At 42.5% G+C, this 66,300-nt stretch overlaps 1 protein-coding gene across 1 annotated transcript; it reads left to right on the top strand.

The window, feature by feature from the left end:
• The first annotated feature begins 6,515 nt into the window (after nt 1-6,515).
• On the top strand, nt 6,516-50,176 carry KDR (kinase insert domain receptor). Its single transcript, XM_012641119.1, has 30 exons — nt 6,516-6,881; nt 10,658-10,751; nt 12,755-12,951; nt 15,813-15,943; nt 16,178-16,346; nt 17,027-17,166; nt 17,811-17,988; nt 19,863-19,977; nt 20,067-20,230; nt 22,143-22,299; nt 23,224-23,347; nt 24,114-24,222; nt 25,093-25,434; nt 27,620-27,766; nt 28,109-28,240; nt 30,534-30,640; nt 31,069-31,204; nt 31,581-31,685; nt 32,999-33,112; nt 33,684-33,772; nt 34,379-34,532; nt 36,426-36,523; nt 38,754-38,876; nt 39,026-39,137; nt 39,375-39,474; nt 39,872-39,977; nt 41,083-41,234; nt 46,183-46,282; nt 46,776-46,861; nt 48,594-50,176. Exons 1-30 carry the CDS (start codon nt 6,815-6,817, stop codon nt 48,814-48,816), a joined length of 4,071 nt encoding a protein of 1,356 aa, XP_012496573.1. The 5' UTR covers nt 6,516-6,814; the 3' UTR covers nt 48,817-50,176.
• The last annotated feature ends 16,124 nt before the right edge of the window (nt 50,177-66,300 follow it).

The raw sequence follows: 66,300 nt of genomic DNA, 5'->3' as shown, positions 1-66,300 counted from the left end.
TTATTATGTATTGTATAAGTGTTGTGCTTTATATAGGAAAAGGAAAGTAATTTCCTATTTCTATAGATAACAAAATAGTCTGCATTAATTTGTCCAGGATAAAGTATAACTATGTAAATATAATTCTGGATATGTTTATTAAATGTATGACTATTATTTAAATGTGAATTTAAGAATGATCATATAAAGTACATTTTACATACCTAGCACTTATAATTTTAATCCCATAGTATCATTACAATAGCTCTATCTAATTAACATATCACAATAAGTCTATAGTATACAGAGTAGATTTTATTAAATAACCATCATCATCATGTCCTTAACCATTTTTACTATACCTAACAACCCTCCTTCCAAACTTAAGTACTTGCTTAGGTTAGATTCAGCCTTTGCCTCTTTCTTCTCAGTGGGGGTGTGGGTCTCAATTGAAGAATACAGTTGAATGAAAAAATATGTCACTTGAGAAGGATATTTGAGCTGGGTATTAAAGGATGTGCAAGAGGACAAAGGCCAAAAACATTTATGGTAGAAAAGAAATGCCCAAAAAGTGCAAGTGATTATTTGTATAGATGCAGTTGCTTTTCTTTGGAGGGAAAGATCAGTGGTTGGGGCTTGGGGAGAAGGTAGAAATCTAGGTGGCTGGGATTCCTTGGGTGGGGACAGGGGGAGTTAATTACCTGCCTTTCATTATTCCTTGGTCATCCATCTTGGAGTGCCTTTCCTAAGTCACTCTTGGCCTTCCATCCATGTAGGAAAATGGAAGTGATTGTCATGGAGAGGCAGAGGAAGTCAGTGACATCAATTCACTCAGCCTCATCCTTGAGAGAGATTAGTTCTCAAAAGAAACAGTTTGTGTGTTCTTGGGGGGGTCTGTCTTAGATGCTTAATATCTCTCTGTTTTTAAATCCTGATTCAATCACTTACAGTTGCAGTGCATTGGAAAAGTTACTTAAACCTCCTAAACCTCATCCCCCCACCCTCTGTTGTTTGGGAATAATTATAGTATATTCTCTGTGAAGTTATTGTGAGCATCAAGTAAGACAATCCAAGGAAACTACATTGCATATAATAAGTGCTCCAAAAGTCTTGCTTGTCTTTTTATTATTATTTAAAAAACCAAAGAGTATCTTGACTTTTATCAAATTGCTAATTAATGGTGAAAATATTGCATTAATTATTTGTGAACATATAACAATTTTTTTGGCAAAACTTTTAGGAAAGCATTAAGAATAAATAATTTTTTCTCTTTACTTCTCTTCTTTCTAAGGAATACTAATAGTGCTTTCTGCCATGGGGTGTTGTGAAGATGAAATGAGAAATAAAGTAAAACATTTGGAACAGTGCCTGCCCAAATGATGTGCTCAGAAAGTGTTGGCTCTTAACTTTTTAGCATCCTTTTCTGGTGCTGTGTGGACTTTCAGTGGATTATTTAAATTCCTTGCATCCTTTACACATTTTTAAATTGTTATATTTATCCTTATGGGAGATATTTCAAGAAACTGTATGGGAAAGTTTGGGACAGGAACATAGGTATACATATTTATAGTACCTGAGATTTTTCCTTTGCAGGTAGCAAGTAATGAAGTTCTCTTTAATCTGTTGCACCAAAAGGATGGGGAGTATGTTTTATATTTATTAGCATTCAGGGCTTTAAGAATAAACTTGAACACTGTTGGAAGGAAGCATCCAAAGCAGGCTTGGCTTTGTGGTAACATAGCCTGTTTTTCCTTGAACGTAAAAATATATCTTAAGTTTAAGTTAAAAATATACATCACACAAGGGGCAAAATAAACTTGTGTATGTAAAGAAGGCAGATAATGAGAAATATAGGGTATGCTCATAATCTCCCAAGACACATAATTATGAGTGTGGCTGGGCTGTGAAACTGAGCCAACATCTAGCGAGGTAGTCATAGGCTCTGGCACGTTAGAAATTAAACGAACATGGGAAACTAAATAGAGGAAATGCAAGAAAGTGTCATACAAATATGTAATCAGCAAACGGCGATATTTAAAAACATGACAGCTACTAGAAAAGAGAATTGATCTTGATTGATATTTTTATTTATAAAAGTAGTACTTGAGGTGGGCTTGATTTGAAAAAATATTATAGAAATATACGAAGCAAAAGGGGTAAGTTCTCACCCACCTGCCTCTGTGCCTCAGCCATTTCCCAGAGGTAGGCATTTTTTTAGTGTGTCCTTCCAGATATTTTCTTTTTTTTTGTTTCTGATTGTTTTTTCTATTTATTTTTTATTTGTACATATTCATGAGGTACAAGTGCTATTTTTCTACATTGATGTATTGCATTGCGGTGAAATCAAAGCCTTCAGTGCGTCCTTCACTGGAGCAACGCACGTTGGTGCAATGTGTGACGGCACAACCTCCCATCATCCTCTCCACTCCCACCTGCCCCTCACCGCCCGGTCTCCATTATCCATCATTCCATATCCTCCCTCCGCGTGTACATATTATTTAGCTCCCACTTCTACATGAGAACATGTGGTATTTGTCTTTCTGTGTCTGAATCGTTTCGCTTAAGATAACGGCCTACAGTTGCACCCACGTTCCTGCAAAAGATGTGGTTTCATTCTTTTTTATGGCTAAGTCATATTCTGTGTGTGTGTGTGTGTGTGTGTATCTTGCATTTTCTTTATGCAGTCCTCCATTGATGGATACTTAGGTTGATTCTATATCCTTGCTATTGAGCATAGCACTGCAGTAAATATTCACGTGCAGGTATTTTTTTATATATTGATTTCTTTTCCTTTGGGTAGATACCCAGAAAACGGGATTGCTGGATTGTATAGGAGGTCTATTTTTAGTTCTTTGAGAAATATTCATACTGTTTTCCATAGAAGTTGCACTAATTCACATTTCCACCAACAGCGTGTAAAGAGTTCTCTTTTCTTCGCATTCTTGCCGATATTTGTTACTTTTTGTCATTTTAATAATAGTTATTCTGATTGCTGTAGGATGCAATCTTCTGCAAAATTTTATATTATTCATTTATATCTCTACATATCTCTTCTATATCTGTATACCTATTTCTATAGCTACATCTCTATGTCAAAGAAAGATAGGAAATAGTTTTGAACAGTTGATATTCATAATGTTGAAAACAATTTTCAAGTAATGAAGGTGTGTGTAGAAGACACCAGCCAGCTGATTACAGGCCTTGGTAACTAGTATTTCTAGGAAAGAAATTAAACATCTATTCAAAGAATCTTCTAGGAAAGAAATTAAACATCTATTGAAAGAATTTTACGTCATGGCTATAAAGTATTTTACAGTTTATAGAGCACTTTCATGAGATTGTCTCATTTGCGTTTCATAATAATTGTTGAGGTAGGCTAGGTAAGAATTATTATTCTCATTTACAAACGAGGAAACTGATGTCTGAAGTGATTAACACCTTTACTCAAAGTCACTCCAAATCCTTATTCTCACGATATCAAGACACTGACAGTCAAAAAGTCAGTGTTGTTATACAAGACTGGGCATCACTTTGACTATAATTACTTAAAACAGAAATTTTTTTATCATGGAAACTTTTAAACATGTAAAAGCAGAGAGAATAGTCAAATGAACCCTTATGTGCCCATCAACTCCCACAATTATTAACCTTTTGCAAATCTTCGTATTTATTTGTTAAGATATGAAGTCCAAAATACCAGTGATAATGTAAACAAATTTGGGGACCGCAGAGTGTAATTTATGCGGTGTGCTTTAGATATGAGCAAAGTATACTCTGTGTGCACAAGCCCAAAGATGGAGCTGTAGACACAGAGTGATCTGTGATGGAATTAAATTTGGCCTGGAAGAAGCTGTTGTGATGACTGCTCATTTATGACCATATTGCCATTATTTTCGCCATCATAATCCCAGTTCCTGGTACAGTGCCTAGCATGTAGTAGGTGCTCGGAAACTGTTGAATGAATGAGCCTAACGTGTGGGTTAGATCTTGGCAGCACGAAGGAGCCTGCACACCGTAGTGTAACTAACCTTTGCAGAATGCGTATTCGGTGCTATGTCTATGATCTTGTGCTTACTAGCTGCTGGGTCCTATTTTAAGTGCCTTATATGTAGTAAGTCTTTTAATTCTTATAAAAATGCTATGAAGAAAGTACTATTATAATCTTTGTGTACTTCACAGGCAAATAACCAGTAAGTTGGTCAAGATCATATATATATAAGTGGTAGATCTGGAAGTCAAATCCAGGCACTGGCCCTAGAGTCTGTGTACTCAGCTAATACTCTGCTGTTCTCCAGGGAATGTGTCCAAATAGCATCTGTGGAACGCTGAATGCATTTTGCTAGATGGTGGCCATACCTGTACTGCCAGATTAACTCACAAAAATCACTCCTCTTTGTAATGCCAGATAATGGAAGGACATTGCACATGGAACAGACTTTTTTTTTTTTTTTTAACAGACTTTGCCACTTTTCACGAACACAAGGCACTTCTAAGCGCTGTGTGGGAGGGAGTGTGGTAGACTGATTTCATTGAGACTCTGCCAAATTCTGGCCTTGTGGCCATCAAAGGCTCATCATTTCCTCTAAGACTTCTAAAGGGGGCTATTACCATGGGCCTGCAGGTTCTGGTTTGCATTCCGAGGAGACACTATCTTCCCAAATGGGACATAGAAGAGGAAGTGTCATGAATTGTAAATAAGGTTGAGAGAGAAGAATTGTTTGGTGACGGAGGTGGAGAAAAATAGCTTTCTCCAAACTGGGTCCATCTCCCTGCCCTTTATCCAACTGGGCCAGAACACATTCTGTTTTATTTGCTAAGTTTACTAGCAGGAAGATAGAAGCTTCTTTAAGGATCCTCTCCCCTGCCCCAAATAAATACCTCCCAGATAAATATTAGTACATCTATACTGTGCAACACCATTAAAAAGATGGAGCTTTAAGGGTTGATGTAGAATGATCTTCAAGGTATATTTTAGAGTGATAAAAGCCAAGGCTCACAACAGCATTTATACCAAGCTACCATGTGTGGAAAGAGGAGGGTGATATGCCTATATACCTGTATGTGTTCAGAATTTGCTTGGAAAAAAGGATGTCTTGTCTTTACCAAAAAATGCTTGTCTTTACCAAAGAAAGGTCTTTTCACTCTAAACCTTTTTGTATTTTTCCAAAAAATTTTAACCATATACATTCATTACATTTCAGTCTTAAAATATTTCAATTGTCAACCTGGAAAAGGAGAATGAATACGGTAAATATTTAAAAACAGATGAAGAAAAGCAACACCTTACATTAGTTGTGTACAACTAATCTAGTTTGGATTAGATGTAAAAATAATAATTTTGTCTCTTCATCTTGCTGAAGGATAGTCCTGTAAGCTGTCATCAAAAAACCCCTGAGTGCACCTGGGAAGTAAGAGAGGGATCTGGAAGATCCCTATTTAATGAGGTTTGGGAACATTTTATGTCACTCCCCGGGTGTGGGGAGAAATGGAGCAAAAACACGAAGGAACAAATGTGGTCAGGAAGGAATCTGAGTTCCCCTCCAATCAGAAGTCCACATGCGCAGAGACGGTTGTGAGGTTTGGTCACAGAGCGTCCTGCGTGCTTTCGCTTCATTGCTCTCCCAGTGAAAACTCCTTCCCCTGGCCTAAGGGTACCCGGCTGGGAGTTGTGCTCTGAAAAGGGGCCTGGCCAAAACTATGCTAGGGATTCCTTGTCCGGAGAGTCTCATGCGAGGGAGAGTGGCCTTCATGCGGCAGGTACGCTGGAGCCTCGGGGACCTCCAGTTCCCTGGGTCCCTGCTGTGGGTTTTTGGCCAGAGCCAGGTAGGGGGCCCAAACCCTTCTGAGGTTAGGCAGGCAACTTCAAAATATTTAAAGCTGCCAGGTAGAAGAGGAAATAGCAGGAATCGTGGTGAACCAGCAAGTGTACTTTCTGATTAATGGCAATCAGATTCAGATTTTTAAACTACAATTGTGCTGCCCAAACGAAACACTCTAAAACAAACACTTTAGTACAAAAAACAAAACTACTGGCTGGAGTCACTGCGGGTTGGAAGCCTGCTGCATACGTCTTGGCTTTGTGTCCACTTCTCCCTCGTCGTTCCAACCTGCTGCTGCTCCTTGGCCAGTTCAGAGTCGCGCGACGGCTAAGAGGGCTCCTGCGCTTTGACGCTCCTGGTGAGGGCGCGGTGTCCCTCGCGGCGCTCCTGCTCCTGGTGATGCTCCCAAATCTCCGAGGCCACCGGCCAAGTGAATCTTGGAGTGGCTTAGGGCCGGTTACCAGCTGCATTTTGTTTCCACCAGAAACGGAGTTGTTGCTGCAGGATGTTCTCCCCACGGCGACTCGGGCGCGGCCCGGTCACGGGCTCCCTGGGAAACGGGAGGGATGCGGTAGGCGTGGGGAGCACGAGATCCAGGCCCGGTACCCGGGTGAGGGGCGGGGCGGGCGGCCCAGGAGGGCCCCGCCCCCGCCCCGCCCCACCCCGCGAGGCCCCGCCCCCGCGCTCTAGAGCTGCGGCGCGGCTGGCGCCCGGCGCAGTCCCGGGACCCCGGGCAAGCGGGCGGTGGGTGGCCGCTGCGTGTCCTCCGCCCGCGCCGGGCATCCCTCGCGCGCTGCAGAGAGCGCAGAGCCAGTCCCGCAGCCGGATAGCCTCTCCCGCAGGCACACGCAGAAGCCCCCGCGGCCGCGGCCGGAGCTGGGGCACCTTCGCCCTGCGCGCTCCGGGGTCCTGCGCTGCGCCGCCCGTGCCGCCCCCGCGCCTCCTTCGCTGGGCGGGCGTGGGGAGAAAGAAGCGGCTCCCGAGTTCTGGGCGCTGCGCCCGGCTCGAGGTGCAGGATGGAGAGCAAGGCGCTGCTGGCCATCGCTCTGTGGCTCTGCGTGGAGACCCGGGCCGCCTCCGTGGGTAAGGAGCCCACTCCCCAGGAGGAAGGCGGAGAGCTCGGGTGCGGGCGGAGAGGAGCTGGAGGCGCGATCTGACTGGGAATCACAGAGCTGTAGAATTGGAAGGGACTTGACACTCTGTGTTCTTGCATTTCCCACTGGGGAAACTGAGGCTCAGAGACTGGCCCAGGGTTACCCAGCCAGCCGGTGTTCTCCGGTGCTCCAGCCCAGTTCCGTGACGCTGGTCTCCGCCAGGGAGCTCGGCTGGAGCGTGTCCCGCGGAGCCGACACACCCTCAGGCTCTCGGGAGGCGGGGGTGGGAAAGCGCCCGGGGCTGGCAGGCAGGAGGTGCCCCCGCAGGCGAGGACAGGCGGTGAAGCGTAGTCTGGCTGCGCGAGCATCCTAGCCCTGGCGCGGGGAACGAAGCCTCGCAGGGAGCTCAAGCCGGTCACCCGGGTCCCACCGTGCGCTCCGCTCTGCCTCTGCAGGAGCCGGTCACCCGGGTCCCACCGTGCGCTCCGCTCTGCCTCTGCAGGAGCCGAGCGGGGACCGGCCTGCTGTTCCCCCCGGGCTCGAATGCACGTGCGCGAAGTGAGGTCCGGAGGGGAGGGAAACTTTTTTTCCTTCCTCGGTGCAGGACAGCGCTCTCCTCTTAGACAGAAGAGGGGAAAACTGTGGCTTGTCCCGGGAGCTGTGACAACCTCCCCAAGTGTCTCCAAGTAACAGGCAACTTTCCTACGGAAAACTTTCAGCATCTTTCAAAGACCTTTGGTCCTTGGAGTAAGCGGATAATCGGATAATCGGAAGTTCAAGTTCTGAAAATCTACCCTGCGGGGCTTGGTACCTAGTTTTAACGCCACTCGCCACACTGTCTGCCACCTAAACCCTTCAGTTAGGAACACACACGCTCCTGATGCAATAGCTCTTTTCTCTTCTCTTCTCTTCTCTTCTCTTCTCTTCTCTTCTCTTCTCTTCTCTTCTCTTCTCTTCTTTCTCCGTCTTCTTTTCCAGATGATACCATTTTTCTGCAGCCATACTTGGCTGATTCCCAGATTTCCCCCCTTTGGAGGGCGAGAAAGGGGAGCGGGTCAGAGAAAGAAAAAAAAAAAGTCAAATAGTTCAGGGGAAAAAAAATCCTTGCATGGAAAGAAAAGAAGCACATGTCTTAAAAGACAGGCACATTCACATGCAGTACCAAGATCATCTGTCTACGGTGATTGAATTTTCTTAATAATGACTTGTTTCATCAGGGCCAGCCCCACCGTGGACACTCATTTGTCCCTGACAAGGACTCTCTCTCCCCCTTTATGGGAAGAGAATGACGGTCTGGAACATGTGGTTGTTCTGTATTCCACAAAGAAGTGAGTTGCTTTTAAGCCCAGGGTGTTTCTTAGTGCAGCAGTAGTAACCATAATCGGGTTGCCCTGAGTATAATGGTGAGCTTGCCCTCGTCGAGTGTGTTACTTGCTTAATTGGATTGGGCTGTAATTGGTGCCATCCAATTCTAGAGACAGAGGCACTGTTGTTTTTCCTTCCCGTCTTCGAGCTGGAAGGGTAACAGTGCCCAGATTAATTAATATTGGTCATGGGATTTGAACATAGAAAGGCTTTTTATTGAATAGTAGCATATGTACCTCTTACAGTTATTTCTTTAGAAATTTTTGAAGAGTAGAGCTCAAGCTTGCCAATGAAAATGAATGAAGCTTAATGGAGCAAAAAAAAAAATAAGTGTTGGTCTACAGATATGAATTTGAAGTTATTATCATTGATAGCCTTGTTGAATAGATTTTTGTTGTAGATGTGTCTCTAGAATTGTATGGGGGTGTCTTGGCTTCCTATGAATGAAGAACATACTTTTTCTAAAAAAAAATTTTTACATAGGAAAGTCTTTCTAGAGTGTGAGATCTATGGCAGTAAGTTTCAGGGATCTTCAAGAGTCTCTTATTTTGGCGGTGGGGTCGCCATAGCCTACTGAGAGCTGAGTCATTCTACTACCATTTTTCTTTCTCTCCTGTGAATGTGCCCATAGAATGGATTCTTTCTCGTGTGGGTTGTTGCGTGAGTTGTTTGTCATGTTTTCAACATGTTTCTCGACCTCGTGTTTCCCAGTCAGGTTTGAAATCTGTATTCATCCAGATGAATTGTTTTCGTTTTCCTTGTCTTAAACAAAGTGGGACTCCATTATGGGAAAGCTTTTCTTTTGCTTTTAAAAATTTGGGGTTTTTGTTTGCTTACTTTGAGGGCAGTTACTTCCTTCATGTTACAAAGTACTGTGCTAACTAACTGACCATGACTACCCAGACCAGTAGCTATCCAAGAGTGGCCCAGAGACCATGTACGATAGGGTCACTTGAAATGCTTGTTAAAAAGCAGATTTGTAGGCCCAGGGATATTCTGACACAGCCTGAAGTTTTAAGAACCACTGCACAAACAGTAAGTCAGGACCAGTGTACCAATGTCAATTCGTTTCTGAGATTTATTGATGTAAATTAGTGTCTAGGTTTTTTTAATTTAAAAAAACTGTGTTGTTGATCAACAAATCTACAATTATGTCAGCAGCCTATTTTGCACATCTGGGGAGGTGTGTGAGAACATGTGCAATCAATTGTTCCTTTTGCCTGCAGTTGTTCGCATAGGGGTCCACAGATTTAATGCATTGGATATTTGCACTGGATATTTGCTTATACTTTATTCACATTGTCTCATACTTGCTCATATTTGTTCATACTCCCTTATTTGTCCAACAAGGTCAATGCCAGTTTCGGCCTAGAGAGTCATTTGTTCTTAGTCGATGTGAGTTAGAAAGCTTGGGTGCTTGCCCAGCATCAATTGCTTTTTAAGCTGGTGTTTTGAACATCTTGATGTGTGTTAAGACCATAGCATAGTGGACAGATTTTCTTTCTCTGTTGCTTTTTCAACACCTGGTAGCTCTTCACATTCAGCTGACAGAGAACTCAGTTATCTTGCTGTGGAGTGACCCATGGCAAGGAATCTATGCCAGGGTATTTTTCTGGCTCCGAAGCCTTTAGGTAAAAGCAGGTTTCTTGTATTCCAAGCTTGGTGTCGGGATGAGCTCAGAGCTTTGATTAGTAAGTTGAGATTCCCCAGTTGTAATTAATTAGATTATACTTTTTTTCCTACTGCTTTCTGGAGACAAGTATATTCATATGAATATATGTATGAAATTGGAAAATGTTTTCTCTTCCTTCATTCCTCTGCCCAAGTTTTAATGTACAGTCTTTCTGAACCCTTGTTTCAGCCTTTACAGTTCAGTTACCAGAGGAGGGAAGCACACTAGAAAATTGATAAAGGAAAATGAGACAAGGTCATAGACGCTCTTACCCCCTCCAGGCTACATTGATGAACCATATAGAAATCTCGCTAAGTAGTATTCATTAATCAGCAATTTAGCCAAATGTGTACATCCTATGTTTTATAAGAAATGTCAGTGGGTCCTTTCCCAAGGGAGTGAGATCATCAGATGAAGGTTCATTTGATTTCAATGTCCCATATCCTTTTGTAAGACCTTGAAGTTGGCAATGCAGGAAAACAGGAACTCCACCCTAGGTCCCTGAATTGCAGAACTGTTGTGCTGGTTTATGACCATCTGCCCATTCTTCCTGTTATGACACAGCTTGTGAACTTTTACTGAGAATGGTGAAAAGTAAATTCCCAGTTTTATACAATGAATTGCTGAAGAGGCCTTTTAAAGTATAGAGGGTGCGTTGTTTATGGAAGGTGTTTCCTACTGGGTCTAACTCAGTGGCAACTACATTCATTTATTTAATTCGTTTTTAGGTTTGCCTAGTGTTTCTCTTGCTCCGCCCAAGCTCAGCATACAAAAAGACGTACTCACAGTTACGGCTAATACAACTCTTCAAATTCATTGCAGGTAAGGGTTCATTCTAGATTCAGATTTCCTGTGTTAAATAACTCATTGTTTATTCAGGGAAAAATAATTTCCATTACAGCAGAGTTACAATAGAGTTGTAGTAATTGTTTATAAGTGGTGAGGTTTCTAAGAACTAATGTAGTAATGAAAAAATAAGAAAGATCTTCCCTCAAAAATTCTGTTTTATTTTGCTGGTACTTTTTCCTACTACTCTCTGCCAACACACATACAAGCACGCACCCAACACACCAATAACCGGTTTAGCACCTAGCATATAGTAGACAATCAATAAATATTGAATGAATAATAATATTGAATGAAGTGGAGAGCATACTCTTAAGGAATAGAGTTGGAGAAGTTTTGGGCCATATTTATTATATTCAGTATGACTCTTGGACACCTTTTTAGCCCTTTCCAAGAATTTTATTTTATAATAAAAAAATTATGACTATACTAGTATACTAATTTAATATTTAGCCAATAATATTACTGAGTGTATGTATTGCATAGGTAATGCACCTCATGCTCTGGCTTGGTGTTCTGGAGTGTTTCTCCTCCCACTTGCTAGCAAGAAGTCATGCTATTGATTTTTCATAACTGGGGAAGTGGACCTCTTTGGCAAGAAGAAGAGGACTTTAAATTTTGCCTTCCAGCCCCTACCCAGGAAGGAATGATAGAAGACCTTGGGGTTTAATGTAGTAATCATGCCTGAAAGACCTGAAGGCTTCTTGGGACTAGTGTGTTTTTGGCAGAGACCATGACAAGTGGGGGTGATGTTGCCCTCCAAGAAGAGTGCCGAGGATCCAAAAGAACCTTGGACAGCTCATTGCCACTGCTCCACACTTGATGAGTGCCAGGTTTTTAGCAGAGTGACGCAGGTCTGTTTTAGATTACACAGTGTAGGGGATACCCCAGCCCCCTTATCAGGGGTAGGTCACCAATATCCAACCCTTGGGGAAAAAACATAGTAGCAGGTGCTATTTCTGTATCTTTACTAGTTCCAGACACGTTTCCCAATAGGTATTCTTTTAACCTGCCCTTGAAAACAAAGGTTATTTAAAATCTCCAAATATTCCACACTCCCTTTTAAAACTCTGCATAAACTTGTCTTGTGTTCTGAAAAAGCTATGGAGTATGTTAAAAGCAACTTCACTGATGTAGCCGCAACTTCATGGAGATTCCAAGTTCTCTGAATGAAGGGCCAACAATGTTACGTTCTTCTTGGTGTTGACTTCCTTGGGGCTTTCTCTTTTTGGGGTAGAGAAATGCTGTAGTACAAGTAATCTATGTTTTAACGCGGTCCTTAAAAGTCCTACAAGCCTCTGAGTTCCACTTCCTTCCTTCCTAACCTCGCCTCTTACTCTCTCCCTTGCTCACTCTGACTCGGCTACCCTGGCCTGGCTACCCTGGCTACCCTGGCTTCCTTGCTGTTCTTCTGCTAATATTCCAATGTGCACCCATCCAGGGCCTTTCCCTTTACTGTGTTCTCTTCCTGGAATACTGCTTCCCCCGATGTTCATGCGGCCAGCTTCATCAAGCCCCTCCCTCCAGAACTCTTCACGCTTTTCTTTGCATCTTCTATATTTTTCTCCACAGGACTAAACACCATGTTTTAAACCCTAAATTTTACTTATTTTTTAATTAGTTGTCTCCTCCAGTTAGACTGAGTTTCCATAAGGGTATCCATTTTTGTCTGATTCCTTTACTGCTCTATCCCCAGTCCTTAACAATGCTTGGCTCATAGTAGATGCTTAATAAATATTTGGTGAATGAAAGGATGCATTGTGTATTGGAAAAATCAGGCATCTCTATAAGTGACTTCTGAAGCTGAGCCCGTGGCTTTGTGTCACATGTCAGTCCAACCTGTCGTTGTTGGCAGAAGGCTTCGAATCTGTCTGTTGAGGAGTTTCTGTAAAGTTTGAGAACCAAATCTTCTGTTTTCTTAAAGACAGCCTGATAGCAGGGCACCTCACATTAATACTTCTCTGGAATTAATTTTTCAGAGGACACCGGGAGTTGGACTGGCTTTGGCCCAACAATCAGAGTGGCACTGGGGACAGGGTGGAGATAACAGAGTGCAGTGACAGCCTCTTCTGTAAGACACTCACAATCCCAAAAGTGATCGGAAATGATACTGGAGCCTACAAGTGCTTTTACCGGGAAACTGACTTGGCTTCAGTCATTTATGTCCATGTTCAAGGTAAGCGGTGGGATAGAATTCATTTCCCACGTCTATTTGCTAATTATAAAACACAATAGGTGCAGAGAAGAATTGCGTACAACAAAAGGCTGTCTGAGGGCTGTTTGCCAACTGGAATGTACAAAATTCTCTGCTGAGGCTTCCTCTGAGAAATAAGACTCATCGATGGGCTCTGGAACTTGGGCCCTGTTACTTCTCTTTTGCCCAATGAATTTGGTTCTGCTCTTTGTTTCCAAGGTAAATCTGTGTTCACCATTGGCAGTGGAGACTTATTAAAATCTTTCTGATGTTTAAGAAGAAAACCTGAAACTCTTGAAATCAAGGATGCTTTGGGGATGAATTACGGAGAGGTGTCTTGCGGAGAGATAAGTTATCTATAGCAGAGAGGAGATTTCCCCAAGAATGCATAGGGAAGCATTCTTGCCGGGGGCTCCGGAGTTTTTTTTATACATAGGAACTTTCTTTTTCTTACTTATACTTTATAAAAAACAATTCCTATACTTGTGTGCAAAGAAAGTGCTTCCAAGGGATTTTGGGGACAATATTTCTTTCCTTTGCTTGTTTGGCCTGAAATTATGGACAATATGCCAATCATTCTAGGATTTGCACGTTGGGACTCACACCACAGAGACTGACTTAAGATCCATATGCAATGTTACACGTATTCAGTATTTATAATATGAGTTATGCTTTCTTTTGTGTTTTAAAAATCTCATACTGTTCATTTTTCCTGCGGAAACCTAATGAGCTTAGTTTAATGAGGTATCTATAATATAATTCGGGGGAATGTAAGTGTTGCATCATACTTTGTTTGAATATACTGAAGATTTTTTTTCAGTGAAGATTAACTTTTAAGGACATTTTATTTACCCATTTATATGTCTCTTAAATCCCAGAGAATTTGAGGCAGATAAAGATGACTTGGACTTTTTTTCCAGAAGCAACTTTGACAGAACAGGAATTTCATCAGCTTTGGGAAACACACTTGCATATCGCCACTTACGTTTCACTGCAGATTGGTCAGTGCAGTGGACGAGTGGGGAGGGACTACGTCTAAATAACCTATGTCACTCCTGAATTGCACAACGTTTGAGAATTATTTTTGCCCAGAGTAAGCATAGTCAAAGACAGATTTCTGTGCCCTCCTCCTCCCCTCTGCGGGTTTCGAAAGAGACAAGGCTCAGATCTTGGAGAATTTCTGGCTCCTTTTGATCTGGCAGTCTTGGGAGATGAGACTCTCTCAGAAGATTGCAAGGATTTCCTGCTTTCAGCCTGTCTGGAAATACTGCAAGATGAACCTCTTCCATAATATCTCGTTATTTCCTTCTCCCTAAGTCAGGAAACTTGGAGACATGTGAAAATTCATTTCATGAGTTACAGTAAACATTTTATTTTGAGAGGATGGGTGGTTGTTTGGGTTTCTTTTGTTTATTTCCTTTTTTGGGGGGATACTGAAATAGAATTGATTTACTGAATGGCTTCAGTCTTACGTCAAAGGGTTAATTTAGCTTCCAAAGTCTTGCTCCGTAAGCAAGTTATGTAATTTTTCATAACATGTGGATGAAAGGTAGGCAATATTAAGAATCTCTAGTGCAGTTTATTTTTGAACACTACCCATCTTTGAGTATACCAGTAAATTCTGCTTTTTTATGTAAGCCTGGTATTGTAGGAGTTGGGCTGTCCGAGATTTTGGTCATGAAGTTTAACAATGGGAAAGAAAACACTGAAGTGTTCCCTATGGGCAGGCCTTTAATGTCCCCTCTGGTCTCCACCTTACTTCCCTAGTCTTTTGACCCCGATCCCCCCAGCAATGGATGGAGCCAGGAAGTGGGCTCTGGCCTCCTAACATAATGGCTGTGGCATGTGGTGGGCTAGATTGGCTGATTTTCTGTGCTTTCCAGCTGGGAAGGAAATCAAACTTCTGCTGTTGCAGGGAGTTAGCTGCCTTTGTGCCCTTTGTTTTAATTAACTCTTTCTTCACTTTGAGTGACGACCATCATGAAGTGCTCTGAAAATGCTTGATCAGATGTGTTGGGCGCAGCGATGTGAAATGTTCTCTCTCTGAGATGTCAAGCATGAGTCCCCTCCGTATCCTCTCTATCTCTGGGGAATGGAGTAGGTTCCCAGCAGGGTATTAACACTGCATGAGTCATGGTTTAGTTTTCTTCTCCATCTTTGGCATGGTGGCTTTTCAAAGTTTTGTCATCAAAGACATTAATGACTGCTGAATTTTTAAATTAAATGCAATAACTATTAAATATTATTTTATAAAGAATCACATCGCTAGTCTTCACAATCTTAATATGCCCACATAAAACGCTCTCTTAAATATAACTGAATTTGAAAATTGTTAGTTATTTCCTGTTAACTTAAAGATCCTTTGAGATCCATTAATTTGTTTTCATGGCATTTACATTATTTACCTAAAGAGAGAGAACATGAATTTTTTTAACATCAGTCAAACTTGTCAATAAAGTGTATCGATTTAACTTTAAATTTTAAAGTAAATTTTGAAAAAATACAATGATAAGTCTGTTAAAATGTGGACTCTATAGAATATATTCTACTTTTTGATGAACCTTGTAAGAGGAGGCTATTTCAATGGGTAGTTTTTTTTTCAAATTTTTCATACACACACACACACACACACACACACACACACACACACACACACACACTTCTCCTGTAGCATATCCTTGGAGCCAGATGTCTACCAGCAGACTAACCTGTGGATACTTTTGCTTGTGTGAGGTGTCATTTCCAATCATTCACTTCTCTGGTTGGAGTTTAGGAACCTGAAAGATGACCAACTTTTCTAGTAAATACCATTAACTCACTAACGGAACAAAATTTTCTTTTAGATTACAGATCTCCATTTATTGCATCTGTTAGTGACCAACACGGAGTTGTGTACATTACCGAGAACAAAAACAGAACTGTGGTGATTCCATGTCTTGGGTCCATTTCAAACCTCAACGTGTCACTTTGTGCGGTAAGTTACATCTTCTTCAACCATCTCTCAAGTTTTTATAATGTTAAACTAATATTAACATGGGTAGTTTGTTTAAAATATGATATCCACAATGAGCTTTAAAAGATCCTTTAGGAAGAGTCAGATAGCCATGAATGCATTCTTAGGAATAAGATAAATTTATTAGTGATCATTGTACATGGCTTTCATTTTTGGTACTGGATTAAATATTTGATATTTCTTTTTATTAACCAGAGGTATCCAGAAAAGAGGTTTGTTCCTGATGGTAACAGAATTTCCTGGGACAGCAAGAAAGGCTTTACTATTCCCAGCTACATGATCAGCTATGCTGGCATGGTCTTCTGCGAAGCCAAAATTAATGATGAAAGTTACCAGTCTATTACATACGTAGTTGCAGTTGTAGGTAAGAGGAAAGCTCCTTTCCGTATTATTAATATCAGACAATTAAGAGTGACTCCCAGGGGCAAGGGCAACATACGTAACCTAAACATCTGTAACCCCATAATATGCTGAAATAAAAAAAAAAAAAGAGTGACTCCCTATATAAAGGTCCTGGAGATTAAAGTATAGAGTAAAGGACAGGGATATTGAAAATACGTTAATTCAGGATATGGTGTTGGGCAATTCATTACAACTGCTCTTCTCTAACACATAAACCCATGAGCAATTGGATTTGTCTCCTTTCTTGCCTAGACCAAGGTTTAAAAAGAATTGTATTGTCGGAACCAATTTTATGAAAAATTCAATGTTCGAGGCATGGCTCAGTGTCAATTTTTTAAATGACACTTATTTTATGGAAAGTTCAGCAATTTGCTAAAGCTGGCCCCATTGGCCTAGGGCTACAAACCACTGAAATTTTACTATTTTTCTATCCAATGGGCTTCAACATCTTTGAAATCCCTGAAGGAAGTGCTTTGTAAATTTCTGTAGCCCATCTTCCTAGGAGCTACCAAGTATTGGTGAAGCTCTCAGGAAAAAAGGATGTGGCACATTTTTAAATTGCCTCACTTTTAAAATAATTAGTGACAAGTTATAGGTTTGTTTTCCCTCTCACTTTCTGTTTTTTCAATTGACTTGCTCCAGGGTATAGGATTTATGATGTGCTTGTAAGCCCCGCTCATGAAGTTGAGCTATCTGTCGGAGAGAAGCTTGTCTTAAATTGTACAGCAAGAACTGAACTAAACGTGAGGGTTGAATTCAACTGGGAACACCATTCTTTGAAGGTAACAGTAACAATTCAAAGCCAGACTTCCAAATACTATGATAATAAGCCCCAAAGAAGTTTGCTTGAGAGATAGGGGACTTTATGGCCAGATAAAATATAAGCGCCTGAAAACACACACACACAGACACACACACACACACACACACACACACGTGCGTACACACATATATTTTAAGAGAATTGCAGAACACACAGCACTCACAGAAAGATGAAATGCCAGGAACTCCGCCCACTCTGCTACAATCAGGCTGTGAATATTAGTTTTCTCCAGGTGATTACATCTTTCCATGTTATGTTATTTTTCTGTTCTCCAAAATGCTTGATCTATTTTCCCTTTAAGGGAGTTTCTCTTTAAGAGATACACTTTTCCTTGAACAGTGGTCATATTTGCTTGGGTCTCTGCAGTTTGTATGTGTCTCATTCTCACCTTGTGAGGTTTTTAAAATCCTCATTCAGCTGCTTCCATTTATTTCTCCTGGCACCGAATATATTTGTTGTCTGCATGATGTTAAAAGTTCTGGAGTCCCTATTAGAGCATTAAATAATGTTCGCCAAAGGCCAAGTCTTAATCTGGGGGGTAGCTAGAAGATATCGGGTAATGTCATGCTGGGCTTTGGAAGTTCAGTAAACTCTTCTTTTTAGGATCAACATAAGAAACCTACAAACCGGGAACTAAAAACCCCGTCTGGGAGTGAGATGAAGAAATTTTTGAGCACCTTGACTATAGATAGTGTCACGCGTAGTAACCAAGGGTGGTACACCTGTGCAGCCTCCAGCGGGCTGATGACCAAGAGCAACAGCACATTTGTGAGAGTCCATGGTAAGCTAAGTCTCCTTGGAAATTATTCTGTGCCTTGACAAGTGAGATAATTTAAATAAATTTAGATCACTTAGTGATTCTTACTTTGTTCATTCATAAGATACTTTCGAGTTCTTGCTGGGGAGGCCACATGACCTAGAGGTCAAGAGCATAGCTATGTGGTCAGAGACTTGGGTTCACATCTCAGCTTTAAGGATGAGATAAGCTAACATAGTAAGTGCTCACTAAATACTGCTTGTTACTGTTGCTGCTATTATAATTATTACTATAATAAGTAGAGTGCTTTTATCTAAGATATATTTTAAAATTTCATTTTATCGCAAGGCTGAGAGACCTACCTGAATAAGCAAGAGCTTTGTAAATTGGGGAAACATTTTGCAATGTCCTGTTGACCCTTGAACAACACAGAGGTTAAGGGCACTGAACTGAACCCCCGCAAAGTCAAAAATCCACATATAACTCTTGACTCCCCTGAAACTTAACTACTAATAGCCAGAAGCCTTACCCATAACAATCAGCCGATTGATGTGCATTTTGTATCTTCTATGTATTATATATTGTATTCTTACAATAAAGTAAGCCAGAGGGAAAAAAATGTTACTAAGAAAATCAGAAGGAAGCGAATATCTATTTGCTATTCATTAAGTAGAAGTGAATCAACATACAGGTCTTCATCCTTGTCATCTTCACATCGAGTAGCTAAGGAGGGGTTGTAAGAGGAGGAGTTGGTCTTGCTGTCTCAGGGGTGACAGAGGCGAAAGAAAATCTGCTTATAAGTGGACCCGCTCGGTTCAAACCTGTCTTGTTCAAGGGTCAACTGTAATTGAATTGGGGATTCAATGACTTTCTGTGGGGCTTTGAGTAAATCACTTTAATTTTTAATTTACTCTCACTCACATAAATGTCTGTTTAGATGATAATTTATATGGCATCCTACTTGCAAGCCTTGGTGAGGATTTTGGATTTTATAATACAGGAATGCATCAAAGGGTTTTGAGCAGAGAGAGACGCACTCTGGCTTATGTTTTCATAGGATTACTCTGTTATACAAAATACTTTAGGGACGTAAGGGCAGAAGTAGGGAGGCCAGTTAGGAGGCTCATTGCAATAACCCAGGTAAGAGATGGCGGGTGGCTTGGCCAAGGACAGTAGAGGTGGAGGTAGGAAGAAGGGATCTGATTCTGGATGTGTTTTGAAGGAAGAGTCAACAGGATCTGCTGATTGGTTCAATGGCTATGGGGTGTTAGGGGAAGGAGTGGGAGATGCCCGTTGCGCTGTAGCATGAGCAGCTGAGTAAATGGGACTGCTGCTTACGGAGACAGGGAAGTTTGAGATGGGAGTGAGATTTGGGGAAACAGTGTTGGGTATGTTCATTTGGAGATGCCCATTAAGCATCTAAGTGGAGATATTTAATCCATAAGCCTGGAACCCAGAGAAGTCAGGGCAGGAGATATAAATTTAGGAGGTGTGTCAATGATACTTTAAATCTGAGACTTGAGGAAGGTGTAGATAAAGAGAAGAAGTCTGAGGACTGGTGGCATCAACACATGGAGTGTGTGGAGGGTGTTGTAGGAGCAGAGGAGAAGGCGCACCCAGGGGTCCCTGTGGGACTTAGAGAAAGCTGTGCAGAGGAGCCAATGCTAGAATTGAGACTTGAGCAATCAGTAGGCTTGTGGGAGCACACCAGGGGGCAGAGAAAAGCAAATGCAGAGACTGGGGGTGTGCGAGAAGCTGGATTGTGACCCATAGGAAGGTAGGGACTATACCTACTCAGACCCCCAAGGTCTTTGTCTTTTCACTTGAAATGAAAAACGAAACCAAACGACTACAGTCAGTTGACATTGATGAGAGTAATTATTTTTATTCTGTTGCAGAAAAACCTTTTGTTGCTTTTGGCAGTGGCATGGAATCTTTGGTGGAAGCCACGGTGGGGGAGCGTGTCAGAGTCCCCGTGAAGTACCTTGGTTACCCACCCCCTGAAATAAAATGGTAACTACTGGGAATAAACGCGAAGCATTGTTTCACCTGAAAGCGAATCCCCGGATTGTTCTAATTCCTGAGAATTTCTTTTTTCCTAGGTATAAAAATGGAAGACCCATTGAGTCCAATCACACAATTAAAGTGGGGCATGTACTGACGATCATGGAAGTGAGTGAAAAAGACACAGGAAATTACACTGTCATCCTCACCAATCCCATTTCAAAGGAGAAGCAGAGCCACGTGGTATCTCTGGTTGTGAATGGTGAGTTCACTTGGTTTTCTTCTCTGGCCAAGATTTATGATGAAGGGTACGGTTCTGTCTCCCTAAACAGCCACGCCGCCCCCCCTTCCTCTCCTGCCGCTTCACCCGCGTCGTGGCTGGGCCTGTGTATATGAAGGGTGGTGGGGCTGAAATGAGACGTGACACAGTGTGCTCTAAAGAGGCCAAGTAAATGAGCTGTATGGTGTTCAAATGCGAGGGACAGTTGTCAAGCCTAAGTTACATCACTCTTGTTCCTCTCTCGTGGGGCGCACACCTGGTACACAGATGTGTAAAACTCTTCTCCCTGGATTTTGTGTGAAGCTTCTAGCTTGATGTTGTAGTTGATGTATCAGTGATGCTCAGGCACATTTCAGCTCTGAAGCCTTTTGAAGTTGACACCATTGGCTTGGTTGGAATCTTTTCTTTTTTTTTGACAGGAGTCTAACATCTGAGTCTGAATTTGTAAAGGGAAGATAATACGTTTTTGATTTAAGGATGATTTAGACTTCGTTTTCTCAAGCTGAAAGATACAAACAAATGTTTGGGGTTGGGGGGGAAGGATGGTGGTCAAGTGAGTGTGGGAGGTGCTAAGGTGATATAAACCAGGTTTCTTTATTGCAGGACTTCTCAGAGCCTTTAACATGCTAATGTATATTGCCATTCCTCAGGGGGAGAGATGCAAAGTATTCAAGATTTAGCAAATTTGTTTGACCAGAGCACTTTTTCCCAGAGCAAATCCATTCATATCTTGCTCCAGTTTGAGAAACGCTTCTCTGTTGTTGTTCTTGGTTCTCCCTACTAGCATGGCGTATTAAAACTTCAGGGTATCCTCCCGTGACATCAAGGTGCTTCCCCATGTGTCCTGATACTCCTCTGTATATCTGCTGAGCTTGGCTTCATTTCTTTTTTCAGGGCGTATTTTAAAGATAACAGGTTCCAGAAAGGTTGCCTAGAAGCAGCATAGGAGTGGGGGTTGGGGGAGGGGAGAGAAATTGGAGATCATGTAAGTAGGATGGGAGAAAGAAATGAACGCGAAATAAAGACAGAAAAATGGACAGTGACTAACCTCATTTCATCAATTCATGAAGTTAGTAAACATTTGATTCACTGTAGCACTTTCCTTGCTATATAAAATAAACATCAAAAGCAGGTCAAGTTTTGAAAGTATAATCTGAGCCTTTAGGTTGACAGCGTTAAGGAAATAGTTTTGTACTGATACCTTTGGAGCCAGAATAGAAAGAAAGAAAAAGGAGAGCGAAGTGGGGAGGAAGGGAGGAAGGAAGAAAGGGGGAGGGAAAGAGAATGAAAAGCTCGGCTGGTCAGCAGGGATGCACTCTGCAAAGATTGGCACCTTCCTTTATAGTGTAGTAGTGATTAAGTGTTTCAGTTCAGAAGTTCGAGTGTCTCGTTTGTTCCAGGTTTTGCCACTTATTAACTGGGTGACTTGGGCAAGTCATTTAACTTTCCTATGCTTCATTTTTCTTATTTGTGTCATGGGGACACTGACGGTGGTTGTGAGGATTAAGTGACTTAATGCGGAGCACTTGGAACCATCTTGGCGTGTAGTAAGCGTGTTTATCCTATTCCAGCTACTTTCTTTCTGTAGTCTCACCCTTGTCTTGCAAGACGGGGAGGACAGAGAGAACTATCTCTGTAATGCAGATGAGAAAAACTGAGGCACAGGCTTGTAAGACTTGCCTGAAGTCACTGAAGTTATTAGTTTATTATTATAATTAGCTTATTGTTAATTTTATGAGTATCACTAGAATTCAGATCTGTTTCCAAGGCTAGATGTTCTTTGCAAAAGAAAGTGGGGGCACTTTCCGAAGTGTCAGCTTTGGTTGCTGAAATCCTCTACCTCCCATTCTTCAAAGCTGATGGGTAATTCAAACGTGGTTTTTCCTGTGTTCAGTCCCACCCGAGATTGGTGAGAAGTCTCTGATCTCTCCCGTGGATTCCTACCAGTACGGCACCACCCAAACGCTGACGTGCACAATCTACGCCATTCCTCCCCCACACCACATCCGCTGGTATTGGCAGTTGGAGGAAGAGTGCCCCAGCAAGCCCAGGTGAGCAGGGCCACGTGCTCTTCTTGTCCTGCTGTTTTGCATTTCGTATAGTCAACCTATGCTGTGCCTCCATTCTAAGCCTACAAGGCTATCCCTAAGAAAGTTTCCCCTCAAGCGGTACTCTACATCTCCTTCCTTCTTTCTCTGTGTCTTAAATTTTAGGGGATGTCTTTGCCCAGGGTATCCCACTTTGAGATTAGCTAGGTTTCTCTTTTTAGGGTAGCCCTTATGTACACTTTTCCACATGCAGGCTGATTTGCTCAGTTTGCTAAGTGCCCATCTTTGATTTTTCTCCTTGTACCGATCAACCGGTGAGGACCACATCGCTGCTGCTTGTCTGTGAGAAGGTCCATCTCTCGGAGGAAGTGCTGATGGGTGTGAGGCGGTGATAGACCCAGCCTCAGCCCTCTGCGTCTCGGTCCCAGCTTATCATGTCCCAACACAAGTCCAGACATCCTCAGGGAAAAGCACAACAGCGACAGCCAACCCACCACCACCCTAAGCAGTCCACTTCCTGTTGTTGTTTTCGAAATGGCCACTACTAGTTTCTTTCTCAATTTGCAGACCATTTCCTTCACAGAGGCCATGGTCCCAGAGACATGACTTTAAGAAGCCCAATGGCTTCTAAGTTTCCTTGCTTCCTTTGAACTAATTTAACTTGAATTGTCTTGTCGATCCAATTTATGAATGAATGTTTGTTCCCAGAATAGCTGCTTCCCTCCTGTATCCTGAATGAATCTACCTAGAACCTTTTCCTTCATGGCCGGGGCCTATTTTTATGTGGCGCCAAGTCTGGTAATGTGGTCAGCTACACTGAAAGTTATTTCTAAGAACAGAATAACCAAAGTCTGATTCTTTTCCTTGCTATTTATTTGAACTAAAGAAAAATCGAATTGTAACATAATCTGTATGTCCTTCTTATAGCCAGGCCGTCTCAGTGACAAACCCGTATACTTGTAAAGAATGGAGAAGTGTGGAGGACTTCCAGGGGGGAAATAAAATCGAAGTCAACAAAAACCAATTTGCCCTAATTGAAGGGAGAAACAAAGTGAGTTTGAAGTTTTTTAATCTCAAAATCTCTCTGTCTCTTTCGTGGAAGGATGCAAGGATGGTGCAATCACATATGAGACATATTTAGAGATTAATAATCAAAGAGTCTGGATAATAAAATTCTAGCATTTTAAGTCAATTTGAAAGCAACATTGACTTTTAACAGTACCATTAACGTATTGATAGCTTATCAGAGAAAAGTGAAATATCCATGCCATTCAATCATACGTCTGTGTAAAGTGATTCTGATTTTATAAACATGAGAAGGAAGAAATGTGTATTGTTATATTAAAGCACATCATTAATTTCATGGTCTCCAAAGCTCTTTTTGTATAATGTTTGAGCTACACAGCAGCATAATTATACACATTGACTATCTTTAATCTGAAAATCTGAAATCCGAAATGTTCCAAAATCTAAGACTTTTTGAGTGCTGACATGATGCTTACGCTCAAAGGAAATGCTCATTTGAGCATTATGAATTCTGGATTAGGGATACTTAACTGGTAAGGATATAATGCAAATATTCCAAAATCTGAAAAAAAGCCACAAAAACCCAAATCCAAAACATTTTTGGTCCCAGGCATTTTGAATAAGGGATACTCAGCCTGTAATTGCATCAATTTGAGAGTGGTCAGTGGGGAAGTGAGAGTCGGGTAGGCAGGTCGGAGCAGTTGCGGAGACTGCTGGGTTTGAGTCTGAGTGCATTTGTGCAAACACAGCCTGCATTGTTTACGGCCTGGGACTTGTTTTTTTTCCCACAGACCGTAAGTACCCTTATCATCCAAGCGGCAAATGTGTCAGCTTTGTACAAATGTGAAGCTGTCAACAAAGTCGGGAGAGGAGAGAGGGTCATCCCCTTCCATGTGACCAGTAAGTGTGCTTCTCTGGAGGGGTGGGTTGGGTCCCTCCAACAGTGGGTAGTGGGATTACTTACTAGCTGTGGAATTCTCTGTTGTCCTTGCCGCTCATGTGAGGGGCATGGCGTTTAGGATGAGAACTTGGATTGGTAATTGATGCTTTCATTCATGAATTAAATGTTCATAAATTAAACGTTCATAACTCCTCAGCTGTCTCCTGGGCTTGTGTGAAGTCAGTACATCCGGCTTCACTGGAGAGAGAATGGTTTCACAGATGACTTAAGCCGCCAGTTCTATGTCACATTTATGTCTTGGCCATCAGAGTCTGGCACTGTGCATGGCTCATGAGCTTCAGTAGACACTGGTGAGCTTGCTGCTTGATGAGGTTGGCATTTCTGGAGGCAAATGGAATGGCACAGGAGCACGGCCCTACCAGTGCTGCTGATCTTACCTATGCACTTTAATTTTATGGATAAGCCTTTGCCAACCATACTGAGTAAAATATTTTAGTCTGGGCTAATTGGTTGGAATAAATGCAGCTTTAATGGTGTTGAGTGTTTTGTGTTAATGAGGAACTAAGTTTTTAAAAATTCTATATTATGATTAGATACTCTGCTTTGGATTTTTTTTTTCTTATCCTCAACACTGTGCTTAGAGCTCATAGTGGAGATGTGATAAATATTTGGGGAATTCATTTACATTTTGGTCAAATAATACATTTTTGAGGACCTGGATCTAATTTGGTTGTCTCCTCATCATCGTCTGAGAGTGCTAGAGCCTCACTTCTTTTGGTACTTTTTAGAAGTCTGAAGGCAACAAGAAAACGATGCTGTGTTGTACCAAGTTAAATCACCATCCTCTAAGTATGGGCTTTGCATTTCAGGGGGTCCTGAAATTACTTTGAAACCTGGCACCCAGCCATCCGAGCAGGAGAGCGTGTCTTTGTGGTGCAGTGCAGACAGAACCACGTTTGAGAACCTTACGTGGTACAAGCTTGGCTCACAGGCTCTGCCGATCCACATGGGAGAGCTGCCCACGCCTCTTTGCAAGAACCTGGATACTCTTTGGAAATTGAATGCCACCATATTCACTAACAGCACAAATGACATTTTGATCATGGAGCTCCAGAATGCATCCTTGCAGGACCAAGGAGACTACGTCTGCTTTGCTCAAGACAGGAAGACCAAGAGAAGACACTGTGTGGTCAGACAGCTCACAGTCCTAGGTAGGGAGGCGACTCCTGATCGTTGTCCCAAGGCAGTTGGAATGCCTTAAACGTAGTGCTTTCAGGTGCTGCGCAAAAATTACCATCCTCTAGGAGCTTATGAAGTAGACTGGAACACATTTATCTTATTCACTGAAAGTCCCTGAGGCAGAAAAAAGCTAATAAAGGTGAAATGATATATTAAAAAAAGAAAATAACATGGTTCCTTTTAACCCCGATGATGGGGTAACTCAAGTATATGCAAAGTTTTAGCTCGAAACTGGGAAATTTCTGCCTTATTCTTGAGCATTCATTTATTTAAAGAGTATTTATTTGTGGAATGCCTACTATAAACTAGGAGAGTTCCAGAAGTTCACAGTGGTGAACAAGATGGGCAGGATGAGAACATAGGCAACCACTGGGCTGTCAGAGCACAGCGAGGTCTCCGTGTCCATAAGGACAGAGATTGGTCTCTGTTTTGCCTCCTGCTGTAGCTCTAATCATGGAACATGGCAGCATATACTACCTACTGTGTGAAGAGTGGGACGATGGGCTGAGCTTAGGACCTAGAAGAGTCATGGGAAGGGTACTACACTCTGCGCCTATACCTCTGGGTCATCCCATGTGGTCAACTATAGCTCAAGGTCAATGGGATGATAATTTCAGTGAGCACATAGTTTTGTGAATTCCCCATGGAGCCACTCTCTACAGTTTGTCCAATCTTGTGCCTTGTGCTAAAATTGGGGACAGCTATAGATCTGTCTCTGGGGCAGTCAGGCAAATTTGGGGAGTTTCTCTTTGTGCCATCTCTCTCCATTTTCTTCTCCTTTTAGTGTCCCTTCCTGCTTCCTATGATGTGTCCTCTGTTTTTTACTGTTAGGAAGAGGAACTGCCCAGGTAAATTTATCTATACCACAGTTTCAGAGGAATAATATTTTCCTTAGAGGCCTTGGTATATTTTACAAGATATCCTCTGACAGATACTAGCATAAGGTTTGCTAGCTTTAAGACTCAGGTGTCAGAGGAAGAGATATTTTGGGGTTAAATCATCCCCAGGACTCTGCAAATCACACCACATGTATGACCATGGACTTGTATTGCCATTGGTGGCTGGTCTGGTTTCAGAGCAATGAAGAATTCAGAAAGAGATTGTGAAGGAGACTCCCAGCCTTGCCATGCCCAGGAAATATGTGCTTACAGTTAGCTGGTTTGCTTCCGTAAGGACTTGGAACTTTTTTCCTAAAATCTATTCTTAGAAGTAGGCCAGAGTCCAGTACGTTTGCTTAAACCCTAATGTAGCACACTGTTGAGGTAATCTCATTTCACTACAGCGTTCAAGTGGGTTTCTTCAGCATGATTCCTTTGGATGTTCAGTTGATTTGGACATGATACTTCCACAGCACTTTGGTGATTTGGGGAAAGGGGAAATCTAAAGTTTTCCTGTACATTTAAACAAATACTCATGGGCTTCATCTTCTTTAAATCCATGACTTTCCTTAGAGTGGTGTTTGGTTTGTTTGTATTTTAGTGGAAATAGCACTGGACCAGTCTTTCAGATTCGGCAGATACAGTGAACAGTTTGACTGTTTACTTACTTATAGGGACTTGGACAAGTTGTTTAACCCTTCCTGAACTGCAGTTATTTCACCTTTAAATAGTGCTAATAGTCCTGTTCAGCCTGTCACATAAGATTGATAGTGAAGAACAAAAATTATATAAATTGAGTTTTGTGAAAATTGCCAAATAAATACAAGGTATTCTTCATTGAATTACACTGACGTTTGGCACTTTCCAAGAAAAACATGGAGAGTTCTAGGCTATTATTGGTTAGCACTTTCATGGGAGGAGAGTTTCCCCCTTGAGAAGTCATGTCTGATTAGAGGGAAAATCCATAAAGGTGATCCTGAACCTTTATTTTGTGATGTGATTACATTAATCACATGTGATGTGATTATTTTGGTAGTGATTCGCTAGAATCACTACCGCGAATGTTCGAAGACACGCAGTAATCTCTCTCAACCTTCTGACTTGTTTCATTTAACTTTGCCCAGTGGCCAGTGGTGCTGTTATCAGCCTCTGTGTATTTTCAGCTTAGTAAATCAACAGGTTGCTGTTTACTAAGTTTAAACTGTTTAAAAATTTCCTGATATGAAAATCATTCCATGTTATAACTATATGTTCCATGATTTTCTTTTTATGTGCCTAGAGCGCGTGGCACCCATGATCACAGGAAACCTAGAGAATCAGACGACGAATATTGGTGAAACCATTGAGGTTTCGTGCATAGCATCTGGGAATCCTCCTCCACAGATTACCTGGTTTAAAGATAATGAGACCCTTGTGGAAGACTCAGGCAAGTAGAACTTGTTTATCTCTCATTGGTCGCAGAATTTTCCCAGGGGTGTTACCTAAAACCCATATCATTTCTTGATTTGTTTTGAGGTTAAAAAGAAAAGTAGTATTAGTGTATACGGTCTGGCTCATTTCACAGACTTGGATTCGGAATATTTGGAGCCTTGTTGAATTTTCAAGGAAGCCTCTTGGGAGATCAGTCAGCAGTAGATCCTATGCGACTCTTCAAAGTTAGATAATAGCCCCAGATGAAGGGCAGCATTTATGTTTTAAAAGCTTTCTTTGGAAAACTCCACAGATCACATCATTATAAATAAGAATAATCATTTTCCTCCCGTCTTAGGCATTGTGTTGAAAGACGGGAACCGGAATCTTACCATCCGCAGAGTGAGGAAGGAGGATGAAGGCCTCTACACCTGCCAGGCATGCAGTGTTCTGGGATGTGCAAAAGTAGAAGCATTTTTCATAATAGAAGGTCAGTGGGGAATCATAGACACATTGGGTCTGTGATTAGTTTGTGCTTATATATACCCATACCCTTTGGGTGGGACGACTAGAGGTGGTTTTTAATGTTCTTTGTACTTTGTAAATTTTCTGCAATAAGTGTATATTCTTTTAACCAGAAAACGTAATTAATGTTGTTTTAATTCTGCTGGGATCACATTTCCTAGCCTTACAGTTCTCATTATGGAAAAATTCTTAGCCAGGAGAGATGACTATCCTCCTCTCCCTGATTCTTTGCTTGAACGGCTCCATTAACTTGTAGAAATGATACCTCTATATTTATTTGGAAAAATATTAGAATCGCTGCCTTGTCATGAAGGTAAATGCTATCCGATAGTCACGAGGGTTCAAAGTTTTCATTGGACCAAAGATAATTAAGATTCACTTGTGAACAATAGACCATTGCTTTTCTGAAATGGAAAATTTTTGTTTCTTATCCAAATATGAAAGAAAACCTGTGTGTATGTGCAGGAGTGATGTGAAATCTGGCATTTTCTCAGATAGGAAAAGTAATTTGTGACAGAGTATTTTATCTTAAGAAGTGTATTCCTACGTGTGTTTTTTATAACCCACCAGGAGAACAATAACACAGTATTGTGTGGGTGAAGGAATGGTATGCAAGGGAGAGGAAGAGGGAGGGTGATGGAAGGGAGAACTGATGGATTTCTATGAGCTCATCCTAACTTGTCTCTCGAAGTCTAGATTTTGGTCCCTTTAAGCTGTCAAATCTGTGTTGCCAAGTATTGCATCTAGATATGTTGTCATGTTTTCAAATCTGTAGGCATATGACCATTTCATAAACCACACTTGCAAATAAAGATTTCAAAGGGCATGGCAGTTTTGTCATTTCCAAAGTGATTCGTGTTTTAGGGCAAATCCTTGGGGGGATGTCCAGATTCTCGCTGGTGCTCTGCCTCACCTGGTAGCTGTCTGCAGCTGGTTACAGATGCTTAACTAGGTAACATTGGCCAGACATTATTGTCACTGCTTACCTGGAGAGAGTACTAAGAAGGGAAGACTTCCACTAGGTTCCCAAAGGTTATATGAGAATATTTATACACAAACTTACATAGAAAATGGACTCTTTGAACTTTGTACTCTCTATATAGAAATGGGCTTCTAATCTCTATGTGTAAATGAAGAATTTCTTCGCTAGGACCACCAAAGAAACAAAATCCACTCCAAGCATACTTGGTGCTCGTCTCTCAACAGTTAACTCTGATTTTGCTAACTAATTTATTACTTATCTTTTGCTCTCTGGAGGCTGCGGGGCAGGGGGCCGCTCTCACAGTTTGTGGGCTGTTTTGATCCACCCTGCACTCTTCTGATGGGAGACCCCCAAGTGGTGACTGTTTCCTTATCACCTCTTCGCTAATCACTCTTAGTGGAAAACCTCCTTCTGCATTTGATTTCTCCTGCTCAGAGCCATCCTCCCGAGGCCTGAGCATCTGTGGTTTTCTTTGCTGACTCTAGTTTTCTTTTTTTTTTTTCACATGTGGTTTGAAACTCCTATTAACAGGCTATGCATCTCATGCTCATCTCAGCTCTCTCGCTTTTCCTCACTCTGGCTCTTGCCACACAGGACAGGGTGGTGTACGTAATTGTTAGCTCATGTTGGACAGACCTTGTTTAAGCCTTGACTGAACCACCGACTAGCTGTGTGTCCTCCATCAAGTAGCTTGACCTCTCTGATCTTCTGTTTCTTCATCTAAAAACTGAGGGTTGAGAAGATTAAGGGGGAAGATACATTTAAAGAGATGAATGCATAGTAGGTATGTGGTCATCAGTAGCTCTCTGGTCAAAGGACTTCATTTATTTCCCTACTTGATTTCTTATATGACCCTTTTACAAACTCTGCACAGTTCAAAACGTTGACTGTCAGCGTAAAACCACGCTTTTATTTTCCTGAAATAGAAATACTTTTCTTCTCTGTGGAATATGATCTGTTTTCTTCCCATCGAAGATTGTTCTTTCTCTAAACACTTTCTATATTCGTCTTTTAAGACCTTAATACTTATATCCTTAATTGCTTTATAATTTTATTGTTGGAAGTTTTTGTGGGCAATGTTTGGCAAGTTTTAAATTTGCTGTTAAGAATTCTGTAGACTCCATCCAAGTTGGGGGTGTGTGACTATTATCTGCTAGGATTTTTCCAAATTTCCTAAGGGTTTCAAGAGATCTTGATTTAGTGTTGCACTTCATCATCTTATATCAAAAGATATAAAGGTCCAGCTGTTGATGCACATTTGCTTGTGTCTTTCCAGGTGCCCAGGAAAAGACGAACTTGGAAGTCATTATTCTAGTAGGCACCGCGGTGATCGCCATGTTCTTCTGGCTCCTTCTTGTCATCGTCCTACGGACCGTTAAGAGGGTAACAAAATAATTTCCCTTCTGTCTCATGCACATTGGTTTTCATGATTAATGAAAGCTGACTGGGGTTCTTTGAGTTGTTTCTTCCCATTGTTACTGGCTCAATGGGAGCATTTTTATTTCAATACAATAACATTCTTGCCCACTTTCTTTTGGCCGGACCTCAGGGCTTTAATTGCTAGAAGCCACTAGAGGGGAAAAGGACTTGGACTGTCTAGTGTAATTAAGATTTAAAAACTTAATTCTGAGCTCCTTTGGGGGATAAAGGGCCACTAGGAGCAGGATTATAATAGGAACACTCTCAAACTCCATGAGTTTTGTTGGAAAATGAGACATCAGGAGTGAGGCCCCTCTAAACAACAATAACAAGCACACAAACAACAGGCAAACAACAGGGTGTATGTGACTGGAAAGATTGATACTTTCCAGGCCAATGGAGGGGAACTGAAGACGGGCTACTTGTCCATCGTCATGGACCCAGACGAGCTGCCCCTGGACGAGCACTGTGAACGCCTGCCCTATGATGCCAACAAATGGGAATTTCCCAGAGACCGGCTGAAACTGGGTGCGTTTTTCAACTGATACTATTAATAATCTGATGTTGGGTTTACGAGGCCATTTCTTCTTTCGTTAAGATGATGATAAACCTAGTCTATTCAGATGTTGGATTCTGGTTTAGAAATATTAATTTCATCTCTTAAATGTGGGTAATCCTTCAGGTAGCCACTTAGAGGTAGGATCCCTGAATAATCCTCCAAAGCAGGACATTTAGAGTGTGAAGGGGAAATTATTAAATATTAAGCCAGGACAAGGGAGCGAAGTGGACTACTCATGTTAAACTGGGAGGTACGGTCACCCCATCTAATCGGAATCTCTGCATGTCACTTTGGTGGTGTAATAATCCAAGCCTGTTTTGTTGTTGCCATTCTTGTTGACTCTAGGCAAGCCTCTTGGCCGTGGTGCCTTTGGCCAAGTGATCGAGGCAGATGCCTTTGGAATTGACAAGACAGCAACTTGCAAGACAGTGGCCGTCAAAATGTTGAAAGGTAAAAGGCAGCATTATATGGTGGTTTATCTCTCTCTCTGTTTTATCCAGTCTTTAAACATGATGCAAGGCTTGTATCAGTGGCTCTGCCCTTAGGTGGGCCCACTGGCCAAGCATGTGGCCAGCCTATATAATGCCCCTGTGCAAAGTGGATAAAGGATCCTCCTTTGTAGCCTCGTGCCAGGGTGCACGGCCTGGCAAGCAAAGGTGGACGGGGGTTTCACCTACCTTGCCTGGGTGCCCTTGTGTGTGGTTCAGCTGACATAATTGTGCTTAGTGGTCCTAATTATAGGAAAAAAAGTACTGTGGTTATATTTAAATTATTTCTTAGTGTATTGTGGTGTAAGATAATTATAGACCATCTAGAAACGTGGAAAGGAAGATAGAATGCAAAAACATGTTCTCCAGAATTGGAATATGTAAAAGATTTTCATATATAAAAGATAATAATTTTCAAAAAAAGAATGATTGTGCTAGGAAAAAAAGGATTATGGGTGATTTTTTACAAAATGAAAAGCTTTATAAAAAATTATTAGTCCTAATAGTAATGGAATTCTGGTCTGGCTGTTTTAATTTTGTGAAGTGAGGCATACAAAGCTCTTTGCTCCAACTGTGATGTGCTTTCATTGATGAAGACAGTGCTACTGAACCATTGCCAAGAGGTCTCCTGCATTTTGAAGCCATCTCTCCTTTTGCCTTTTCTCTGTGTGGCCAAGGGAGTATGTAATTTGGAGGTGGCTCATCAGGGCCTGAGGTGTAGACCATGCCTGAGATTGGAGGGAAGTGTAGCAGAGTGTGCAGGATCAAACACACGGTCTCAGTGCTATCAGCCTCGTGTGCCAATTGGCCTTGCCAGCTGCCTGAACAGATTGGCACAGACCGGCTGGAACATTCAGTATAGCCTCTGAAACCCGAGGATATTTAATACACGGTGTTGCTTCCTTATGGGGAAGCACTGAAATGATCAGACCCTAACAAGCATAGTAAACCTGAAATATAAAAATCCAGTTTTATAAAAGAGGAGAATCTGGGCACGATCCCATTGCAGATGTATTCTCTACTTCGTAAAAGACTTCACAATGGATTCCTTTTAATATCAAACCTTCTGGCTTTGCTTAAAGTGAGAATTGTATTTGAAATTAGAAAATAGGATTTATACTTGACTTTGAGGAAATGCACTAGTCTGTAAATTAGGCCACAGCTGTGTTACCCCGAAGGGTACGTTGCACAGTGGCATGCGGCGGAGAGAGGGGCATCAGTCATCCTAAGGTAATGCCCACACCAGCGACTTCCCTCTTTGCCCTGTATTTGTAGAGGGTGCAACGCACAGTGAACACCGAGCCCTCATGTCTGAACTCAAGATCCTCATTCACATCGGCCACCATCTCAATGTGGTCAACCTCCTCGGTGCCTGCACCAAGCCAGGAGGTGAGTAGCTGTGCATGGTTGGGGTCGCCTAATTGTGACATGTGCTTATCCGCTGGTATTCGAGGGAAACCACCTAACTCCCATGGCCTTGCTTCGCTTAACTTAGAATACTTTGCAGGTCCCTAGATATAAATAGATTTCATGGAGGTTTAATGGGCACTATAGTCAAACTATTCTAAAACATCCTCTGAATTAAAAAATGTCACACCACTATGATATAGTTTGCCACTGTGTAATAGATGTTCAGATGAGGAAATTAAACTCCCCAAAAAACTTGAAAGCAAAGGACTTAAGAATAGTCTGCCCCAGAATGGAGTCCTCTTATGTGATTGCACTGAGAAGTAAGTAGATGGGTTTTCTTCTGAAATTTTGGCTACTGTTGTTGTAAAATTGCCTTTTGGAAAAGAAAGAGCTACAACAGAAGGGGCCAGATGATTTCTATGATCCTTTCCCAGTGAGAGGTTGGATCCTTCTTCTAACACGTTTCTGGGTTCATCAATATATTTAGCACTTAGTGCAAAATATGAGTGAAAACACATTTTCCTTTCTTGCCCCGCTACGCTGTCTGCAGGGCCACTCATGGTGATTGTGGAATTCTGCAAGTTTGGAAACCTATCAACTTACTTAAGGAGCAAGAGAAATGAATTTGTCCCCTACAAGGTATGTCATTTCCTTACTCAACTCGGGCTGTGTTGTAAAATGAAGGAAAACTCAAAGGGGTCCAGGTTAGTTTTTTAGTTGAAAGTTCGGGGAGGAACTTACGGGAAATCTCAGAGTACCTCTTGGCTGTCGTGACTTCCTCTTTTACCTTCTGGGGGAACGTGTGCTTGTCGTGTTTTATTTTTGTGGCTTTAATCCACGGATGCATTATAGAGTGCCGGAGTTGGGGAGAAGGCAAGTACGATCCAGGAAAGGGAAGGGCGGAGGGGAGGACGGCTCTGGATCATTCTCTCTCTCCTCCAGCCATATTTGGCCCCATGGAGTGTAAATGCCTCTGTGAAAAGCACCCTAAGGCTGGAAGCGTGTCTGAGGACAGCTCAAAATAAGACATTTATGTCTTGAAGCCAAAGAAGGAGCCGGGTGTCGTGGGAGAAGCCCTATTATGTACAAAACATGCCCCGAATTTCAGCCCAGAGACTCCATGCGCCTGCAATGGACATCCTTCCTGTCTGCTTTTTAATAGTTTCAATTGTTTCCAAAGTTTACTGCATTTTAGATGCCCAGTTTGTATTCAACGAGTTTGTTTGTTCCTTTGCTTCTCTGCAGTCCAAAGGGGCGCGATTCCGTCAGGGAAAGGACTACGTTGGGGAGATTCCCGTGGATCCGAAGCGCCGCCTGGACAGCATCACCAGCAGCCAGAGCTCCGCCAGCTCCGGATTTGTGGAGGAGAAGTCGCTCAGCGACGTGGAGGAAGAGGAAGGTACCTGCCACTGCTTCTTCCGCACTTAGCGCCATTGCTCTTGTAGGAGTAGGCAGGGTGACACGAGGGATTGGTCACAGGAAAAGGTCGATACTACCTTCTAGTTGAAAGAGACCTCAATTTCCAGCCTGCCTCCATCCAGTCTCCCCAGAAGTGGAGCGTGGAAGGCCTGAATGAGCAGTGGGCTAGGTTGGGAGGCAGGGCAGTGCTAGCCTGAGAAATCTGGGGGGCACGGGGGGGGTAGGCGGTCGGCAGCAACCTCACCAATGCTCTTAAAGTACTGGTTCGGCATTGCCAGTGGGAGGGGTACAGTGCCGTGGCCCTGAGCTGTGCAGCCCACTTTGCATGCTTCACCGGCACACAAAGAGTCTCCAATTCACCATACCCACCTTCCCCAAGGCAGTATAGGAGCCATCTGCTGTTTCTGCCCCACCCCAAGTGGCTTATCAAGTCTTCCTTCCAGCCACACTTCCTCAGCGGGGTCTTGGTACATTTGCTCATCTTTATTCAGTTATGTTCCCAATGAAATTTGAGTGCTCTTTGGCGCTGTGGCCCCAGCCTAACATCTAGGACTTCAGCCAGCTCCAGGACACACTGTGTATCTGCTTCCCTCGGAAGGAGCAGAGACAGCTCCATGGGTGTAGATAGAGATGGGGCTTCCTGGCGTCTGGCTGCTCTTGAGGCATCAGTCTAGAAGAATCCATCAGGACGGAGTGGAAGAAACCCACTCTGTTTCCCTTGACTTGGGGCTACAGAGAGAGCTTACAATTAGCTTCTTTCCCTTAGAAGCCGAGTAGGCGGTGTGAGGCTGGGACTTGGTCTAGAAGAGCATGAGGGAGTGGTCTAGGTCTCATGTAGTTGGACTCACACTGAGCGGCGCTGTCTGTACCCTGCTCCTTCTCTCAAAAAATGGTGGCCAGTGAGCTAAACCTACGGGATCGAGGTAGTATGTTGGAGCAGGAGGGGCATTGGCCTGGAATCTTGCCTCCATTTCTTCTTTTGGAAAACGCGGAGGTTTCACTAATTGTTTACTCAGAGCACTTTAACCTGAGCATAACAAGTTGTTGAGAGAAAGGCTCGCAGACTTTTTAATACTTACGAGGTTATTATTACAACTAAGTTTTTGTTTACGCTGGTATTTGTCTCCAGGAAAGAAGCCATAAGTCTTATCTTATCTGACCAAAGTTAAGAGATCATTTTGAAACACCCATTAATGTCTTGGTGTTTATTTGTACCAGTTGCACTGAAGTAAATACCACCACTTTACGTAAATTCATCTTTCTCTCCATGTTCCTGTTATCTCTCATTCACATCCTTGGAGGAAAAAACATTCTCGGAGGCAAGATTTAATGTATTTACAGCACTTTTTAAGTTTGAGAATGAGAGAAGAAAATACGTTTTGGATATTTTTAGTTATCCGTTGTAGATTATAGTTTGACCTTTGGTCTTTGTCCTAGGACAAATCCTGGAGAGAAAAGATCCAATGACCCTGAATATTGTTGTTTTATTTTTAGAGTTCTTGATATGAAACTATTGTTTATCCCTCTGAGTACATGACAGAAAAACAACAGTTTGAAACAGCAAATTTGAAAAAGTTCTCTTTCTTTCCCTGTTATCTAGGCCAATTTTACCTCTATTCTACCTCCTGGATTTACTGGTTCAATTTGGCTAAAATGGAAAAACTAATGTTTTCCCTAAGTGGTATGATGAAGGCTAATGATACTGAGATTCTACAAATTTACAGAAGTTAGAGGCATTTAGTTTCTGCTTCTATTTCTTGAAATTTAACCCCCAAATAAAGAGCTCATTACTTTAGCAAACTTAGAAACAAATCACACTAATGGGTAGAAATACTGACCTCACTGATCTCCATCCTCCTGCCTCTTTGGACAGCTCCTGAAGATCTCTACAAGGACTTCCTGACCTTGGAGCATCTCATCTGTTACAGCTTCCAAGTGGCTAAGGGCATGGAGTTCTTGGCTTCGCGAAAGGTAAGCCAGGTCATGGGGAAAGACCCTGTCTCTTGAGATCACAGGTGTGGAAATAAGGTATCTGGTGGCAGCCACTGGTGATTGTTTCGGATTATAATTCATTCACCACCTCTAGGACTCTTGAAAGAGCCCTACCGGGGAGGCTCTGTTTCTGCTAACTAAGGATGGTTAAAGAGTTCATGGAACTAATCTGTATAATAAATACTTATCTTGCATCTGTGAAGTGCTGGGTGGTTTTCTGAGCACTCAGGATACCGTAGTGAACAAACAGGCGCAGCTATCCACCTGCGTGGAGTTTACATTCTCGTGGGTGGAGCAAACAATAAACAACATAAATAAGTAAAATCCATCGGAGGTTAGATGGCAGTAAATGCTATGGGAAAAATAAAGCAGGACGTGGTTACATAGTACACAGGAGGGGCGTGTGTGTGCCTATGCTTGTGTGTGTGTGTAGACAGCAATTTAAAACAAGGGGACGAGGAAGGCTTTACTAAGAATGTGACTTTGGAGCAGTGACCTGGGCAGGAGAGGGACTGAACCTTGCAGGTATCTCGGCAGGAGAGAGGCTATTTTTAATTTATTTTACGTTCATTACCATCCATCAAAAGTATTTGTTAGTAGTATAATTAGAAACCAGGAAGGACAGGCTTCAGATGAAAGAGATTAAGAGAGCTAAAATTAGAAAAGTAGGCCAAACAAAGGCTGAGGTGGGGACGTGACAAGTGACAAATATCCCGAAGGTTGTAAATACCACGGAGGGAGCGGGGTTGGTGGCAGTCACCCCTCTGGAAAGGGTAAAAATGCATAGTTTTACATTAAACAAGAAAAATCCAAATTAAGGTTCAGGAAAAACTATCAGTTGACAATGTATTTTGCCCCAGCCTACTGGGGAAGGAAAGATTTAAGTTTTTTGTTGTTGTTGTTTGTTTTTTTCTAAATTAGATGAAATCCCTAACCCATTTTTTTTCCCCCTGAAGTTTAAAGCTTCTCACAGCCTTCAGAGTTTGAGGAGCTCAGATGTTTCTGCTTCGTAGATTTTGTGTTCTCTTAGGGGAAGGGGGAGAACTGGGATCTTACAGGGTTTTTCCAAAGAGAAAAGCCCTTTGCCCTTCTTGGAGATTATGATTTATTATTATTATTTTTTTAAGGCTAAAGCTTGCCGTTTAGTCAGAGTTCCTTTGGCGACTAGGAAGGGAATGAGCGTGGAGGTGGGAGTAGGGTGAGGGGAGTGGGAATCCTTTAACTCCCCTGGCTTCTACCAGGTGATGTCTTGAATACCACCTGGTTCTTGGGCTCGAAAAGGAGTTGAGGGGGCAGTAGAAAGTACTGTCTATTTTTTGGACAATATGTTTCTGAATATGCCTTGTTCAGAAGAGAGTGCTGTACAGATGTGAGTGGTGGGAAGGTCAGTAATGCCCAGCTCACACAATCACTCCTACACTGACTTAAGAATTCTCATCTAAGTCTTGGCTTCATTTGTTGTGTTCCCTGAGACTCTTATTTTCTCACAAATTCATCATATGGAACTAAAGCAGCCGAGTAGTAGGAAGTTAGATGGAGTTAGAGGATATAGAGAAAGCAGACACGAAAAGCTGAAAAGAATAGAAGGAAGGCCAAGGTGAATTCCATTTTACTTTTTAGTGCATTGGAGAATCCATCTGACTTGTGATAGGCTGAAATTGCCTTAATAGACCTTTGGGATAATCCAACACTTTGAAATCAGAATGAGCCCCACTGGCAATGGTTTATCAGAGCCGGTCCGGCTTCAGTTCCATATGGAATGGGGAAACTGAGAAAGAGCACCAAACCAATGAGGACACTTGTTTCTGATTTCCGTGCGTTCATTCAAAATAAATCCCATTCTGGGGCCTCCTTAGAATAACACATTTTTAACCATATATGGTGCCGGGCAAAAGGGATGTGTGGATGTGACCAGAAACACATTTTTAATTGTGTCCTAGAGAAGTCTATTTATGACTCCATCATCGTATTATAACTTAATTATTTAACTCCAAAGGCTGGGGCTGGTTATGGAATAAACAGATGTGTGTCTCCACGAAGTTCACAGACCTTTTTCCTGAAGTGTTGATAAAAGATACTAACCCAGTCCTTGTTAATCAGTTGGTTTTCTGATGTGGGATTTTTTTTTTTTTTTTTTTGGGAAGCATGAGGTCACAACAGATGTAAAAGAGATCAGCTGTTCCGAGACCTAACACAATTCTCTTTGCAGTGTATCCACAGGGACCTGGCAGCACGAAATATCCTCTTGTCGGAGAAGAACGTGGTGAAAATCTGTGACTTTGGCTTGGCCCGGGATATTTATAAGGACCCGGATTATGTCAGGAAAGGAGATGTAAGTTTCCAAGATGAACCCAGTGATCTATCAAGTTACAGAATTCAAACTCATAGCAAACTTCAGGACCTGTGTTCGGGAACAAAAGAAGTTTTTTCTTCAGATCCTTGCTAATCTGGGTTCTGATTCCTTGTCTTCTACCCTCTTAGGCTCGCCTCCCTTTGAAATGGATGGCCCCGGAAACAATTTTTGACAGAGTCTACACAATTCAGAGTGACGTGTGGTCTTTTGGTGTTTTGCTCTGGGAAATATTTTCCTTGGGTAAGTGACTGCTTTTCGTCCTTCCATCTCGACTCCAAATAGGTTGATAAAAGTTGGTGTCCTTTCCCCTCCTGTACTTCGCCTCTGTCAGGTGAAACTTCTTGGACGTCTTGGATTGTAAAATCTAAAAGGAGACAGAAAACATTTATAGGGGATGAGGATGTGCAAGAATCAGGCTCATGGATTTCCATCAAATCAAATCAAATCAAATAACGTCCTCTCCCTGTTCTATTCTAGGTGCTTCTCCATATCCTGGGGTAAAGATTGATGAGGAATTTTGTAGGCGATTGAAAGAAGGAACTAGGATGAGGGCCCCTGACTATACCACACCGGAAATGTAAGACTTTAGAAAGGATCTTTCTGTTCTCTTCCTCTGCTCACAAGTCCTCCCTGCCTGGAAGACTTTCCAGCGTATATACCTCTTTTGTGGCCCCGTTTGTGTCCTACTTCTGCCTTTCACGATCATCTCAAGTGCAATCGACGCTTCTTAAAATGGCGGCACTTTATTACTGTCCATACCAACCACTTAGTCGTTATTAGGTGCTGATTTGTGATGTTTTCTCTTCCGTACACACTTGAGCCTCCGAGTGTAGGGCTCTGTCTCTCGTGTGGTATTGTCCCTCTGTTGTGCCTCTTGACTCACGGGGGGCTCTCTCTAAATGTTTACCTACTCAAGTGCTTATTTTCAGCCTCCGATCCAGGCAGTTAGTGACAGCAACGTTTCATTTCCCCAGGTACCAGACTATGCTTGACTGCTGGCATGGGGAGCCCGACCAGAGACCCACGTTTTCAGAGTTGGTGGAACATCTGGGAAATCTGTTACAAGCTAATGCTCAGCAGGTTCGTAACCTCCATCTGAGACACTTCTACAAAAATATTCAGGTGTCAAGGAGTTTCCCTACTGCCCAGACCTCACGGCCACCATGCCATCCTCTTGGCCACTGAATAAGGAGCCATGATCTTCTACATCTGAGCAGCGATGCTCTTCTAAAAGCTGTAATGACCCTTTTAGGCAGATGAGATCCTAATTTATAACCTGGGAGCAGACCACTCTTATTTCTACCTACTTATCTTTTTGCTATGTCTTCACATGCTCTTCTAAAATTTAACAAAAGAATCTGGTTTGTCCACAGAGTATCAACAATGGAAGAAATTTGAAGGAATTTTTAATAAATTCTGCAGACAAAAATACATCCAAACTATGCAAAATAGGTGGTTTCTTCCTTGATAAAAATCTCACACCCCCCATAACTTCCATTGTAGGATTTTAGAGTTGTAGCCTTTACCATTAGAAAGTTAATTAATCTGCAGTCAACACCTCTTACCCCAATAGATGCCACGGTCCTCCTTCTTTTGTTTTGAACAGCTGGGGGATGAGGATGGGTCAACTCTGATTTTGCCAATAAACATTCCAAACGTTTAAAGGTATCAAATTGCCCATTATTTCTTTCCCTTGCTTAAGTCATGTTAAATTGTGCAACCTTTTCTCAGAAGACCCATTTTCCTACCTGTGTATTGCTTTTCTTTAGACTGTCATCAGTTTTTCTATTGCCTGGAAATGAGGAGGCTAAAATTGGATGCCATGCCCTTTGAAGGGCCTGGCTCGTGTAGACAGGGCTTTGTGAAGAAATGATTTCTTAGCTCTGTGTGTTGTGTTGTTATCTCTGACCACAGCCTGCTGTGTCTTCAGTGTAAGCACGGTTCCCTGTGGTCTCCTTACCCGCCTTGTTTTCGGTCCTCTCCTTTAATATACCTTCGTATACACATCCCTTTTAAGTGCTCTTTTGTTTTTGGCAAACCATATTTAATGTTGTCTTAAAGTTCTCTGTTGAGACATGAAAACAACACACCCTATAGCCAAGAAGCCCCTGTGGCCTTTGTTTTCATGAAAAGGCTCTTGAAGGACTGAAGCCACAACAATAGTGTGCTGTGTTTATTGTTTCAGGATGGCAAAGACTACATTGTTCTTCCAATATCAGAGACTTTGAGCATGGAAGAGGATTCTGGACTCTCTCTGCCTACCTCACCTGTTTCCTGTATGGAGGAAGAGGAAGTGTGTGACCCCAAATTCCATTATGACAACACAGCAGGAATCAGGTACTGCATATGGCCAACGTCCCCTGGGGCAGGGGGGCTTCAAGGCCATCCCAGGGAGGGGGAGTAGAAGTGGAAGGAAGACCTTGTCTAAGGCTGCTGCATCCCACTTCCGCGTAACCTTAGCCCTGACGCTAAGACGAAGGGGAGCGCTTCTGGAGGAGGGTTGGTAGGTGAGTTTCCTCCCATCTGTAGCCCATGCTGTTGCCACAGCTCTTCCTTTAAGAACTCTAAGCCCTGCAGCTGCAATAGCTGGAATGCCACAGTTTGCTAATCTCCAGAAAGAGAGACCAGTTGTCCAAAGACATCTGTATTTAAATGATCCCCATGTACGCTTTTATTACTGCGAATTAAATGGCTTAGAGGAGATTGAGGAAGGGAGAGTTCTGTGCACATATGAGAACACGCTTGCGGTTCTCTGGCGAGGACACAGCACGCCATAGGTCTGAGTCCTGAATGAGACTGGACACTGCATCTCAGAAGCCCCTCCCAAGTCTGATCTTCAGCATTTTATTTGCATAATGGGACGTCTGGGCTTATTCAAAACACATGCACTGCAGCCCTTTCCTGGTGTGTCAAGGGGTTCTGAGGGCTGCTTTCTTTTTTCTCTCTCCCAGCACCTGTGCGTAAGGAAAGAGTTGATACGGGTTTCGCCAATGTGATATTAAAATTGCCTTTTACTAAGCCTGGGACTACTTCACTTTGCTTTGTTTCCTTCCCAACCCCTTTGGGTGTTTTCCTCCTTTAACTGGAACCCCTGATGGCCTGGGTCCAGCGTGCCCTCCTGAGGGTGCCGTGGCTGCAAGGAGGGGCAGGACCTCTCCCACGTGTTGGGTGTTTGGCCAGGGTGCCACATCACGGGCCATGCCGAGGAGGTACCCGTGGACCGTGTGCCCCGTGGAGTCACGCAGGGCAGCAGGAACACCGTGATGAGAGAAGAAAGCTTAGAGTGGTTAGAAGCCAACAAGTGAGCTGACCATTCCCTTTATGTCAAAAGCATTCAGCATTTTTAAAAGCATTTTTCCACAGACTCTCAGATTTTGCCCACATGATAATGCCCAGAGTTAGGCGAAGTAGAAACTATTATCTTTTTTTGATGTACAGGTGAACACAAGGCTCAGCTCGATGCAGGTATTAGAGTCAATAGAACTCCCAAGTGTGCCTTTTAGCAGCTGTGTGACTCGGAGAAGATCCTCTCCCCTCTGCCTCAGTTTCCTTATCTGTGACATGAGGCAAGACCACTGGTGCTGTTTGGAAATAGCTGTTTTGAGAGTTACACGATATAACGTATTTCTCAGTGCCCGGCACTCGCAAGCACTCGATAAAAGATGGCTATTAAGTGAGCAGCTTCCAGTCCCATCCCTGAGATGAATCCGTTTCCTCCGACATCTGATTCAGTGCTGTTTTCTCCCATACCAAGGAGGGCCCTCAGAGAGGAAGAGTCGTGAAATGAGACCCCGGTTCCACTCCTATGTTGACAAATTCCTAGTTCAAGTTCAGCCGGCCTCCTAGTGTGACAATTGTTCCCTCAACACTACTATTGGCCGCTCCGTTATCAGAAAGCCATTTGGTCCTGAACTATATTCCTTGTGTTTTCTGTGACCAAGTGGAGCGAGGATCCAAGCTGGCAGCCTCTTGGCTCACTGGGTGCTTTGCACAGGGTGCCGAGCGGGAGACGAAGTCATGTTTGTGTGCTGGAAATGCCAAACACGATGCTGGATCTGCAAAAGGACCGCTAACATTTATCCCCAGCAGCGTGGACAAATGCGACACTGCGCTCCCGACATGGGCCTGGCTCCTATTTTCTGTGATTTTTGAATTGGTTTTCCAGTCCAGTTTCTCTTTTATCCAGCCGTACCTTCAAAAATAAAATGGAAATGGGAATCTTTTGTCTGCATCCCCTCTCAACCCCCTCCACCTTTTTTCCTTTTTATAAAAATAAAACTCCCAGTTACTTTCTAATCATCTGGGTTCAAAGAAAGGCAGAGAGAGGCATCTGCACACGGCACGCTTCCTTCTGATGCTCTCCTGTGGTTATGTTTCTCCGGGGAGAGCGAGATGAGGCCGGGGTACCTCTCAGGGGGAACCGTTCTATCCTCTTTCTCATTTCCAGCCAAGCAGAAAAACGGAGGCGTTTTTCTCACTTGCTTTCTCCTTGTAATTTTCAATTCCATTGCAGTCTAAATAGAGCTGGACAGAGACATCACTGTGGGAACTGGCCTCGTGATTTGTCCTTGCCCCTTTGAACCATTTTAAAAATATTTGCTCAGCATTTATTTAGAGAAGAGGCTGAGAAGTGTGTGGGGAAGGACCAGGGACGTCTAGACTTAGTTTTGTCTCTAATTTCCCCTGTGGATCAGCTCTGGTCCCAAGTTTGCATGCTTCCTGCAAGAAAGCACAGATCCACTGGACTCATCTTTCCTTGAGGGCAGTTTGGGGACCATCTGCGGTTGCTCTGTCATTTCCCCTGGGACTTTCACCTGCCACTCCAAGCAGCTTATCAAAGATTTCTTTGCAGTTCTCTCTCAGAGAAAGGTTTTGGTACATACCCTTTTCTTCATTTTGGTTAATTGCTAGTGATGATGAAATGCCTCTTGGAGATTGACGATTGGGACAGCCTGCTGGCTACGTGTTCCTGAACTTGGCTCTGCCATTAGACTGCTTGAAGTGGGACTGTCCGTTCTCCACCTTTTGTCAGTTTCATACCCCACACTTACCCGCACTCCCCTCCCACCGCTCGGTCGGTGCACACACGACAACCAGAACAGCACTGCGCACGTTCCAGGTGCTTAATAAAGACTTGAACAATCCTGTCTGCTGCTCTCTTCTTCCTTTTCCTTCCTGAGACTCTTGAAAGGCATTCAATGTGGAGTAGGATAAAAAAAAAACAAAACAGAAAACAACCAAACCAACGAACTTGCATGGGCTTTGGAGTCTGAAGACCTGAGTTTGAGTCCTAGTTCTACCCTTTCTTAGCCATTTTCTCCCCGAGCCTTGGCTTCCTCATCTGCAAGTGGGAAATAATACAAAGACCTATTTCCTGGTCCTGTAAGCAGTAGATGCAACGATGTCTGTGCAAATGCTTTGTCTGCTGGGAAGGACCATACCATTTTTTAAATTACTGGACTGAGAACTCAGGGAGCTGATCTAAGACAGCTGAATTACGGCCCAAGCTCACCAGCTCGAGTTGATTCTACACCACAGATACCACTGAAATCTGTCCTCTTCCCCAAACCTCAGGCGTTCCCTTTCTCTAGTCAGGCTGCTCTCCTCTCTTGCAGAGAAGTGTGCTATCCCTCTGCTCTTATCCTCCTCAACCCAGAGTCACCTTTCTAAAGGCGTGTCTGACCTTGTCAGTCTCAGGCTTAAATGCCTTCTGTGGCTCCTCATTGCCCTCAAAACAGTAATCCCAGCATTCTAGCTATGCAATTTTGGATACATTCCTTAACCTTGCTACGCCTCAGTTTCCTCATCTAAAAAGTTGGCGTAATAATACCCAGCCCTAGAGAGGTGTCATTGTGAAGATGCCAGGGGATGCTGTTTCGAGGACACTTGGCACAGGGCCCGGCATGTGGCACATTCTTAATAAGGGCTTCCTGAATGAGTGAATGAAAAAATGATTGACTATGGTGTCAGTAGTTCTTGACAACCACTACTTTTAGGGACTGGACTTCGGAGAAAGTGGGCTTTGCTTGATCCCTGTATATTTTGTCCTCTTTCTTGTGGCGCTTCCTTAGTGAGGCTAATACTGGTAAACCTCGTTCTGGCCTCTCCGAAAGGGGAAGAACCAGCCTCCAGGGGGAGGGGAGAGAGACTTAGTTTCCATTCTCCTTCTTTGGCCCAAGGTCTATGCAGCGTGTTCCAGAAGGCTACTTGTAGTGGAAAGTAGGCTGGGATAAGAGTTAAGAGTGTATTTTCCATTCCTTCTTGTGAAAAGGACTTGTCTTCTCTCCACTTGAGCTCTAAGTGACTTTGATAGATCATCCAGACTCACCCAAAGCCCTGTGGCCAGGAAGGAGCTCCTCCCACGAAAGAGGTGATCTGTTGTCTGACAAGTCTTACTCTTTGGACTCCTGCAGGAATCCCTTTTGGCACCGTTTGGAATTCAGAGGAGAAAAACAAACTTTGACTGATAGAGCATTATTCTTTCTAAGAACAATAAGCCCAACATTTGCTACGTCATCTTCCCCATATCTTAGTGAGCTAGGGAGGGACCGCTATTGCCAAATATATTTTTAAAATGCGGGCATCAGAGACACAGAAATATTCATGACTTTCTCATGTTCCTGCAGTCAGTGGGAGACTCTGAAATAAGCAAAATATCTTATGACTCTCAAACCACTGCCCTTTCCTGAGACAGGCAGCTCAGGCGGCTAAAATAAGGGACAGTGAGACTCAGCCTTTGTCCCTCTGCACGTTACCTGTTGAAGGAGGAGTTGTCTTTAGATCACTGCTGGACTCAGAATCCTTTAGGGAGACCTACAGGTGTTGCCTCTGCCCATCTTTCTTCGAATGCTTGTTCTGTGAGCATCATCTAGAAAAACTTTCCTAGGAGATGACCAGAAAGATGCGAAACTCTCGGTGATGTGTCCAGAGCCCAGTGGAGGAATCACAAGCAATCAGGAAGCCAAGCAGAAGGCAGCCGATCACCCAGTCTGCTGCTGTTGTCTTTAGGGCAGCAGCGGATCTCAGAAGTATGATTCCAAGGAACAGGGGCTCCTCTGGGCTCCTCAGTTATATTATACTTTTAAATGGACATTCACAGGAAATTAAGCCTTCCCTGTGTGCTAGCAGAGAAAGATTTTGTTTTGTTTTGTTTTTCTTTTTCCAAAGGATGTTTTGAAGGTTGCTCTTAAACTTTGTGGTTGAAAGATAATGAACTTAGGTATCACTTGGAGTATCTGCAGCCAAATATACCACCACTAAAATATAAATATTTGTTCTTTTGCAGTCAGTATCTGCAGAACAGTAAGCGAAAGAGCCGGCCTGTGAGTGTAAAAACATTTGAAGATATCCCACTGGAAGAACCAGAAGTAAAAGTAATCCCAGATGTAAGTACATCTTTTAAAAATAGTCTTAGAAATAATACAAAGGATGAAACACTAGCTAGATAAATATTAGCCTAAGCATTAAAGTCTTGAAGCCTCATTATAAGGCTGTCCTTGAAGGTATGTGTCACTGGGGTCGTTATGGAGATGGAACTTTGGTTTTTACAAGTAAAGCCCCTGGTTCAAGGTTCAAGATAGTCTAGCTTTATGCCCAATTTCACTAAAGTGTGAATAGTATCATTGTGAAAAGAGGGATGAAAACAGGCTTCCTCAGCTGCTGCTTCATAAATTTTCTCTTCTCCCTGGCCTAAGTCTACGTACAGGAAGCAGTTGCTTCCTTTTGTAGCATGCACAACTTTTGGCTTTGATACCTTTACCTTCCTCTGATGGACATTGGAGCATATTGTCTGATAGATGAGTTCAAAATCAGTTTCATTAAATAGTTGGTCGGTGTATACACTCAATCAACTGTGCCATCTCATTGTCTCTTAAAAAGGACAACCAGACGGATAGTGGGATGGTTCTTGCCTCAGAAGAGCTGAAAACTTTGGAAGACAGAACAAAATTAGCTCCATCTTTTAGGTAAGACTCAGCTAAATAAAAAAGACAAATTTCAATAGGAATTTTTGGAAGAAACTTAGGACTTTCAGTGAAAGCTCAGATTTCCCCCTGTGAGTGTCTTTGTTCATTGGAGAAATTAGCATCCAACTAATGAAAAATTGAAACCAATGAAACAATGAAATTGACAAATCTAAAAAGTAAACTGAAATAAATTAGAGGATTTGGTCAATTTGTATGAGAATTTATGAATACCAGGGAATTTCTGAGCATATTTACTATGGCTAGTAGTTTGTATGTACTTGCTGAATAACAAACAGGTCACTAGACACGATCCCTAAAACAACCAATAAGATCAAAATCTTTGTGGACTCTGAAGAATTTTCAAAACTGTACATGAATGGGTGCATCTGTATTTAAGAAATAGGATGTATAAATGAGCCAATATCTATTTGTTTAAGATACTTAAATATTATTGTCTGAATTAAATATTTAATTGTGGGAAAAGTATTAAATTTGGTTTTAAATATAATCTCCCCTATATGGTTCAGTAGGAATTTGTAGTTGCTTTGAATAAGTGTACCTACTTTTAACCTAACAGATACATGAATATCTATAAGAATAATAGGAAAAGAGTAGTAATTTATTTGCTAGAGGGCTCATTCTAAGTAAGAATTTGATATAATCTAGCTGTTATATAAAATGGGATACCCATGAGTTTTTGAGTGATACACACAAAAAATTTAGAATATGCCATTGTACAATTTTAGTGTTTTCTTTAAGCCCCAAGGTAAGAAATTGTGACAGCCAATCATATGTTTCATTCAATGACTCGAAAAAATATTTATTCAGTAACTACTATGTGCCAGGACCATGCCATTGCTTGAGATACCTAAACTAGTTTTATTGGGATTGGATTGAAAGAAAAATTGTATTTCTAGTTATTTGAAGTAACTTAAACCGTATGTGAACACAAAGTTCATAAAAATCCTTTTTTGCAGTTTTTAATATGAATCATTTGGATAAAATACCTATTAAGGGAGAAAAACACCCTCAAATGGCTTGAGAACATGTAAATCCTGAAGTTTTAGATGAACACAGCGTACATTTCTAAGCTTTGACATGATTACCGTCTGTCAGGATTCCAGGCCGTTGAAAACATTCTGTAGTTGCTGCTGAGTGATTGGGGTCCTTAGTCCTTCCAAAGAATGTGGTTTTGATGAGTAAAAAGCAGTGTTTGACATGCCTGGCTTGATTGCACACACGCTTCAAGTTATTAAAGTTGCTCAAGAACTTTATTAACACCATACACATACCTTGTAGTCCCCTAATTGATGGAATAGGGGAAAGCACATGTGAACTTTCAGAACATCCCAGTTTCCTTGAGTATCCTGAAAGCGGCCCTTTGGCTCCTGTCATTGTATACAAACTTGTCCATCTGCAAGACTGTAAAAATGTTCCATTGGTTGGAGCCTTTGCATAACTCAGAAGAACTGCCTTTCATCTCATCCCAGGCTTGGAAGACTTGGACCTCAATAAGAGGACTTATCTGCAACTAGTAATTCATGCGAGTACCTGAAAATCGACATTGCTGGAGTAAAGCTGATGCGCTGGCTAACAACTGTGGGGGAGAGACAGGAGGCTGGAGGCTCCAGGGAGATTACAAGCCCACATGGAGTGGGGAATGGGGTTAGGGTAAGAAGCAAAAGAGCTGTCTTCTCTCTGCCAACTCATTTGTTTGCCATTTCTTCCACAGTGGGATGATGCCCAGCAAAAGCAGGGAGTCCGTGGCATCTGAAGGCTCAAACCAGACGAGTGGCTACCAGTCTGGGTATCACTCCGACGACACGGACACCACCGTGTGCTCCAGCGAGGAGGCGGAACTCTTAAAGCTGGTGGAGATCGGAATGCAAGCCGGCAGCGTGGCCCAGATTCTCCAGCCTGACGCTGGGAACACACTGAGCTCGCCCCCTGTTTAAAAGGAGGCACCCCCGCCCCCTGCTCCTGGAAACCACGTGAGAGGTGCTGCTCAGATTGTCAAGTGTTGTTCTTTCCACCACCAGGAAGTAGCCACATTTGATTTTCATTTCAAAAAAAAAGGACCTTGGACTGCAGGGAGCTAGTCCTCTAGGCATTTCCTGACTTCGAAGATGCTTGTGACCCAAGAATGTGTTTGTATCTTCTCCCAGTGTTGACCCGATTCTCTTTCTCATTCATTTAAAAAGCATTTATGATGCCCCCGGCTGTGGGTCTCCACATGGGTTCGAACAAAGACGGTCAAGAAGTGGCTCCATCCGCCAAGGAGTAGCAGGACCTGGGGAGTTGACACTTCTGTTAAACTAGAAGATAAACCAGGCAACGTATGTGCTTTGTGTTGAAGATGGGAAAGACTGGCAGGGCTGAGGCCGTCTGAGAGGCTTTGTTTTAGGCTTTGGGTCCCGAGCCAAGTCTTAAGTGTGGGATTTGCGTCGATAGAAAGGAAGACGTTAGCTTGCTTTGAGAGAATGGTGGAGCCTGAAAGCGCATGGTGCTGGCTCTGGTGGAGGTGGGCGTGTGGTCTGCTAGGAAATGTAAAGGCTGCAGACGAGGTTTCTGGTTTTAGAAGTTTGCGTGATCTTCGCAGTTGGGCCAAAGGAGAGTTCCTTGTGCTGTTTCCGACTCTTAATGAGCATTCCTTCCGGACCCTTACGTGTCTCCTGGCCAAGCCCCAGGAAGGAAATGATGCGGCTCTGGCTCCTTGTCTCCCGGGCTGATCCTTTATTCAGAGCACCACAAAGAAAGGACATTCAGCCCGGGGCTCCCTGCCGTGTTGAAGAGCTCTGACTGCACAGACCAGCTTCTGGTTCCTTCTGGATGAATACCAGAATATCTGTCCTGATGGGATATGTCTGAGACTGAATGCAGTAGGTTCAGTGTCAAGCTGTGGTGTCAAAGCTTCAGGAAGGAATTTACCCTTTTTCTTCCTCCCCTACCCCCAACCTGCTCTCCCCACAGCCTGCCAGTATGTTAGTTATTTGGCCTCTACACTCCAGTAAACCTGTTTGGGTTTTGTTCACTCTCTGAATGATTATTAGCCAGATTTCAAAAATTACTTTATAGCCAAAATTATAACAACATCTATTGTATTATTTAGACTTTTAACATATAGAGCTATTTCTACTGGTTTTTGCCCTTGTTCTTTCATTTTTTTTTAAAAAAAGAAAATGTGTTTTTCATTTGGTACCATAGTGTGAAATACTGGGAACAATGACTATAAAACATGCTATGGCACATATATTTATAGTCTGTTTATGTAGAAACAAATGTAATATATTAAAGCCTTATATTATATATAATGAACTTTGTACCATTCACATTTTGTATCAGTATTATGTAGCATAACAAAGGTCATAATGCTTTCAGCAATTGATGTCATTTTATTAAAAAATGTTGAAAAAGTCGAAGGGATCTCTTTGCAAGGTTGCATTACTGTACCCATCATTTTCTCATTTCTAAACTGGAGGAGGAGGAATCAGACATAATTTCCACGTGGTTGTTTTTTCTTCTTATAAAGCAGTGGTCCCCAACCTTTTTGGCACCAGGGACCGGTTTCATGGAAGACAGTTTTTCCACAGACTGGGGTAGAGGGATGGTTTTGGGATGATTCAAGCGCGTTACATTTATTGTGCAATCAAACCACTGTGCTAATGATAATCTGTATTTGCAGCCACTCCCCAGCACTAGCATCACTGCCTCAGCTCCACCTCTGATCATCAGGCTTTAGGTTCTCATAAGGAGCTCGCAACCTAGATCCCTCGCATGCGCAGTTTACAGTAGGGTTTGTGCTCCTGTGAGAATCTAATGCTGCTGCTGATCTGACAGGAGGCGGAGCTTATGCGGTGATGCGAGCGATGGGGAGAGGCTTTAAATACAGATGAAGCTTTGCTCACTCACCCACTGCTCACCTCCCGCTGTGCAGCCCGCTTCCTAACAGGCCACAGACTGGTGCCAGTCTGCAGCCCAGGGGTTGTAGACAGCAATTATAAAGAATATTTTCATGAAATGTTTATACTTTATGAACCAATAAATGTATTCATAGTAAAAAATAGAATGGTATAATTACTACAACTATCTTAGTGATAAGTACTTCTGGTTTGAGGTCTAATGGCTTATTCCCCTCTCCTCTTCATTACACAAGTAATTCTCACACACACGTACACACAAGCTGTCTCATATTCTGGGCACTTTTGAGATTGTTAAAACATAGACTAAGAGATACATAATTCTGGGGCCCTCTAGTGAACCCCATGTTTGTCAGAATAGCTAACCATGAAACTCAGGGGGTGAGAGACCAGAGACAGGTGGCCAGACCCAGGGCAGCACAGGGAAGCAAGAAGCATGTTTATAGTCTCCAGTAGTAGTTCACTGGGTCAAAACGTCAGACCCACTATCGCCATTTTGAATGATTACTTTTGCCTGAATTCAGTAAGCATGATTATTTAACAAATCATTGGCACCGATAAGTGACGTGATTTTTATGTGCTATTTTTTATACAAGGTTTTTTTTTTTTTTTAGACAGAGTCTCACTGTGTTGCCCAGGCTAGAGTGCCGTGGCGTCATCCTAGCTCACAGCAACCTCAAACTCCTGGGCTCAAGCAATCCTCCTGCCTCAGCCTCCCGAGTAGCTGAGACTACAGGCATGTGCCACCATGCCCGGCTAATTTTTTCTATATATTTTTAGTAGTCTTATTAATTTCTTTCTATTTTTAGTAGAGACAGGGTCTCGCTCTTGCTCAGGCTGGTTTCGAACTCCTGAGCTCAAACAATCCGCCTGCCTTGGCCTCCCAGAGAGCTAGGATTACAGTATTTTTTATACAAGGTTTTGAAATGTTTTGTAGTCAAATATGCCTCTCTGTCTCTCTCTTTTTTTTTAAACAGCTTGTAGGTTTTTTTTAAAAAAAAATCTTATTAAGGAAGGTCTTCCCAATTCTCAAATAACCCCAGCTTCTCAATTTTCTTTTGTTGCATTTCAATCCATTTGGAATTTTCATATATGGGGTGACATAGGAGTCTAACATTATTTTTTTTTCCAAGCAGATTTCATGGAAGCACCATTTATTAAATATCCCTCTTTTCTCTGTGGTTAGGGAAATCTCTTCTGTGTCATTTTCCCAGCCTTATCATGTCACAGACATTCTGCACATCTTTGTGACCAAGAATTCCGTGGGTGTGTGTGCTTCCTGGGGATGGCACTTATGGGTCGTGGGACTGGCTGGGAAGAGAGCGTCAGGGTCCTCTGACAGACTGGTAAACTATGGGGCAGGTTTGCCGTTATTATGGCCTCTTCCAGGAAATGATGGAAGAAGACTCTAGGTTATTCAGGATGGAGGAGACCTCGTAGAAACACACAGGATTTTTCTTCACTTTAGGAAAAAGAGAAGATTTTGTTTCTCCTAAGTGGCTTGTGGCATTGCTTCCAATGCCAGGAATTTGGATTCAGCTGAAGCTTCACACTTTATTAAGAAATGCTTTCAGCACCTCGGGCAGGATGATTAGGAGGTGAGGTTTCGTTTCTTCCTCTTTCTTGTGTCGTCCATGCCTCTTGTTCTTAGCTCTTTTTTTCTCCTCATCTGCCCCTGTATTGAAGAAAAAAAATGTGGCTTTTTAAAATGCTTTTCCCATGGTCTTACTTTCAAACTTTTGATTGGAGGCATTTGCTGTGTTTTAGGGGAGGTCTCTCTCCCCTTGCTCCTTCCCTCCCTCCTTCCCTCCCTAAATTTGCTTTCATCCTTCTCCCACCCCTTGATCCTTTCTGTCTCCTCGCCTTCCACTTTCTTCCCTTCCTCTCCCCTGCACCCCAAGCCCAGCAGGAGAGGTGAGAGTTGTGGGGAGGTTAAGTTCATTCCCTCTAGATTAGATGATCCTATCTACGCATATTCCTTTGTCCTCTTCCATCAAAGTGAAGAAGAAAAGTAAAAACTTCAAACCCACAAGTTTCTAGTTGCTAACTTAACCCAGTGTTCCTGTCTCTCCCTAGCATGGCTTTCTTTCTACCTCTGACTCAGATATTTATTGCCAGATGCTAAAATGGAGGCAAACCCAGAAAATAGCTTTTCCTACACTCCTCTCCACATTTGCATGTCCCTTTTCCTTAGGGACTGTGGGCATGTCCTTGCATTCTTGGGTATGCAGTGAGCACAACCCAAAGGGCATTCTAACTCACTTTTATAAAATTGCATTTTCTGAATGAATCTCTTCCATGTTAAGAGTTTAGACATAAGTAAAAAAATCATCATTTTTGTGAAAGCCATTTTAAGTCCAATGTTTGGAAAAGTTACAGACTGTTCCTTGGTGGTAAAGAAATCGAAATGGTAAAATAAAGTTGTTTACTCTGTTTTTGACTGAAATGGAGAGAGAAAAGGCAGAATCTGGGAGGAGCAGCCCAGAGAGAAATTAAACAGCCAAGTTGACCTGAAATTCTGGAGCTAACAGGGTAGAATATAGCAGCCCGAGAGAGGTCTGACTCAGAGATAAGGACTCTGAGTTAGGGAATAGTATTCTAGTGAATACTACTGATAAGACAAGGGTTACAGTAAACTGTGATTGATATCAAGTGAATGTTAGTTAGAGGACATCAAATTTACCTTACATTTTATTTTCTCTACAACATGTAACTTTTATGTAACAGCTTGATGCCTCTAAAACAATATTACATTCAGTAGTTCCACTAAATTTTTTTGTTTAAAAATTTAAAAATGAAGAGATAAATACTTGGTTTAATTTTGTATTTTAGCCTCACTTATCTATGCCAAGTACTTTGGAACATACAATCAGTGTACTTACCAAAAACTGGTGACATACCTGAATCGTTTGAGGACCTTCACTTTTAAATACTTTGCAATAGAAAAAGGATAGGAGGAATAAGAAAACGGGCTTTTGCTCTAGTTTATTTCATTTTTTGCTTGGTTTGTCTTTTCTTCGGGAAGTAATATTTTGGCTGAATCAATTCTGGGAAGTGGGTTGAGTTCTTCAGTTAAAGGTGCTCTCACAATCTGGCTCTGGGGCCAAGAGCAGCTCACAGAATATGGCTATGGCATGACGCACCGGGGCCGTCTGAGCAAGTGTTACCAGGGGAGGTTTACCAGGACCCTGGTGTTGTGCACAGGGGATCTCTTTAAGCTGAAATGACTTATCCTGCTGAAGGGGATTGAAAACATTCCATTCATTGCCACAGAGAGAACATAACTGGGAATGAAAACCTAGATACGAGGCAGAGAATTCAAGCTAGATAGAAAGTGAGCAGCAACGTCTCCCAGTGATTGCCCAGGTTAACGGGAAACCTGGCAGATGACATCCCGCAGCCCATGTTGGGGGAAAGCAAAGCCTTCCATAGAAATCAAGCTCCAAAGACTCAGCCCCTAGTACTAAAGTTTAAATGAATCATATCTATATATTTACATATATTTATTTGTTTATGTTTAATTGCATCTATAAAATGCATACAATGTGCCAGCTATTCTTTTAAAAAAGTTTATTAACTCAAGTTATAGGGACCCTAAAGAGGGATGTAGGCAACGCAGTGTAGACCAGGTGGGTAAGCCAGAGTAGGATACACAAAGGGACCCTTCTTAACGGTTTTTGCAAGTGTTTGCTAAGGATTTACTATGTGCCAAGACAACCTACCAGGCAGTGGTCAAAATCATTTTCTTAGCTGCATGGTCAAGGGTCATGAACAGAACCACAAGGAGGAGGATATCCACTCTTACTCCAGATATATATTCCTCTATTATCCTTACGGTCTCGCCTTAACGAATTGAGCATAGTTCTCATTATCGGCTCGGTCATTCTTCATTCAGTTACTCTTGAATAAAAATTTGAGTTCAAGGACCCCATTAGGTGTTGTAATGCACAGAGTCACCATGGAGGCACCTAACCTGATTTCAGAATCAGGAAGCTTGTGGGAAAAACCCAGGTAAGAACCTTCTTACAGAAGATGGAGGAAATTAGGTTTATTTTTGTCTGGTTCACCTCATATTGCAAAATTTGCATTTCTCATGTAAAGCAAGATAAGATTCTGTTAGTGTTCCAGAAGGACTCCATGTTGGCAGGGACCTCATGGCAACACAGACGGAATCTCTGGTGTTATAAGTAATGCTGTGTTGTTCTTTATGCTACTGTTCTGCATTTTAAACTTTTCCAATGGATGAAAATCCAGAGCACAGAGAGAATAGATTCTATCATTGCCATTAGTTTTACTAGGAATTATTCAGTAGGAATTGTTTCATATAATGATTTCTTCTTGGGCATTTCAAAAATATTATCAAGTAACACGCAACTTTTCATAGATATGTCTGTTTTACAAAGCAAGGTCTACTCCTGTATAAATCAGCTTGAGATCTTTTCAGTGGCCTGTACTGGAGTCAATGGAAATGAATTTTCCTTCCATTCAGTAGATCATGATGTATTGCTGGGCCTCGCCCCCACCCCCCGCCCCTGTCTAATATGGTTGGCAAATTACCTTGAGGATCTGTCATGAAGAGAGAAAAAGGATCCTCATTCTTCTCTTATCACCTTATTCATCAGCGAATTTCAGAGTTCAGCCCAGCTTTTGTTCCGTACGGGTGGAGGGCTTATTGCTTCTTTGACAGAGGAGCAAGATGGCATGCCAGAATCCATTCCTGAGCTGGGTCTTACAGAATTAGTTATTAATGCTCACTTAAAAAAAGCACCAGTGAGTATTAATTTTGGACAACATATATGTTGGAGCGAGTTTAATCACAGCACAATGGAATTTTAAAATAAATATATATTACGGATTTAACTTTCATTATTTTTGTATATTTCATGGCGATAGACATTTAAGCAGTCTCTGCACTCAGACCTGAGCAGCTTGAAGGGTGGAGAGCTGACATTGATCACCTACCACATGCCAGGCATTGAGCTTCATATATTACCCTTTTAAATCCTTACGATGGGCGCTTGCGTTAGGTGCTGTCATCACCATGTTACAAGTGAAGATTGGCAGGTGAGGCTCGAAGCCTCCATATGCAAGGTCCTGCATACCAGGATTAAATCCAGTCTACTGAAGATGTTGGGGTCATGTTGTTATTTGAGATAAGAACAAGGATGGGATCTTCTCTCTTGATGGAAGGCAGTGAGCTGACTCATCCTATAAATCAACCACCAACTGAAAGTTATATGTTAAGGTGACCTGGTGCCTTTATGTGTCTTAGTCAATACGTATTGACTTCAACATTCCCATCTTTAAGGCAGCTTTATCTGTTAGATAACTCCCCTAGGCATTGACTAAACATAAAAGCTCAGTGTCGTAATAAACATCTAACTTCCAGAAGAAAGACATGTGTTACTTACTAGCTGTGTGGCCTTTGGCAAGTTACTTAACAGTCTTTGAGCCTGACGTCCCTCAGCTGGATGAAGATTAAATGAGATGTGTGTAGAGCACGTAGCACACTACCTGATACATAGAAAGTATTTAATCAGATTTAGCTTATATTCTTATGATGACGCTGATGATAGTGATATTAGGTCTATCATACCTTGTTGAACGACAGTTCTCAAAAATTGTCAATGAACTTACCAGCCACAAGCTGGATGGGGGTCTTCAGAGGAACATACTGCCCTTCCTGGTCCATTTGGTTTAAAGGCTGACACGAGGACTCTCACAGTCCTTGAATAGCAAATTACTGGATGACATGGGCGTGGGGAGGCTGCAGTGTGACAGAGTCAAGATTCAGAAAGAACTCACTGGTCAGGATTTGAAGGCCGAAGTAAATAAGCTCATATGATTTTTCTGCACCTATTTTGGGATGAGACACCGGGCTTAGCAACACCTTTGAGCTGGTTAGCAAATATCACTTTGCCAAAAATCAATTAGCCAGTGATCAATTTATTAAACATCAGTTTGTCAAACGATCAATTTGCTTGATGACTAACTCATCAAATTAAATTTATCAGTAAACTAGTATTCTTAAGAATTATTTATAAAGTTTACAGCAATTTGTATTGAAGATTTCTGTGAGGGTTGAATGGAATGATTTTCACTCTGCCTTCATAACATAATTTTATGGAAGTTTCAATTTTTCGAAAATTGAGGCATATAGGCTTAAACGTCCCATAAATATCTTTAATAATTTTCAATGACTTATTCAAATTGATCAATTTCAGCATAAGGTTATATAATATATTTGCCATTAATGTGAAAATTCTGTGGAAGGATTCAAGCTAATCACATCAGTATGAAATGCTGAATTTTTCTCACCAATAGAAATACAAAATTAAGGCTTGTATGCAAATTGAGGCATCACTGAAAGCATGGCAAAGATGTCCAAATATTGAAAAAATTTAAAACAAAATTCCAAAGGAATCAGAAAAACTCAAATTCTACCATACTGGAATGTTTTTGTCTATTTTGTTCACTGCTTTATTGCCAGCAGGCACCTAGAACAGTGCCTAGCAATAGTAGGCGCTCAATAAATCTCCGTGGAATGCAATGATAAAATTGGTCATTTGGTGAATAGAATTATTTAGCTGGGTGGCTCTCAGAAAATTGATTTTTGGCATTTTTAATCTGCTGTCCTTTGCGAGAGCAAAAATACTTGGGGTTTTTTGCTGACCGTGTTTTCAGGGTATGCTGGGATTTCCAAGGAAGTGAAGGAAATTTTAAGCTGTGTAACTAGATAAACGTGGAGACGAAGGAGGGAACTGTCCTGCTGTCTCCAAGCTGGTGAGACCCACTTGGATTGTGACACTCAATGCTTGTACCCACGTGTAAGAGGGAACTTGACAAGCTGCAGCGCACCCAGTGGAGGCCGATCAGGATGGTCTTGCCTAAGGAACATTTGGGAAACTGGAAATAGACTGGAGATGATTGATTTAAGAGGGCAAGGGCTCTCTTTTCATATACGAAGAGGATTCCAAGGAAAGTATTTTGCCTTTTTTTTTTGTCTTGCCAAAGGGTAAAGTTAGATCAATGGATAAAAACCATGAGAGTGGCGGATCCTGGGCATCTGATTCCCAATCACATGCCTTTTCCTTTGTGCTTCTTGGATTCTCCCCTGCCTGGGGTAAGTGGAGATTGTTCTATAAGTTTGTTGCAGAGGAGTTAAGAAGTTGTAAGGTGTTGAGGAATCAGAGCTGCAGTTGGATCAGGTGGCTTCCACGTTCTCTTTCAGACCAGCATATTGGACACCAAGAAGCTGGGCTCCCAAGTGAGACAGACCTGTGTTCTGATCCTGGATCCACCATTTAGTAGCTGTGTGATCATGCGAAAGTTACTCAACCTCTCTGAGCCTCAGTTTCCTCATTCATAAAATGGAGATAATAATAATATGCACCTCATAAGGTTGCTATAACGATTAAATAATGGATATAAAGCACTTAGCACAGTGCCTGATACAAACTAAGTAATAAATGCCTAACCTATTATTCTAAACCAATGGAAAGGAATGTACCACATCTACCTCTCTCTTTTCAAGAAGTGATAACCAAGGTTTCAGTCTCAAATGGTTAAAGTAGGCACTTCTAAGAGCTCACCAAGTTCTTCTGATGGCAGGGAAGTTATTTTTTTGTTTTCAAAATAGCTGCTTCCACAGATGACGCCCAAATATATACACAACACTTCAGTGTTTGCCGTGGACTGCAGACCTCTGCTTTGTTCAGGGCTCGGGCGGAACGGAGACAGGAAGAGGAGCTGAGACACGGTGGCCGCGGAGCTGGGGTCCAGGCCGGGGTGAGCAGGGAAGTGGGCCCGTGAGTCACAGGCTGGGAAGCTACAGCGCTGCCCCTCCGGCTTCTGGGCTCTTCACCCAGGGAGACATTTCCTGCTCTCTGCTCTCCGCACCCCCGCCCTGCAAGGGTTTCCTAAGACAAGGTCTTTGCATTGTATCCCGAGGGGAGGAGAGCTCCAGCGCCTGCCAAGGCTGGGCATGTCCGAGCCTTGAGAAGAGTGAGTGCAGGCAAGCTGCCCCCTGCGGGGGACTCCCTTGCCACGATGGCGAAAGGAAGCCGGCAGCATGGACTTGCTTCCTCCGGGGCTGGAGGCGCTTCGCTAGCTTGGGAGTTAGAAAGCCAAAGGCGCTTTATCAAAAAGACCCAAAACAATAAATGTTGGCGTGGATGCGGAGAGGTAGGAACACTCATACACTGCTGGTGGGACTGCAAACTAGTGCAACCTCTGTGGAAAGCAATATGGAGATACCTTAAAGAGATACCAGTAGAACTACCATTCGACCCAGCAATCCCATTACTGGGCATCTACCCAAAAGAGCAAAAGTGGCTCTATGAAAAAGACACCTGCACTCGAATGTTCATAGCAGCGCAATTCACAATCGCAAAGATGTGGAAACAACCCAAGTGTCCATCAATACATGAGTGGATTAATAAACTGTGGTATATGTATACCATGGAGTACTATTCAGCTTTAAGAAACAATGGTGATATAGCACCTCTTATATACTCCTGGAAAGCGCTGGAGCACATTCTACTAAGCGAGGTATCCCAAGAATGGAAAAACAAGCACCACATGTACTCACCATCAAACTAGTATTAGCTGATCAACATTTAAGTGCACGTATAAGAATAACATGTATTGGATGTTGGGCAGGGGGAGGGGGAGGAGGGAGGAGGGGACGGGCATATGCACAAACAATGAGTGCGATGCGCACCTCCGGGGGAATGGACACACTCGAAGCTCGGACTTGGGGGGGTGGGAGGGTAAGGGCATCCTACGTAACCTAATCATCTGTACCCCCATAACATGCTGAAATAAAAAAAAAAAAAAAAAAGAAAGCCAAAGGCATATCCTTTGCACACAAGCGTTGTTGTTAAATAGTCCTTCCCGGGCACCCCTGGGCAGGGCAAAGACTTCACTTTTCCTTTGGCCAACGGTGTCCCACGATCCCCTGGGATTTGCACACTCGAGCTCCCTATTGCATGGACATTGCCACGGGATGTGCCGGTCACCTTGGGAGAGGCACTGGTGTGGGGTCGTCTTGGCCCAGAGCCTCCGCCTTTGACAGGTTTATGGAGGACAGAAGGCAGGGAGGAATCTCCCCCCCTTGGCTTTGGCCTGCCAGCCCCGCGTCCGGGTGGGATCCTGCCGGGGCCCCTCTGCGCCCGCGGACTGATCGGAGCCCGGGAGGCCGCCCGGGTCCCGCGGAGGCTGCGGCCAGCTCGCATCTGGCGCTGATAAGGATCGCACGCTGGGAGATAAGGAGCGCTTAGGGGATCTGAGGAAGCCCGGGTTTGTTTGCATAAAGCGGGACGATGTCAAGTGTGATCCCTACACGGATGCAATTAGCCGGGAAGCGACGTGAGGAAGGGGCGCTCTTCTGGCTCATAAATTACTCGGAGTCTACCCCACAGGGAACCCAGCCATGGCGGGCATCCTTTCCTGCCGGATTGTTCGAAAGGCAACTGATGATGGGTCAGGTGGCCGAGCTTCCTGGGCTCCTGAGGAAACAAAACCTGGAGGAGCCACAGCTGCAAATGACCGAGGGCCCCTGGGCCTTTTGCTTCCGCAACGAGGGAGGCTTGGAAGAAGCCATGTTGGGGCGTAAAATGGCGGCGCTCGCTTGGCGTTTTCCGCTCGCTCCGGGGTTTGGCGCTGTGATGCCTGGAAGTGGCAGGAGGTCTTGGTGAAGGTCACTTTCCCTCCAGAACTGCCAAGTGGATGCTCGGCAAGGCCATGAAAGCTGTCGTTTTGCATGGGGCTAACTAACTGTCAGAAGGAAGGAGACGCCAAGTCTCATTTCTAAATGGCTTTTACCTCATGTGCCAATGGCACTTCTGTAGTACTCCCCTCAATTTAATTTAAATAATAACAGTAATAATCAGTAATTATTAAGAGCTTACTAGGCAGAGTAAGAAGCAGTTCTGTATCTGTTACCTGATGTGTATCTCACAACAACTCTATGAGCTGGTGACTAATATTATCACCAATTTACAGATGAGGAAACTGAGGTGTCGACAGGTTAACTCTTTTGTCCAAAGTTACATAGTTAGTAAGTAGTAGATCCAGGTTTTTAACCCCAGAAGCTGATTCCAGAATTTATGATAATTACAAATAATTTAGGGCTTATTAGTAGCATGTCACAATGCCCTGTGGAAAAACTCTGCCATTCCTCAGACTCCAACTGGCATTAAATTGACTAAAAATGAGTGACAAAGAAATGTTGGCAGAGCCTAAAACAATGTGCTCTTCTATGCATTCTCTCTTTGCCTGGTCTAGCCTGGTCTTTGGACATTCATTGGTGGTTAACTTTATGATGTTTGGGAACTTTTTGAGATCGTGTAAGAACAGAGCAGTCAGTAAAAAGCACTTGCAATCATATCTTTGGATTTCTTCAATTTTTTAAGGATGGGGCTTTTCAAGAAAATAACCAACAGTTGGGATGGGATGCTGGGGAGATCGGTGCAAGTTAAAATTTGAGATTTTTAAGTAAAATCCCAAGAAAGGCCCTTTCCTTTGACTTGTCCAGTTAGAACTCCAGCAGAAAGGCTTTCTGGAGTGTTTTTTTGTTTTGTTTTTTGTTTTTTTTCATGCCTGGGCAGCAGAAGATGCTTCTGGATGGATGGCTGGTGTACAGGTGCAACCTTTTTGTGAGTTGACATTCTCTTCTGGTTTATTCCATGCATCTTCTAATCAAAACTATTTGAATGCTAAAAATGTCTGCCCTGCAAATCCAATTTGCACCCACTGCAGAGGCACCGTTGTGACATCACTACTCTGCTTGCTGGATCTTCAATCCACTAATGTGATGGAAAATACCCAGGGACTGAATCACTTTAAGAAGCTTTAATGATTTCTCTTAAATGACAAGAGATTCTCCCACCAAGCACTTAATCGAAAGTTAGTCTCAGGCTACTCCTGGCCTCTGCAACCTGCTGGAGTTCTTAGCCCACAAGAATTAGGCTCTGTATCACAAAGCACTGAGTCCACACGAGGGGACAATATGACTGTCTTGAACATTTAACACATTACGTGACAGAGTTTGTGCAGTAGATGTAGGATGGCAAGAAAGTACATGGCTTTGGGGCTAAGCAAGGACCAGGTAGGACTGGAGCAGGGATTGCCCAGGTCAGCCAGGCTACACTCAGGGAAAAACGTAGTTCACTCCATATCTTATCAATTGCCATTTTGTGTGATTTAAGACAGCCCAGTATTACATTTTTAAAAAGTGTGTTGGGAGTGGGGTGGGGTAGCCAAGACGGAAATCTTCTAAATGCCATGGCGCTCGTTTCCAGAGCCTTCAGGAGATAACGTCCCACCAGGAGCTGTGTGGGGACACTTAAGGATAGCTTTGCCCTAAGGCAAAATAATAATCACAAAGCGATCTTTACATTTTCTGATAAAGCTCTCCCTCTTGCCTACTGGCAGAAGCTGTTGAACATTACATTTGAGTTAAGCACTAAAAGCAGCAGGGAACATTGAGATAAACCACTGCAATTATTAACTTACTTGCTGTTTAATGGCACGAAAGCCATCAGGAGTGTGGCGGGCCTGACCAGGTTCCCACAGTGATCTTGTGTCTTTGGGTCTGGCTTATTATGTTTTATTGGCGGCCCACAGCTTGTGCTGATTGTGCAGCTGTGACTGGGTACGGTTAGGGCCTGGGAGGGTCACAGTTGTCTGCTCAGACCAATGTGCTCCTGGCTTAGGTAGATGGAGTGCAGGGGCAGTTTGAAAGTTGTCCTTCTTATTGGGGACTTGCTGATTTTTTTCACTATTTGTCTCAAAAGGCAGCTTGTGTTACCCCATTGCACCCCTCAGCTGTTCAGACATGGTGCTTTCAGTGGTCTGTATTAAGAACGGATGCTGTGCAAGATATCCCAAGAGCTTGTTGATCTCCTCTTTGAAGCAGGTACTATTTATTTATAACAGCCTTCTTGCTAAGAGTGATTTTAAGAATTCATTGCATCAAAAAAACTTTTTGAAGCTTGTTGGCAATTTATAAAAATTCAGTATGTGAAGATTTTAGAGCCTTGTACCTTCTGCAATGTACCAACCAAAACCATGAGATATTTAAATACTGTATGCATCGGATAGTCATACCCAAACTCAACAATTGCCAAAACATACAGCGAAACGGTTGTATTAAAGCTAACACTTTACAAAGTATTTTTGAAAACATAAACACATTTATTAAATGACTGAGGAGGTTCATTCACATCTTTGATCCCTTAAAGTGTTACAAATATCCAAAGTCACCTGGAACCAGTTTTGGGTAGGTTTTGTTATGAACACCTAAGAAACAGAAGTCAATGGTGCACATTAGACACGAAGACCTCAGTCCCAGAAGAAACCTGTGTGGGACAACCTTAAGCAAATCTCTGTCTTGAAGGTTTAAGGGAAACCATGGTGGAGATGTCCCCCAAGGTGTCCATGTCAGTGGAAATGCTTTCAGATGTAACTAACAGAAAACTCTGACTCAGAGGGGAGGGCCTCTAAACACCCCGAATTTACCTTAGAAAAACCTGGGGATCAGTATTGTCTAAACCTCCCTAGGGATTCTGAGACACAGCTGAGTGAGGAACCACTGGTTTAAACAGTAAGGACTTTATCACCTGGCATCACAGGAAGTCTACAGGTAGAGTGGGCTTCAGCCCTGTTCCAGTCAGCAGCTCTGTGAAGCCGTCAAGGACCCAGGTTTTTCCCATCTCTCTGCATTTTTATCTTCCAAGGCCAATTCAGCATCACATGGGGAGCAGGATGGCTGCAGTTGGTCCGGACGTGATGATGGAAGGAGGAAGAAGAGATACCATCTCATCCTGGGCTCGTCTCATAAGCAAGCAAATGATCCCCAAGAGCTCCCACCCCTACCCCAGGATTCAGCTGTCAGTCCATTGGCCGCAGGTGGCCCATTTCCAACTCAGTCACTGGCAGGGAGAATGGGATTATCCTTAGACCAATCAGGATCTCTGTTGGCCTTGGGGTGGGGGCATGGCCATCACTGAAAAGCTACGTATCTCATTTGTGCGTTATTGCGCAATGTGTATATGATATGATTATTTTTAAAATTAGAAAGCATAAAAATACTCTATATAAAGGGTATGCTTAAAGGTAACAATAAGAAAATCTACCTGTCCTGATCAAAGTTAAAACATTAATAAATACTTTTAGCTTCCTCTCAAACAACATAGAAATTCAGAATGGATTAACTTTAAACTATCCCCTTATCCATTCTCCATGTTAACTAGAATATAAATGATCCAAAATTAGTTTTCTTTTTGGAAAAATTAATTCTTATTTGAATGTAATAACACATTTACCTTTATTGTTCATTATTTTAAGCATTCCATTTCTTCTGGTTTTAATTTCTGCTCACATACATTCCATTCTATGAAGATTTATGCATTAAAAAGCTCCCCAAGATGTCTTTATTTCTAAAGATAAAAGATGTCTTTATTTCACCTTCACTCTTAAATGATAGTTTAGCCAGCTACACAATTCTTTGTTAACAGTTTTCTTTCATAACAGAAATTAAAACCAGGGGATGGTTATGATCAAGGCAGGAACATTCATACATGTTCAGTGATTGGAGCTTCTGTGGGGGAGAAGAACAGCATTCTGGAGTGTCTATTAAGGAATGGAAAAACAGCAAGCCCCAGGAGCTGTCCTCTTAGGAGAACGGATTAAAAAAAATGTTTGGGGAGGAGGATAATAATGCTAGGGCCACCATTTCTACTAAAGGTAGAAGAAGCTTTCTGGTTTGGATGGGCTTATATTGACTAGGAGGTGAGGAAGGGAGAGGCCAAAGGCCAGGGAGGATGTGCTTCCTTCCTCTTTCTAATTGTTTAGGCAGTTGCTACACACACACACACACACACACACACACACGCACGCACGCATACAATGGTCTACGGTAGCTATTTGCCAAGAGTATCCTCTCCATATATGCACGTGGGGAAAGCAACCTAACTAGATAACAGCCTCTCTACATTTATTTATGTGTTGTGTTGCGCAGAGCACATATACCTCCTACTGTGCTAGATGTTTCTAGCAAACAAGCTTTGGAATCAGGCAGCTTATATTTGAATGCTTTAGGGCTTACTAGGAGTATGTCTTTTGGTAAATTATTATCTTTGCTAAGCACTCGTTTTCTTATCTCATTCCTATCTTTCAGGATTATTGTAAGGATTGACAACAAGGCAAGCTGCTTAACATAGTTACTAGCTTTCTAGTACTTGCTCAATAAATGATAATAACAGTAGCAATGGTTGTTTTGTTTGATCTCTTATTGGGAAGACATATTAACCATTCCAACAAAGATATAAAATTCTGTATGGAATATCTAGATCTTTCTGGCTGGGAAGTTGTTTCTACTGATACAGAGTAGAGAGGATAGTTGAAATGTGTAGATCACTTATATTGTTACCCTAAAATTACAGTAGGAGGGATCATCATTCATTTACTTATTTGTTCAACAAATCTTTAATAGGGCTTTGCTTTGTACCAGACACTATTCTAAGTACTGGAGATAAAATGGTGAGCAAGACAGATATGTTTCTGCCTCTGTGGAGTTTATATTACAAGGGACTTTTTTCCCCCTTGTATTTTTTAGGGTTTGTATAGGAAACATTCTTTGGACTATACTAGAATAACAAGCTCCTTGGAGATGTCCATTTACATACCACATAGTCTCAATAGGTCTCTCAGCCTGAGTGTTTTTGGAAGCAAACGCTTGCTGCATTTGGGCATTCCTAGTTCAATACCAAATAGGCCACCAGCCCTGAGCAGACCATGGCAAATTCAGGCAAGGAAGTCTCCTACAACCTCAGGAACCTGGACATTTCCGACATATTCTGGAAGGATTTGAAAACCACTTAATATAGATATCCTGTAAAATTCCACTCCACTGGGGTCTTTGTTTACTCAGTTTTTATAGAAGCATTTTCTTCTATCTATAAAGCAAGAATCACAGCAAAGAAAAAGGAGCAACTCCCTAAACTGCTCACTCCTTGTCCTCCCTCTCTCCCTTTCCTAAATAACTTTTGGCTTTTTAAAAATTTTTAGCATTTTACTATGAACAGTTTCAAGCTACAGCATAGTGGAAAGAATTTTACAGCGAACACCTAGAGTCCCTAGAGCCCACCATGAACATTGAACTATATTTGCTCTATCATTAATCTATTCATCTGTCTATACCTTTATCCAACCTTTATCCACCTTTTCTTTATTGTATGGCAAAGTGAATTGCAGACATCTGTGGACTTCCCTCTAAATATTTCAGCTTGCATAACTTTAAGTAGAGTTTAATATTTGTTGTAGTTTTTTCTTTTGGTGTAAAATTTGCAAATGAGAAAATGCATAAATCTTAAGTTTATATTTGCTGATTTGACAATTCATGCACCTGTGTAACCAAACCACTTTTAGGATTTAGAACAGTACCCTCAGGCCCAGCAAGTTCTATGCCTTCCGAATCCATCTTTGCCAACTGCCTCCCTCACCAGAAGCAACCAAAGT

This window comes from Propithecus coquereli, unplaced genomic scaffold (genome assembly GCF_000956105.1).
Source record: "Propithecus coquereli isolate 6110/MARCELLA unplaced genomic scaffold, Pcoq_1.0 Scaffold162, whole genome shotgun sequence".
In the NCBI taxonomy this organism is placed as follows: domain Eukaryota; kingdom Metazoa; phylum Chordata; class Mammalia; order Primates; family Indriidae; genus Propithecus; species Propithecus coquereli.
The sequence above is the reverse complement of the archived record's forward strand: the minus strand, read 5'-3'. Positions and strand labels throughout refer to the sequence as shown.

Bases quoted from the DNA above. Each gene is read 5' to 3' on its own strand.
- KDR (XM_012641119.1), top strand. From the start codon at position 6,815: ATGGAGAGCAAGGCGCTGCTGGCCATCGCTCTGTGGCTCTGCGTGGAG. The intron at 17,989-19,862 runs GTAAGCTAAGTC...ATTCTGTTGCAG, and splicing joins CACATTTGTGAGAGTCCATG to AAAAACCTTTTGTTGCTTTT. The intron at 33,113-33,683 runs GTGAGTAGCTGT...CGCTGTCTGCAG, and splicing joins TGCCTGCACCAAGCCAGGAG to GGCCACTCATGGTGATTGTG.